Source organism: Aegilops tauschii, chromosome 2 (assembly GCF_002575655.3).
Source record: "Aegilops tauschii subsp. strangulata cultivar AL8/78 chromosome 2, Aet v6.0, whole genome shotgun sequence".
In the NCBI taxonomy this organism is placed as follows: Eukaryota; Viridiplantae; Streptophyta; class Magnoliopsida; order Poales; family Poaceae; genus Aegilops; species Aegilops tauschii.
This window is the reverse complement of record NC_053036.3, coordinates 637345904-637417992: the sequence shown is the minus strand read 5'-3', so window position 1 is coordinate 637417992 and position 72089 is coordinate 637345904. Positions and strand designations below refer to the sequence as shown.

Here is a 72089-nt window from a genome sequence, read left to right as displayed (position 1 = left end):
CCGTGTAACAGATGAGTTCTCGTCCGAAACCCTGATACTCCGAAAGAGATTGTCCAGTTTGTACACGAGGTGCGTCCAGTTTTCGCCGTGACCCTCTCTACTCTTTTGCACATGCTATGCGGGCGAAATGATGATACCATGCCAAGTTCCAACATTTTCAGAGTTCATTTTGTAGTGATTTTCAATTTCACCGTCATTTAGCTCCCTAAACAAATCGGTAACTGACTGAAAAACAGCAAATGATGTCAGAACGTGTTGGAAATTGATGACGTCGCTTTGAATGATGCATACTGAACGCAAAAATAGGCTAGAGTTCAAATAAGTTTAAAAAACATTGAAGCGGCCGTGTAACAGATGAGTTCTCGTCCGAAACCCTGATACTCCGAAAGAGGTTGTCCAGTTTGTACACGAGGTGCGTCCAGTTTTCGCCGTGACCCTCTCTACTCTTTTGCACATGCTATGCGGGAGAAATGATGATACCATGCCAAGTTCCAACATTTTCAGAGTTCATTTTATACTGGTTTTCAATTTCACCGTCATTTAGCTCCCTAAACAAATCGGTAAATGACTGAAAAACAGCAAATGATGTCAGAACGTGTTGGAAATTGATGACGTCGCTTTGAAAGATGCATACTAAACGCAAAAATAGGCTGGAGTTCAAATAAGTTTAAAAAACATTGAAGTGCCCGTGTAACAGATGAGTTCTCGTCCGAAACCCTGATACTCCGAAAGAGATTGTCCAGTTTGTACACGAGGTGTGTCCAGTTTTCGCCGTGACCCTCTCTACTCTTTTGCACATGCTATGCGGGCGAAATGATGATTCCCTGGCAAGTTCCAACATTTTCAGAGTTCATTTTGTAGTGGTTTTCAATTTCACCGTCATTTAGCTCCATAAACAAATCGGTAAATGACTGAAAAACAGGAAATGATGTCAGAACGTGTTGGAAATTGATGACGTCGCTTTGAAAGATGCATACTGAACGCAAAAATAGGCTGGAGTTCAAATAAGTTTAAAAAACATTGAAGTGCCCGTGTAACAGATGAGTTCTCGTCCGAAACCCTGATACTCCGAAAGTGATTGTCCAGTTTGTACACGAGGTGCGTCCAGTTTTCGCCGTGACCCTCTCTACTCTTTTGCACATGCTATGCAGGCGAAATGATGATTCCATGGCAAGTTCCAACATTTTCAGAGTTCATTTTGTAGTGATTTTCAATTTCACCGTCATTTAGCTCCCTAAACAAATCGGTAACTGACGGAAAAACAGCAAATGATGTCAGAACGTGTTGGAAATTGATGACGTCGCTTTGAATGATGCATACTGAACGCAAAAATAGGCTGGAGTTCAAATAAGTTTAAAAAACATTGAAGCGTCCGTGTAACAGATGAGTTCTCGTCCGAAACCCTGATACTCCGAAAGAGATTGTCCAGTTTGTACACGAGGTGCGTCCAGTTTTCGCCGTGACCCTCTCTACTCTTTTGCACATGCTATGCGGGCGAAATGATGATACCATGTCAATTTCCAACATTTTCAGAGTTCATTTTGTAGTGATTTTCAATTTCACCGTCATTTAGCTCCCTAAACAAATCGGTAACTGACTGAAAAACAGCAAATGATGTCAGAACGTGTTGGAAATTGATGACGTCGCTTTGAATGATGCATACTGAATGCAAAAATAGGCTAGAGTTCAAATAATTTTAAAAACATTGAAGCGGCCGTGTAACAGATGAGTTCTCGTCCGAAACCCTGATACTCCGAAAGAGGTTGTCCAGTTTGTACACGAGGTGCGTCCAGTTTTCGCCGTGACCGTCTCTACTCTTTTGCACATGCTATGCGGGCGAAATGATGATAACATGCCAAGTTCCAACATTTTCAGAGTTCATTTTGTAGTGATTTTCAATTTCACCGTCATTTAGCTCCCTAAACAAATCTGTAACTGACTGAAAAACAGCAAATGATGTCAGAACGTGTTGGAAATTGATGACGTCGCTTTGAAAGATGCATACTGAACGCAAAAATAGGCTGGAGTTCAAATAAGTTTAAAAAATATTGAAGTGCCCGTGTAACAGATGAGTTCTCGTCCGAAACCCTGATACTCCGAAAGAGATTGTCCAGTTTGTACACGAGGTGCGTCCAGTTTTCGCCGTGACCCTCTCTACTCTTTTGCACATGCTATGCGGGCGAAATGATGATACCATGGAAAGTTCCAACATTTTCAGAGTTTATTTTGTAGTGATTTTCAATTTCACCGTCATTTAGCTCCCTAAACAAATCGGTAACTGACTGAAAAAACAGCAAATGATGTCAGAACGTGTTGGAAATTGATGACGTCGCTTTGAATGATGCATACTGAACGCAAAAATAGGCTGGAGTTCAAATAAGTTTAAAAAACATTGAAGCGTCCGTGTAACAGATGAGTTCTCGTCCGAAACCCTCATACTCCGAAAGAGATTGTCCAGTTTGTACACGAGGTGCGTCCAGTTTTCGCCGTGACCCTCTCTACTGTTTTGCACATGCTATGCGGGCGAAATGATGATACCATGGCAAGTTCCAACATTTTCAGAGTTCATTTTGTAGTGATTTTCAATTTCACCGTCATTTAGCTCCCTAAACAAATCGGTAACTGACTCAAAAACAGCAAATGATGTCAGAACGTGTTGGAAATTGATGACGTCGCTTTGAATGATGCATACTGAACGCAAAAATAGGCTGGAGTTCAACTAAGTTTAAAAAACATTGAAGCGTCCGTGTAACAGATGAGTTCTCGTCCGAAACCCTGATACTTCGAAAGCGATTGTCCAGTTTGTACACGAGGTGCGTCCAGTTTTCGCCGTGACCCTCTCTACTGTTTTGCACATGCTATGCGGGCGAAATGATGATACCATGGCAAGTTCCAACATTTTCAGAGTTCATTTTGTAGTGATTTTCAATTTCACCGTCATTTAGCTCCCTAAACAAATCGGTAACTGACTCAAAAACAGCAAATGATGTCAGAACGTGTTGGAAATTGATGACGTCGCTTTGAATGATGCATACTGAACGCAAAAATAGGCTGGAGTTCAACTAAGTTTAAAAAACATTGAAGCGTCCGTGTAACAGATGAGTTCTCGTCCGAAACCCTGATACTTCGAAAGCGATTGTCCAGTTTGTACACGAGGTGCGTCCAGTTTTCGCCGTGACCCTCTCTACTGTTTTGCACATGCTATGCGGGCGAAATGATGTTACCATGCCAAGTTCCAACATTTTCAGAGTTCATTTTGTAGTGATTTTCAATTTCACCGTCATTTAGCTCCCTAAACAAATCGGTAACTGACTGAAAAACAGCAAATGATGTCAGAACGTGTTGGAAATTGATGACGTCGCTTTGAATGATGCATACTGAACGCAAAAATAGGCTAGAGTTCAAATAAGTTTTAAAAACATTGAAGCGGCCGTGTAACAGATGAGTTCTCGTCCGAAACCCTGATACTCCGAAAGAGGTTGTCCAGTTTCTACACGAGGTGCGTCCAGTTTACGCCGTGACCCTCTCTACTCTTTTGCACATGCTATGCGGGAGAAATGATGATACCATGGCAAGTTCCAACATTTTCAGAGTTCATTTTGTAGTGATTTTCAATTTCACCGTCATTTAGCTCCCTAAACAAATCGGTAACTGACTAAAAAAACAGCAAATGATGTCAGAACGTGTTGGAAATTGATGACGTCGCTTTGAATGATGCATACTGAACGCAAAAATAGGCTGGAGTTCAAATAAGTTTAAAAAACATTGAAGCGTCCGTGTAACAGATGTGTTCTCGTCCGAAACCCTAATACTCCGAAAGAGATTGTCCAGTTTGTACACGAGGTGCGTCCAGTTTTCGCCGTGACCCTCTCTACTCTTTTGCACATGCTATGCGGGCGAAATGATGATAACATGCCAAGTTCCAACATTTTCAGAGTTCATTTTGTAGTGGTTTTCAATTTCACCGTCATTTAGCTTCCTAAACAAATCGGTAACTGACTGAAAAAGAGCAAATGATGTCAGAACGTGTTGGAAATTGATGACGTCGCTTTGAATGATGCATACTGAACGCAAAAATAGGCTGGAGTTCAAATAAGTTTAAAAAACATTGAAGCGCCCGTGTAACAGATGAGTTCTCGTCCGAAACCCTGATACTCCGAAAGAGATTGTCCAGTTTATACACGAGGTGCGTCCAGTTTTCGCCGTGACCCTCTCTACTCTTTTGCACATGCTATGCGGGCGAAATGATGATAACATGCCAAGTTCCAACATTTTCAGAGTTCATTTTGTAGTGATTTTCAATTTCACCGTCATTTAGCTCCCTAAACAAATCGGTAAATGACTGAAAACAGCAAATGATGTCAGAACGTGTTGGAAATTGCTGACGTCGCTTTGAAAAATGCATACTGAACGCAAAAATAGGCTGGAGTTCAAATAAGTTTAAAAAACATTGAAGTGCCCGTGTAACAGATGATTTCTCGTCCGAAACCCTGATACTCCGAAAGAGATTGTCCAGTTTGTACACGAGGTGCGTCCAGTTTTCGCCGTGACCCTCTCTACTCTTTTGCACATGCTATGCGGGCGAAATGATGATACCATGGCAAGTTCCAACATTTTCAGAGTTCATTTTGTAGTGATTTTCAATTTCACCGTCATTTAGCTCCCTAAACAAATCGGTAACTGACTGAAAAACAGCAAATGATGTTAGAACGTGTTGGAAATTGATGACGTCGCTTTGAATGATGCATACTGAACGCAAAAATAGGCTGGAGTTCAGATAAGTTTAAAAAACATTGAAGCGTCCGTGTAACAAATGAGTTCTCGTCCGAAACCCTGATACTCCGAAAGAGGTTGTCCAGTTTGTACACGAGGTGCGTCCAGTTTTCGCCGTGACCCTCTCTACTCTTTTGCACATGTTATGCGGGCGAAATGATGATACCATGCTTAGTTCCAACATTTTCAGAGTTCATTTTGTAGTGATTTTCAATTTCACCGTCATTTAGCTCCCTAAACAAATCGGTAACTGACTGAAAAACAGCAAATGATGTCAGAACGTGTTGGAAATTGATGACGTCGCTTTGAATGATGCATACTGAACGCAAAAATAGGCTGGAGTTCAAATAAGTTTAAAAAACATTGAAGCGCCCGTGTAACAGATGAGTTCTCGTCCGAAACCCTGATACTCCGAAAGAGATTGTCCAGTTTGTACACGAGGTGCGTCCAGTTTTCGCCGTGACCGTCTCTACTCTTTTGCACATGCTATGCGGGCGAAATGATGATAACATGCCAAGTTCCAACATTTTCAGAGTTCATTTTGTAGTGATTTTCAATTTCACCGTCATTTAGCTCCCTAAACAAATCTGTAACTGACTGAAAAACAGCAAATGATGTCAGAACGTGTTGGAAATTGATGACGTCGCTTTGAAAGATGCATACTGAACGCAAAAATAGGCTGGAGTTCAAATAAGTTTAAAAAATATTGAAGTGCCCGTGTAACAGATGACTTCTCGTCCGAAACCCTGATACTCCGAAAGAGATTGTCCAGTTTGTACACGAGGTGCGTCCAGTTTTCGCCGTGACCCTCTCTGCTCTTTTGCACATGCTATGCGGGCGAAATGATGATACCATGGAAAGTTCCAACATTTTCAGAGTTTATTTTGTAGTGATTTTCAATTTCACCGTCATTTAGCTCCCTAAACAAATCGGTAACTGACTGAAAAAAACAGCAAATGATGTCAGAACGTGTTGGAAATTGATGACGTCGCTTTGAATGATGCATACTGAACGCAAAAATAGGCTGGAGTTCAAATAAGTTTAAAAAACATTGAAGCGTCCGTGTAACAGATGAGTTCTCGTCCGAAACCCTCATACTCCGAAAGAGATTGTCCAGTTTGTACACGAGGTGCGTCCAGTTTTCGCCGTGACCCTCTCTACTGTTTTGCACATGCTATGCGGGCGAAATGATGATACCATGGCAAGTTCCAACATTTTCAGAGTTCATTTTGTAGTGATTTTCAATTTCACCGTCATTTAGCTCCCTAAACAAATCGGTAACTGACTCAAAAACAGCAAATGATGTCAGAACGTGTTGGAAATTGATGACGTCGCTTTGAATGATGCATACTGAACGCAAAAATAGGCTGGAGTTCAACTAAGTTTAAAAAACATTGAAGCGTCCGTGTAACAGATGAGTTCTCGTCCGAAACCCTGATACTTCGAAAGCGATTGTCCAGTTTGTACACAAGGTGCGTCCAGTTTTCGCCGTGACCCTCTCTACTGTTTTGCACATGCTATGCGGGCGAAATGATGATACCATGCCAAGTTCCAACATTTTCAGAGTTCATTTTGTAGTGATTTTCAATTTCACCGTCATTTAGCTCCCTAAACAAATCGGTAACTGACTGAAAAACAGCAAATGATGTCAGAACGTGTTGGAAATTGATGACGTCGCTTTGAATGATGCATACTGAACGCAAAAATAGGCTAGAGTTCAAATAAGTTTAAAAAAAATTGAAGCGGCCGTGTAACAGATGAGTTCTCGTCCGAAACCCTGATACTCCGAAAGAGGTTGTCCAGTTTGTACACGAGGTGCGTCCAGTTTTCGCCGTGACCGTCTCTACTCTTTTGCACATGCTATGCGGGCGAAATGATGATAACATGCCAAGTTCCAACATTTTCAGAGTTCATTTTGTAGTGATTTTCAATTTCACCGTCATTTAGCTCCCTAAACAAATCTGTAACTGACTGAAAAACAGCAAATGATGTCAGAACGTGTTGGAAATTGATGACGTCGCTTTGAAAGATGCATACTGAACGCAAAAATAGGCTGGAGTTCAAATAAGTTTAAAAAATATTGAAGTGCCCGTGTAACAGATGAGTTCTCGTCCGAAACCCTGATACTCCGAAAGAGATTGTCCAGTTTGTACACGAGGTGCGTCCAGTTTTCGCCGTGACCCTCTCTACTCTTTTGCACATGCTATGCGGGCGAAATGATGATACCATGGAAAGTTCCAACATTTTCAGAGTTTATTTTGTAGTGATTTTCAATTTCACCGTCATTTAGCTCCCTAAACAAATCGGTAACTGACTGAAAAAACAGCAAATGATGTCAGAACGTGTTGGAAATTGATGACGTCGCTTTGAATGATGCATACTGAACGCAAAAATAGGCTGGAGTTCAAATAAGTTTAAAAAACATTGAAGCGTCCGTGTAACAGATGAGTTCTCGTCCGAAACCCTCATACTCCGAAAGAGATTGTCCAGTTTGTACACGAGGTGCGTCCAGTTTTCGCCGTGACCCTCTCTACTGTTTTGCACATGCTATGCGGGCGAAATGATGATACCATGGCAAGTTCCAACATTTTCAGAGTTCATTTTGTAGTGATTTTCAATTTCACCGTCATTTAGCTCCCTAAACAAATCGGTAACTGACTCAAAAACAGCAAATGATGTCAGAACGTGTTGGAAATTGATGACGTCGCTTTGAATGATGCATACTGAACGCAAAAATAGGCTGGAGTTCAACTAAGTTTAAAAAACATTGAAGCGTCCGTGTAACAGATGAGTTCTCGTCCGAAACCCTGATACTTCGAAAGCGATTGTCCAGTTTGTACACGAGGTGCGTCCAGTTTTCGCCGTGACCCTCTCTACTGTTTTGCACATGCTATGCGGGCGAAATGATGATACCATGGCAAGTTCCAACATTTTCAGAGTTCATTTTGTAGTGATTTTCAATTTCACCGTCATTTAGCTCCCTAAACAAATCGGTAACTGACTCAAAAACAGCAAATGATGTCAGAACGTGTTGGAAATTGATGACGTCGCTTTGAATGATGCATACTGAACGCAAAAATAGGCTGGAGTTCAACTAAGTTTAAAAAACATTGAAGCGTCCGTGTAACAGATGAGTTCTCGTCCGAAACCCTGATACTTCGAAAGCGATTGTCCAGTTTGTACACGAGGTGCGTCCAGTTTTCGCCGTGACCCTCTCTACTGTTTTGCACATGCTATGCGGGCGAAATGATGTTACCATGCCAAGTTCCAACATTTTCAGAGTTCATTTTGTAGTGATTTTCAATTTCACCGTCATTTAGCTCCCTAAACAAATCGGTAACTGACTGAAAAACAGCAAATGATGTCAGAACGTGTTGGAAATTGATGACGTCGCTTTGAATGATGCATACTGAACGCAAAAATAGGCTAGAGTTCAAATAAGTTTTAAAAACATTGAAGCGGCCGTGTAACAGATGAGTTCTCGTCCGAAACCCTGATACTCCGAAAGAGGTTGTCCAGTTTCTACACGAGGTGCGTCCAGTTTACGCCGTGACCCTCTCTACTCTTTTGCACATGCTATGCGGGAGAAATGATGATACCATGGCAAGTTCCAACATTTTCAGAGTTCATTTTGTAGTGATTTTCAATTTCACCGTCATTTAGCTCCCTAAACAAATCGGTAACTGACTAAAAAAACAGCAAATGATGTCAGAACGTGTTGGAAATTGATGACGTCACTTTGAATGATGCATACTGAACGCAAAAATAGGCTGGAGTTCAAATAAGTTTAAAAAACATTGAAGCGTCCGTGTAACAGATGTGTTCTCGTCCGAAACCCTAATACTCCGAAAGAGATTGTCCAGTTTGTACACGAGGTGCGTCCAGTTTTCGCCGTGACCCTCTCTACTCTTTTGCACATGCTATGCGGGCGAAATGATGATAACATGCCAAGTTCCAACATTTTCAGAGTTCATTTTGTAGTGGTTTTCAATTTCACCGTCATTTAGCTTCCTAAACAAATCGGTAACTGACTGAAAAAGAGCAAATGATGTCAGAACGTGTTGGAAATTGATGACGTCGCTTTGAATGATGCATACTGAACGCAAAAATAGGCTGGAGTTCAAATAAGTTTAAAAAACATTGAAGCGCCCGTGTAACAGATGAGTTCTCGTCCGAAACCCTGATACTCCGAAAGAGATTGTCCAGTTTATACACGAGGTGCGTCCAGTTTTCGCCGTGACCCTCTCTACTCTTTTGCACATGCTATGCGGGCGAAATGATGATAACATGCCAAGTTCCAACATTTTCAGAGTTCATTTTGTAGTGATTTTCAATTTCACCGTCATTTAGCTCCCTAAACAAATCGGTAAATGACTGAAAACAGCAAATGATGTCAGAACGTGTTGGAAATTGCTGACGTCGCTTTGAAAAATGCATACTGAACGCAAAAATAGGCTGGAGTTCAAATAAGTTTAAAAAACATTGAAGTGCCCGTGTAACAGATGATTTCTCGTCCGAAACCCTGATACTCCGAAAGAGATTGTCCAGTTTGTACACGAGGTGCGTCCAGTTTTCGCCGTGACCCTCTCTACTCTTTTGCACATGCTATGCGGGCGAAATGATGATACCATGGCAAGTTCCAACATTTTCAGAGTTCATTTTGTAGTGATTTTCAATTTCACCGTCATTTAGCTCCCTAAACAAATCGGTAACTGACTGAAAAACAGCAAATGATGTTAGAACGTGTTGGAAATTGATGACGTCGCTTTGAATGATGCATACTGAACGCAAAAATAGGCTGGAGTTCAGATAAGTTTAAAAAACATTGAAGCGTCCGTGTAACAAATGAGTTCTCGTCCGAAACCCTGATACTCCGAAAGAGGTTGTCCAGTTTGTACACGAGGTGCGTCCAGTTTTCGCCGTGACCCTCTCTACTCTTTTGCACATGTTATGCGGGCGAAATGATGATACCATGCTTAGTTCCAACATTTTCAGAGTTCATTTTGTAGTGATTTTCAATTTCACCGTCATTTAGCTCCCTAAACAAATCGGTAACTGACTGAAAAACAGCAAATGATGTCAGAACGTGTTGGAAATTGATGACGTCGCTTTGAATGATGCATACTGAACGCAAAAATAGGCTGGAGTTCAAATAAGTTTAAAAAACATTGAAGCGCCCGTGTAACAGATGAGTTCTCGTCCGAAACCCTGATACTCCGAAAGAGATTGTCCAGTTTGTACACGAGGTGCGTCCAGTTTTCGCCGTGACCGTCTCTACTCTTTTGCACATGCTATGCGGGCGAAATGATGATAACATGCCAAGTTCCAACATTTTCAGAGTTCATTTTGTAGTGATTTTCAATTTCACCGTCATTTAGCTCCCTAAACAAATCTGTAACTGACTGAAAAACAGCAAATGATGTCAGAACGTGTTGGAAATTGATGACGTCGCTTTGAAAGATGCATACTGAACGCAAAAATAGGCTGGAGTTCAAATAAGTTTAAAAAATATTGAAGTGCCCGTGTAACAGATGACTTCTCGTCCGAAACCCTGATACTCCGAAAGAGATTGTCCAGTTTGTACACGAGGTGCGTCCAGTTTTCGCCGTGACCCTCTCTGCTCTTTTGCACATGCTATGCGGGCGAAATGATGATACCATGGAAAGTTCCAACATTTTCAGAGTTTATTTTGTAGTGATTTTCAATTTCACCGTCATTTAGCTCCCTAAACAAATCGGTAACTGACTGAAAAAAACAGCAAATGATGTCAGAACGTGTTGGAAATTGATGACGTCGCTTTGAATGATGCATACTGAACGCAAAAATAGGCTGGAGTTCAAATAAGTTTAAAAAACATTGAAGCGTCCGTGTAACAGATGAGTTCTCGTCCGAAACCCTCATACTCCGAAAGAGATTGTCCAGTTTGTACACGAGGTGCGTCCAGTTTTCGCCGTGACCCTCTCTACTGTTTTGCACATGCTATGCGGGCGAAATGATGATACCATGGCAAGTTCCAACATTTTCAGAGTTCATTTTGTAGTGATTTTCAATTTCACCGTCATTTAGCTCCCTAAACAAATCGGTAACTGACTCAAAAACAGCAAATGATGTCAGAACGTGTTGGAAATTGATGACGTCGCTTTGAATGATGCATACTGAACGCAAAAATAGGCTGGAGTTCAACTAAGTTTAAAAAACATTGAAGCGTCCGTGTAACAGATGAGTTCTCGTCCGAAACCCTGATACTTCGAAAGCGATTGTCCAGTTTGTACACAAGGTGCGTCCAGTTTTCGCCGTGACCCTCTCTACTGTTTTGCACATGCTATGCGGGCGAAATGATGATACCATGCCAAGTTCCAACATTTTCAGAGTTCATTTTGTAGTGATTTTCAATTTCACCGTCATTTAGCTCCCTAAACAAATCGGTAACTGACTGAAAAACAGCAAATGATGTCAGAACGTGTTGGAAATTGATGACGTCGCTTTGAATGATGCATACTGAACGCAAAAATAGGCTAGAGTTCAAATAAGTTTAAAAAAAATTGAAGCGGCCGTGTAACAGATGAGTTCTCGTCCGAAACCCTGATACTCCGAAAGAGGTTGTCCAGTTTGTACACGAGGTGCGTCCAGTTTTCGCCGTGACCGTCTCTACTCTTTTGCACATGCTATGCGGGCGAAATGATGATAACATGCCAAGTTCCAACATTTTCAGAGTTCATTTTGTAGTGATTTTCAATTTCACCGTCATTTAGCTCCCTAAACAAATCTGTAACTGACTGAAAAACAGCAAATGATGTCAGAACGTGTTGGAAATTGATGACGTCGCTTTGAAAGATGCATACTGAACGCAAAAATAGGCTGGAGTTCAAATAAGTTTAAAAAATATTGAAGTGCCCGTGTAACAGATGAGTTCTCGTCCGAAACCCTGATACTCCGAAAGAGATTGTCCAGTTTGTACACGAGGTGCGTCCAGTTTTCGCCGTGACCCTCTCTACTCTTTTGCACATGCTATGCGGGCGAAATGATGATACCATGGAAAGTTCCAACATTTTCAGAGTTTATTTTGTAGTGATTTTCAATTTCACCGTCATTTAGCTCCCTAAACAAATCGGTAACTGACTGAAAAAACAGCAAATGATGTCAGAACGTGTTGGAAATTGATGACGTCGCTTTGAATGATGCATACTGAACGCAAAAATAGGCTGGAGTTCAAATAAGTTTAAAAAACATTGAAGCGTCCGTGTAACAGATGAGTTCTCGTCCGAAACCCTCATACTCCGAAAGAGATTGTCCAGTTTGTACACGAGGTGCGTCCAGTTTTCGCCGTGACCCTCTCTACTGTTTTGCACATGCTATGCGGGCGAAATGATGATACCATGGCAAGTTCCAACATTTTCAGAGTTCATTTTGTAGTGATTTTCAATTTCACCGTCATTTAGCTCCCTAAACAAATCGGTAACTGACTCAAAAACAGCAAATGATGTCAGAACGTGTTGGAAATTGATGACGTCGCTTTGAATGATGCATACTGAACGCAAAAATAGGCTGGAGTTCAACTAAGTTTAAAAAACATTGAAGCGTCCGTGTAACAGATGAGTTCTCGTCCGAAACCCTGATACTTCGAAAGCGATTGTCCAGTTTGTACACGAGGTGCGTCCAGTTTTCGCCGTGACCCTCTCTACTGTTTTGCACATGCTATGCGGGCGAAATGATGATACCATGGCAAGTTCCAACATTTTCAGAGTTCATTTTGTAGTGATTTTCAATTTCACCGTCATTTAGCTCCCTAAACAAATCGGTAACTGACTCAAAAACAGCAAATGATGTCAGAACGTGTTGGAAATTGATGACGTCGCTTTGAATGATGCATACTGAACGCAAAAATAGGCTGGAGTTCAACTAAGTTTAAAAAACATTGAAGCGTCCGTGTAACAGATGAGTTCTCGTCCGAAACCCTGATACTTCGAAAGCGATTGTCCAGTTTGTACACGAGGTGCGTCCAGTTTTCGCCGTGACCCTCTCTACTGTTTTGCACATGCTATGCGGGCGAAATGATGTTACCATGCCAAGTTCCAACATTTTCAGAGTTCATTTTGTAGTGATTTTCAATTTCACCGTCATTTAGCTCCCTAAACAAATCGGTAACTGACTGAAAAACAGCAAATGATGTCAGAACGTGTTGGAAATTGATGACGTCGCTTTGAATGATGCATACTGAACGCAAAAATAGGCTAGAGTTCAAATAAGTTTTAAAAACATTGAAGCGGCCGTGTAACAGATGAGTTCTCGTCCGAAACCCTGATACTCCGAAAGAGGTTGTCCAGTTTCTACACGAGGTGCGTCCAGTTTACGCCGTGACCCTCTCTACTCTTTTGCACATGCTATGCGGGAGAAATGATGATACCATGGCAAGTTCCAACATTTTCAGAGTTCATTTTGTAGTGATTTTCAATTTCACCGTCATTTAGCTCCCTAAACAAATCGGTAACTGACTAAAAAAACAGCAAATGATGTCAGAACGTGTTGGAAATTGATGACGTCGCTTTGAATGATGCATACTGAACGCAAAAATAGGCTGGAGTTCAAATAAGTTTAAAAAACATTGAAGCGTCCGTGTAACAGATGTGTTCTCGTCCGAAACCCTAATACTCCGAAAGAGATTGTCCAGTTTGTACACGAGGTGCGTCCAGTTTTCGCCGTGACCCTCTCTACTCTTTTGCACATGCTATGCGGGCGAAATGATGATAACATGCCAAGTTCCAACATTTTCAGAGTTCATTTTGTAGTGGTTTTCAATTTCACCGTCATTTAGCTTCCTAAACAAATCGGTAACTGACTGAAAAAGAGCAAATGATGTCAGAACGTGTTGGAAATTGATGACGTCGCTTTGAATGATGCATACTGAACGCAAAAATAGGCTGGAGTTCAAATAAGTTTAAAAAACATTGAAGCGCCCGTGTAACAGATGAGTTCTCGTCCGAAACCCTGATACTCCGAAAGAGATTGTCCAGTTTATACACGAGGTGCGTCCAGTTTTCGCCGTGACCCTCTCTACTCTTTTGCACATGCTATGCGGGCGAAATGATGATAACATGCCAAGTTCCAACATTTTCAGAGTTCATTTTGTAGTGATTTTCAATTTCACCGTCATTTAGCTCCCTAAACAAATCGGTAAATGACTGAAAACAGCAAATGATGTCAGAACGTGTTGGAAATTGCTGACGTCGCTTTGAAAAATGCATACTGAACGCAAAAATAGGCTGGAGTTCAAATAAGTTTAAAAAACATTGAAGTGCCCGTGTAACAGATGATTTCTCGTCCGAAACCCTGATACTCCGAAAGAGATTGTCCAGTTTGTACACGAGGTGCGTCCAGTTTTCGCCGTGACCCTCTCTACTCTTTTGCACATGCTATGCGGGCGAAATGATGATACCATGGCAAGTTCCAACATTTTCAGAGTTCATTTTGTAGTGATTTTCAATTTCACCGTCATTTAGCTCCCTAAACAAATCGGTAACTGACTGAAAAACAGCAAATGATGTTAGAACGTGTTGGAAATTGATGACGTCGCTTTGAATGATGCATACTGAACGCAAAAATAGGCTGGAGTTCAGATAAGTTTAAAAAACATTGAAGCGTCCGTGTAACAGATGAGTTCTCGTCCGAAACCCTGATACTCCGAAAGAGGTTGTCCAGTTTGTACACGAGGTGCGTCCAGTTTTCGCCGTGACCCTCTCTACTCTTTTGCACATGCTATGCGGGCGAAATGATGATACCATGCTTAGTTCCAACATTTTCAGAGTTCATTTTGTAGTGATTTTCAATTTCACCGTCATTTAGCTCCCTAAACAAATCGGTAACTGACTGAAAAACAGCAAATGATGTCAGAACGTGTTGGAAATTGATGACGTCGCTTTGAATGATGCATACTGAACGCAAAAATAGGCTGGAGTTCAAATAAGTTTAAAAAACATTGAAGCGCCCGTGTAACAGATGAGTTCTCGTCCGAAACCCTGATACTCCGAAAGAGATTGTCCAGTTTGTACACGAGGTGCGTCCAGTTTTCGCCGTGACCCTCTCTACTCTTTTGCACATGCTATGCGGGTGAAATGATGATAACATGCCAAGTTCCAACATTTTCAGAGTTCATTTTGTAGTGATTTTCAATTTCACCGTCATTTAGCTCCCTAAACAAATCTGTAACTGACTGAAAAACAGCAAATGATGTCAGAACGTGTTGGAAATTGATGACGTCGCTTTGAAAGATGCATACTGAACGCAAAAATAGGCTGGAGTTCAAATAAGTTTAAAAAACATTGAAGTGCCCGTGTAACAGATGACTTCTTGTCCGAAACCTGATACTCCGAAAGAGATTGTCCAGTTTGTACACGAGGTGCGTCCAGTTTTCTCCGTGACCCTCTATACTCTTTTGCATATGCTATGCGGGCGAAATGATGATACCATGGCAAGTTCCAACATTTTCAGAGTTCATTTTGTAGTGATTTTCAATTTCATTGTCATTTAGCTCCCTAAACAAATCGGTAACTGACTGAAAAACAGCAAATGATGTCAGAACGTGTTGGAAATTGCTGACGTCGCTTTGAATTATGCATACTGAACGCAAAAATAGGCTGGAGTTCAAATAAGTTTAAAAAACATTGAAGTGCCCGTGTAACAGATGAGTTCTCGTCTGAAACACTGATACTCCGAAAGAGATTGTCCAGTTTGTACACGAGGTGCGTCCAGTTTTCATCGTGACCCTCTCTACTCTTTTGCACATGCTATGCGGGCGAAATGATGATACCATGCCAAGTTCCAACATTTTCAGAGTTCATTTTGTAGTGATTTTCAATTTCACCGTCATTTGGCTCCCTAAACAAATCGGTAACTGACTGAAAAACAGCAAATGATGTCAGAACGTGTTGGAAATTGATGACGTCGCTTTGAATGATGCATACTGAACGCAAAAATAGGCTGGAGTTCAACTTAGTTTAAAAAACATTGAAGCGTCCGTGTAACAGATGAGTTCTCGTCCAAAACCCTGATACTTCGAAAGCGATTGTCCAGTTTGTACACGAGGTGCGTCCAGTTTTCGCCGTGACCCTCTCTACTGTTTTGCACATGCTATGCGGGCGAAATGATGATACCATGCCAAGTTCCAACATTTTCAGAGTTCATTTTGTAGTGATTTTCAATTTCACCGTCATTTAGCTCCCTAAACAAATCGGTAAATGACTGAAAAACAGCAAATGATGTCAGAACGTGTTGGAAATTGATGACGTCGCTTTGAATGATGCATACTGAACGCAAAAATAGGCTGGAGTTCAAATAAGTTTAAAAAACATTGAAGTGCCCGTGTAACAGATGAGTTCTCGTCCGAAACCCTGATACTCCGAAAGAGATTGTCCAGTTTGTACACGAGGTGCGTCCAGTTTTCGCCGTGACCCTCTCTACTCTTTTGCACATGCTATGCGGGCGAAATGATGATACCCTGGCAAGTTCCAACATTTTCAGAGTTCATTTTGTAGTGGTTTTCAATTTCACCGTCATTTAGCTCCCTAAACAAATCGGTAAATGACTCAAAAACAGCAAATGATGTCAGAACGTGTTGGAAATTGATGACGTCGCTTTGAAAGATGCATACTGAACGCAAAAATAGGTTGGAGTTCAAATAAGTTTAAAAAACATTGAAGTGGCCGTGTAACAGATGAGTTCTCGTCCGAAACCCTCATACTCCGAAAGAGATTGTCCAGTTTGTACACGAGGTGTGTCCAGTTTTCGCCGTGACCCTCTCTACTCTTTTGCACATGCTATGCGGGCAAAATGATGATACCCTGGCAAGTTCCAACATTTTCAGAGTTCATTTTGTAGTGGTTTTCAATTTCACCGTCATTTAGCTCCATAAACAAATCGGTAAATGACTGAAAAACAGCAAATGATGTCAGAACGTGTTGGAAATTGATGACGTCGCTTTGAAAGATGCATACTGAACGCAAAAATAGGCTGGAGTTCAAATAAGTTTAAAAAACATTGAAGTGCCCGTGTAACAGATGAGTTCTCGTCCGAAACCCTGATACTCCGAAAGAGATTGTCCAGTTTGTACACGAGGTGCGTCCAGTTTTCGCCGTGACCCTCTCTACTCTTTTGCACATGCTATGCGGGCGAAATGATGATACCATGGCAAGTTCCAACATTTTCAGAGTTCATTTTGTAGTGATTTTCAATTTCACCGTCATTTAGCTCCCTAAACAAATCGGTAACTGACTGAAAAACAGCAAATGATGTCAGAACGTGTTGAAAATTGATGACGTCGCTTTGAAAGATGCATACTGAACGCAAAAATAGGCTGGAGTTCAAATAAGTTTAAAAAACATTGAAGCGCCCGTGTAACAGATGAGTTCTCGTCCGAAACCCTGATACTCCGAAAGAGATTGTCCAGTTTATACACGAGGTGCGTCCAGTTTTCGCCGTGACCCTCTCTACTCTTTTGCACATGCTATGCGGGCGAAATGATGATAACATGCCAAGTTCCAACATTTTCAGAGCTCATTTTGTAGTGATTTTCAATTTCACCGTCATTTAGCTCCCTAAACAAATCGGTAAATGACTGAAAACAGCAAATGATGTCAGAACGTGATGGAAATTGATGACGTCGCTTTGAAAGATGCATACTGAACGCAAAAATAGGCTGGAGTTCAAATAAGTTTAAAAAACATTGAAGTGCCCGTGTAACAGATGATTTCTCATCCGAAACCCTGATACTCCGAAAGAGATTGTCCAGTTTGTACACGAGGTGCGTCCAGTTTTCGCCGTGACCCTCTCTACTCTTTTGCACATGCTATGCGGGCGAAATGATGATACCATGGCAAGTTCCAACATTTTCAGAGTTCATTTTGTAGTGATTTTCAATTTCACCGTCATTTAGCTCCCTAAACAAATCGGTAACTGACTGAAAAACAGCAAATGATGTTAGAACGTGTTGGAAATTGATGACGTCGCTTTGAATGATGCATACTGAACGCAAAAATAGGCTGGAGTTCAGATAAGTTTAAAAAACATTGAAGCGTCCGTGTAACAGATGAGTTCTCGTCCGAAACCCTGATAGTCCGAAAGAGGTTGTCCAGTTTGTACACGAGGTGCATCCAGTTTTCGCCGTGACCCTCTCTACTCTATTGCACATGCTATGCGGGCGAAATGATGATACCATGCTTAGTTCCAATATTTTCAGAGTTCATTTTGTAGTGATTTTCAATTTCACCGTCATTTAGCTCCCTAAACAAATCGGTAACTGACTGAAAAACAGCAAATGATGTCAGAACGTGTTGGAAATTGATGACGTCGCTTTGAATGATGCATACTGAACGCAAAAATAGGCTGGAGTTCAAATAAGTTTAAAAAACATTGAAGTGCTCGTGTAACAGATGAGTTCTCGTCCGAAACCCTGATACTCCGAAAGAGATTGTCCAGTTTGTACACGAGGTGCGTCCAGTTTTCGCCGTGACCCTCTCTACTCTTTTGCACATGATATGCGGGCGAAATGATGATACCATGCCAAGTTCCAACATTTTCAGAGTTCATTTTGTAGTGATTTTCAATTTCACCGTCATTTAGCTCCCTAAACAAATCGGTAAATGACTGAAAAACAACAAATGATGTCAGAACGTGTTGGAAATTGATGACGTCGCTTTGAAAGATGCATACTGAACGCAAAAATAGGCTGGAGTTCAAATAAGTTTAAAAAACATTGAAGTGCCCGTGTAACAGATGAGTTCTCGTCCGAAACCTGATACTCCGAAAGAGATTGTCCAGTTTGTACACGAGGTGCGTCCAGTTTTCTCCGTGACCCTCTCTACTCTTTTGCACATGCTATGCGGGCGAAATGATGATACCATGGCAAGTTCCAACATTTTCAGAGTTCATTTTGTAGTGATTTTCAATTTCATCGTCATTTAGCTCCCTAAACAAATCGGTAACTGACTGAAAAACAGCAAATGATGTCAGAACGTGTTGGAAATTGATGACGTCGCTTTGAATTATGCATACTGAACGCAAAAATAGGCTGGAGTTCAAATAAGTTTAAAAAACATTGAAGTGCCCGTGTAACAGATGAGTTCTCGTCTGAAACCCTGATACTCCGAAAGAGATTGTCCAGTTTGTACACGAGGTGCGTCCAGTTTTCGTCGTGACCCTCTCTACTCTTTTGCACATGCTATGCAGGCGAAATGATGATACCATGCCTAGTTCCAACATTTTCAGAGTTCATTTTGTAGTGATTTTCAATTTCACCGTCATTTGGCTCCCTAAACAAATCGGTAACTGAATGAAAAACAGCAAACGATGTCAGAACGTGTTGGAAATTGATGACGTCGCTTTGAATGATGCATACTGAATGCAAAAATAGGCTGGAGTTCAAATAAGTTTAAAAAACATTGAAGTGCCCGTGTAACAGATGAGTTCTCGTCCGAAACCATGATACTCCGAAAGAGATTGTCCTGTTTGTACACGAGGTGCGTTCAGTTTTCGCCGTGACCCTCTCTACTCTTTTGCACATGCTATGCGGGCGAAATGATGATAACATGCCAAGTTCCAACATTTTCAGAGTTCATTTTGTAGTGATTTTCAATTTCACCGTCATTTAGCTCCCTAAACAAATCCGTAACTGACTGAAAAACAGCAAATGATGTCAGAACATGTTGGAAATTGATGACGTCGCTTTGAATGATGCATACTGAACGCAAAAATAGGCTGGAGTTCAAATAAGTTTAAAAAACATTAAAGAGCCCGTGTAACAGATGAGTTCTCGTCCGAAACCCTGATACTCCGAAAGAGATTGTCCAGTTTGTACACGAGGTGCGTCCAGTTTTCGCCGTGACCCTCTCTACTCTTTTGCACATGCTATGCGGGCGAAATGATGATACCATGGCAAGTTCCAACATTTTCAGAGTTCATTTTGTAGTGATTTTCAATTTCACCGTCATTTAGCTCCCTAAACAAATCGGTAAATGACTGAAAAACAACAAATGATGTCAGAACGTGTTGGAAATTGATGACGTCGCTTTGAATGATGCATACTGAACGCAAAAATAGGCTGGAGTTCAAATAAGTTTAAAAAACATTGAAGCGTCCGTGTAACAGATGAGTTCTCGTCCGAAACCCTGATACTCCGAAAGAGATTGTCCAGTTTGTACACGAGGTGCGTCCAGTTTTCGCCGTGACCCTCTCTACTCTTTTGCACATGCTATGCGGGCGAAATGATGATACCATGCCAAGTTCCAACATTTTCAGAGTTCATTTTGTAGTGATTTTCAATTTCACTGTCATTTGGCTCCCTAAACAAATCGGTAACTGACTGAAAAACAGCAAATGATGTCAGAACGTGTTGGAAATTGATGACGTCGCTTTGAATGATGCATACTGAACGCACAAATAGGCTGGAGTTCAAATAAGTTTAAAAAACATTGAAGCGTCCATATAACAGATGAGTTCTCGTCTGAAACCCAGATACTCCGAAAGAGATTGTCCAGTTTGTACACGAGGTGCGTCCAGTTTTCGCCGTGACCCTCTCTACTCTTTTGCACATGCTATGCGGGCGAAATGATGATACCATGCCAAGTTCCAACATTTTCAGAGTTCATTTTGTAGTGATTTTCAATTTCACCGTCATTTAGCTCCCTAAACAAATCGGTAAATGACTGAAAAACAGCAAATGATGTCAGAACGTGTTGGAAATTGATGACGTCGCTTTGAAAGATGCATACTGAACGCAAAAATAGGCTGGAGTTCAAATAAGTTTAAAAAACATTGAAGTGCCCGTGTAACAGATGAGTTCTCGTCCGAAACCCTGATACTCCGAAAGAGATTGTCCAGTTTGTACACGAGGTGCGTCCAGTTTTCGCCGTGACCCTCTCTACTCTTTTGCACATGCTATGCGGGCGAAATGATGATAACATGCCAAGTTCCAACATTTTCAATTTTCATTTTGTAGTGATTTTAATTTCACCGTCATTTAGTTCTCTAAACAAATCGGTAAATGACTGAAAAATAGCAAATGATGTCAGAACGTGTTGGAAATTGATGACGTCGCTTTGAAAGATACATACTGAACGCAAAAATAGGCTGGAGTTCGAATAAGTTTAAAAAACATTGAAGTGCCTGTGTAACAGATGAGTTCTCGTCCGAAACCCTGATACTCCGAAAGAGATTGTCCAGTTTGTACACGAGGTGCGTCCAGTTTTCGTCGTGACCCTCTCTACTCTTTTGCAGATGCTATGCAGGCGAAATGATGATACCATGCCAAGTTCCAACATTTTCAGAGTTCATTTTGTAGTGATTTTCAATTTCACCGTCATTTGGCTCCCTAAACAAATCGGTAACTGACTGAAAAACAGCAAATGATGTCAGAACGTGTTGGAAATTGATGACGTCGCTTTGAATGATGCATACTGAACGCAAAAATAGGCTGGAGGTCAAATAAGTTTAAAAAACATTGAAGCGTCCGTGTAACAGATGAATTCTCGTCCGAAACCCTGATACTCCGAAAGAGATTGTCCAGTTTGTACACGAGGTGCGTCCAGTTTTCGCCGTGACCCTCTCTACTCTTTTGCACATGCTATGCGGGCGAAATGATGATACCATGCCAAGTTCCAACATTTTCAGAGTTCATTTTGTAGTGATTTTCAATTTCACCGTCATTTAGCTCCCTAAACAAATCGGTAACTGACTGAAAAACAGCAAATGATGTCAGAACGTGTTGGAAATTGATGACGTCGCTTTGAAAGATGCATACTGAACGCAAAAATAGGCTGGAGTTCAAATAAGTTTAAAAAACATTGAAGTGCCCGTGTAACAGATGAGTTCTCGTCCGAAACCCTGATACTCCGAAAGAGATTGTCCAGTTTGTACACGAGGTGTGTCCAGTTTTCGCCGTGACCCTCTCTACTCTTTCGCACATGCTATGCGGCCGAAATGATGATACCCTGGCAAGTTCCAACATTTTCAAAGTTCATTTTGTAGTGATTTTAATTTCACCGTCATTTAGTTCTCTAAACAAATCGGTAAATGACTGAAAAACAGCAAATGATGTCAGAACGTGTTGGAAATTGATGACGTCGCTTTGAATGATGCATATTGAACGCAAAAATAGGCTGGAGTTCAAATAAGTTTAAAAAACATTGAAGCGCCCGTGTAACAGATGAGTTCTCGTCCGAAACCCTGATACTCCGAAAGAGATTGTCCAGTTTGTACACGAGGTGCGTCCAGTTTTCGCCGTGACCCTCTCTACTCTTTTGCACATGCTATGCGGGCGAAATGATGATAACATGCCAAGTTCCAACATTCTCAGAGTTCATTTTGTAGTGATTTTCAATTTCACCGTCATTTAGCTCCCTAAACAAATCGGTAACTGACTGAAAAACAGCAAATGATGTCAGAACGTGTTGGAAATTGATGACGTCGCTTCGAATTATGCATACTGAACGCAAAAATAGGCTGGAGTTCAAATAAGTTTAAAAAACATTGAAGCGCCCGTGTAACAGATGAGTTCTCGTCCGAAACCCTGATACTCCGAAAGAGATTGTCCAGTTTGTACACGAGGTGCGTCCAGTTTTCGCCGTGACCCTCTCTACTCTTTTGCACATGCTATGCGGGCGAAATGATGATACCATGCCAAGTTCCAACATTTTCAGAGTTCATTTTGTAGTGATTTTCAATTTCACCGTCATTTAGCTCCCTAAACAAATTGGTAAATGACTGAAAAACAGCAAATGATGTCAGAACGTGTTGGAAATTGATGACGTCGCTTTGAAAGATGCATACTGAACGCAAAAATAGGCTGGAGTTCAAATAAGTTTAAAAAACATTGAAGTGCCCGTGTCACAGATGAGTTCTCGTCCGAAACCCTGATACTCCGAAAGAGATTGTCCAGTTTGTACACGAGGTGTGTCCAGTTTTCGCCGTGACCCTCTCTACTCTTTCGCACATGCTATGCGGCCGAAATGATGATACCCTGGCAAGTTCCAACATTTTCAAAGTTCATTTTGTAGTGATTTTAATTTCACCGTCATTTAGTTCTCTAAATAAATCGGTAAATGACTGAAAAACAGCAAATGATGTCAGAACGTGTTGGAAATTGATGACGTCGCTTTGAATTATGCATACTGAACGCAAAAATAGGCTGGAGTTCAAATAAGTTTAAAAAACATTGAAGCGTCCGTGTAACAGATGAGTTCTCGTCCGAAACCCTGATAGTCCGAAAGAGATTGTCCAGTTTGTACACGAGGTGCGTCCAGTTTTCGACGTGACCCTCTCTACTCTTTTGCACATGCTATGCGGGCGAAATGATGATAACATGGCAAGTTCCAACATTTTCAGAGTTCATTTTGTAGTGATTTTCAATTTCACCGTCATTTAGCTCCCTAAACAAATCGGTAAATGACTGAAAAACAGCAAATGATGTCAGAACGTGCTGGAAATTGATGACGTCGCCTTGAATGATGCATACTGAACGCAAAAATAGGCTGGAGTTCAAATAAGTTTAAAAAACATTGAAGCGTCCGTGTAACAGATGAGTTCTCGTCCGAAACCCAGATACTCCGAAAGAGATTGTCCAGTTTGTACACGAGGTGCGTCCAGTTTTCGCCGTGACCGTCTCTACTCTTTTGCACATGCTATGCGGGCGAAATGATGATACCGTACCAAGTTCCAACATTTTCAGAGTTCATTTTGTAGTGATTTTCAATTTCACCGTCATTTAGCTCCCTAAACAAATCGGTAAATGACTGAAAAACAGCAAATGATGTCAGAACATGTTGGAAATTGATGACGTCGCTTTGAAAGATGCATACTGAACGCAAAAATAGGCTGGAGTTCAAATAAGTTTAAAAAACATTGAAGTGCCCGTGTAACAGATGAGTTCTCGTCCGAAACTGATACTCCGAAAGAGATTGTCCAGTTTGTACACGAGGTGTGTCCAGTTTTCGCCGTGACCCTCTCTACTCTTTTGCACATGCTATGCGGGCGAAATGATGATACCCTGGCAAATTCCAACATTTTCAAAGTTCATTTTGTAGTGATTTTAATTTCACCGTCATTTAGTTCTCTAAACAAATCGGTAAATGACTGAAAAACAGCAAATGATGTCAGAACGTGTTGGAAATTGATGACGTCGCTTTGAAAGATGCATACTGAACGCAAAAATAGGCTGGAGTTCAAATAAGTTTAAAAAACATTGAAGTGCCCGTGTAACAGATGAGTTCTCGTCCGAAACCCTGATACTCCGAAAGAGATTGTCCAGTTTGTACACGAGGTGCGTCCAGTTTTCGCCGTGACCCTCTCTACTATTTTCCACATGCTATGCGGGCGAAATGATGATACCATGCCAAGTTCCAACATTTTCAGAGTTCATTTTGTAGTGATTTTCAATTTCATCGGCATTTAGCTCCCTAAACAAATCGGTAACTGACTGAAAAACAGCAAATGATGTCAGAACGTGTTGGAAATTGATGACGTCGCTTTGAATGATGCATACTGAACGCAAAAATAGGCTGGAGGTCAAATAAGTTTAAAAAACATTGAAGTGCCCGTGTAAGAGATGAGTTCTCGTCCGAAACCCTGATACTCCGAAAGAGATTGTCCAGTTTGTACACGAGGTGCGTCCAGTTTTCGCCGTGACCCTCTCTACTCTTTTGCACATGCTATGCGGGCGAAATGATGATACCATGGCAAGTTCCAACATTTTCAGAGTTCATTTTGTAGTGATTTTCAATTTCACCGTCATTTAGCTTCCTAAACAAATCGGTAACTGACTGAAAAACAGCAAATGATGACAGAACGTGTTGGAAATTGATGACGTCACTTTGAATGATGCATACTGAACGCAAAAATAGGCTGGAGGTCAAATAAGTTTAAAAAACACTGAAGCGTCCGTGTAACAGATGAGTTCTCGTCCGAAACCCTGATACTCCGAAAGAGATTGTCCAGTTTGTACACGAGGTGCGTCCAGTTTTCACCGTGACCCTCTCTACTCTTTTGCACATGCTATGCGGGCGAAATGATGATACCATGCCAAGTTCCAACATTTTCAGAGTTCATTTTGTAGTGATTTTCAATTTCACCGTCATTTAGCTCCCTAAACAAATCGGTAAATGACTGAAAAACAGCAAATGATGTCAGAACGTGTTGGAAATTGATGACGTCGCTTTGAAAGATGCATACTGAACGCAAAAATAGGCTGGAGTTAAAATAAGTTTAAAAAACATTGAAGTGCCCGTGTAACAGATGAGTTCTCGTCCGAAACCCTGATACTCCGAAAGAGATTGTCCAGTTTGTACACGAGGTGCGTCCAGTTTTCGCCGTGACCCTCTCTACTGTTTTGCACATGCTATGCGGGCGAAATGATGATACCATGCCAAGTTCCAACATTTTCAGAGTTCATTTTGTAGTGATTTTCAATTTCACCGTCATTTAGCTCCCTAAACAAATCGGTAACTGACTGAAAAACAGCAAATGATGTCAGAACGTGATGGAAATTGATGATGTCGCTTTGAATGATGCATACTGAACGCAAAAATAGGCTGGAGTTGAAATAAGTTTAAAAAACATTGCAGCGCCCGTGTAACAGATGAGTTCGCGTCCGAAACCCTGATACTCCGAAAGAGATTGTCCAGTTTGTACACGAGGTGCGGCCAGTTTTCGCCGTGACCCCCTCTACTCTTTTGCACATGCTATGCGGGCGAAATGATGATAACATGCCAAGTTCCAACATTTTCAGAGTTCATTTTGTAGTGATTTTCAATTTCACCGTCATTTAGCTCCCTAAACAAATCGGTAACTGACTGAAAAACAGCAAATGATGTCAGAACGTGTTGGAAATTGATGACGTCGCTTTGAATGATGCATACTGAATGCTAAAATAGGCTGGAGTTCAAATAAGTTTAAAAAACATTGAAGCGCCCGTGTAACAGATGAGTTCTCGTCCGAAACCCTGATACTCCGAAAGAGATTGTCCAGTTTGTACACGAGGTGCGTCCAGTTTTCGCCGTGACCCTCTCTACTCTTTTGCACATGCTATGCGGGCGAAATGATGATACCATGCCAATTTCCAACATTTTCAGAGTTCATTTTGTAGTGATTTTCAATTTCACCGTCATTTAGCTCCTTAAACAAATCGGTAAATGACTGAAAACAGCAAATGATGTCAGAACGTGTTGAAAATTGATGACGTCGCTTTGAAAGATGCATACTGAACGCAAAAATAGGCTGGAGTTCAAATAAGTTTAAAAAACATTGAAGTGGCCGTGTAACAGATGAGTTCTCGTCCGAAACCCTCATACTCCGAAAGAGATTGTCCAGTTTGTACACGAGGTGTGTCCAGTTTTCGCCGTGACCCTCTCTACTCTTCTGCACATGCTATGCGGGCAAAATGGTGATACCATGCCATGTTCCAACATTTTCAGAGTTCATTTTGTGGTGATTTTCAACTTCACCGTCATTTAGCTCCGTAAACAAATCGGTAACTGACTGAAAAACAGCAAATGATGTCAGAACGTGTTGGAAATTGACTACGTCGCTTTGAATGATGCATACTGAACGCAAAAATAGGCTGGAGTTGAAATAAGTTTAAAAAACATTGAAGCGCCCGTGCAACAGATGAGTTCTCGTCCGAAACCCTGATACTCCGAAGGAGGTTGTACAGTTTGTACACGAGGTGCGTCCAGTTTTCGCCGTGACCCTCTCTACTCTTTTGCACATGCTATGCGGGCAAAATGATGATACCATGCCAAGTTCCAACATTTTCAGAGTTCATTTTGTAGTGATTTTCAATTTCACCGTCATTTTGCTCTCTAAACAAATCGGTAAATGACTGAAAAACAACAAATTATGTCAGAACGTGTTGGAAATTGATGACGTCGCTTTGAAAGATGCATACTGAACGCAAAAATAGGCTGGAGTTCAAATAAGTTTAAAAAACATTGAAGTGCCCGTGTAACAGATGAGTTCTCGTCCGAAACCCTGATACTCCGAAAGAGATTGTCCAGTTTGTACACGAGGTGCGTCCAGTTTTCGCCGTGACCCTCTCTACTCTTTTGCACATGCTATGCGGGTGAAATGATGATACCATGGCAAGTTCCAACATTTTCAGAGTTCATTTTGTAGTGATTTTCAATTTCACCGTCATTTAGCTTCCTAAACAAATCGGTAACTGACTGAAAAACAGCAAATGATGACAGAACGTGTTGGAAATTGATGACGTCACTTTGAATGATGCATACTGAACGCAAAAATAGGCTGGAGGTCAAATAAGTTTAAAAAACACTGAAGCGTCCGTGTAACAGATGAGTTCTCGTCCGAAACCCTGATACTCCGAAAGAGATTGTCCAGTTTGTACACGAGGTGCGTCCAGTTTTCACCGTGACCCTCTCTACTCTTTTGCACATGCTATGCGGGCGAAATGATGATACCATGCCAAGTTCCAACATTTTCAGAGTTCATTTTGTAGTGATTTTCAATTTCACCGTCATTTAGCTCCCTAAACAAATCGGTAAATGACTGAAAAACAGCAAATGATGTCAGAACGTGTTGGAAATTGATGACGTCGCTTTGAAAGATGCATACTGAACGCAAAAATAGGCTGGAGTTAAAATAAGTTTAAAAAACATTGAAGTGCCCGTGTAACAGATGAGTTCTCGTCCGAAACCCTGATACTCCGAAAGAGATTGTCCAGTTTGTACACGAGGTGCATCCAGTTTTCGCCGTGACCCTCTCTACTGTTTTGCACATGCTATGCGGGCGAAATGATGATACCATGCCAAGTTCCAACATTTTCAGAGTTCATTTTGTAGTGATTTTCAATTTCACCGTCATTTAGCTCCCTAAACAAATCGGTAACTGACTGAAAAACAGCAAATGATGTCAGAACGTGATGGAAATTGATGATGTCGCTTCGAATGATGCATACTGAACGCAAAAATAGGCTGGAGTTGAAATAAGTTTAAAAAACATTGCAGCGCCCGTGTAACAGATGAGTTCGCGTCCGAAACCCTGATACTCCGAAAGAGATTGTCCAGTTTGTACACGAGGTGCGGCCAATTTTCGCCGTGACCCCCTCTACTCTTTTGCACATGCTATGCGGGCGAAATGATGATAACATGCCAAGTTCCAACATTTTCAGAGTTCATTTTGTAGTGATTTTCAATTTCACCGTCATTTAGCTCCCTAAACAAATCGGTAACTGACTGAAAAACAGCAAATGATGTCAGAACGTGTTGGAAATTGATGACGTCGCTTTGAATGATGCATACTGAACGCTAAAATAGGCTGGAGTTCAAATAAGTTTAGAAAACATTGAAGCGCCCGTGTAACAGATGAGTTCTCGTCCGAAACCCTGATACTCCGAAAGAGATTGTCCAGTTTGTACACGAGGTGCGTCCAGTTTTCGCCGTGACCCTCTCTACTCTTTTGCACATGCTATGCGGGCGAAATGATGATACCATGCCAAGTTCCAACATTTTCAGAGTTCATTTTGTAGTGATTTTCAATTTCACCGTCATTTAGCTCCCTAAACAAATCGGTAAGTGACTGAAAAACAGCAAATGATGTCAGAACGTGATGGAAATTGATGACGTCGCTTTGAATGATGCATACTGAACGCAAAAATAGGCTGGAGTTGAAATAAGTTTAAAAAAGATTGCAGCGCCCGTGTAACAGATGAGTTCGCGTCCGAAACCCTGATACTCCGAAAGAGATTGTCCAGTTTGTACACGAGGTGCGGCCAGTTTTCGCCGTGACCCCCTCTACTCTTTTGCACATGCTATGCGGGCGAAATGATGATAACATGCCAAGTTCCAACATTTTCAGAGTTCATTTTGTAGTGATTTTCAATTTCACCGTCATTTAGCTCCCTAAACAAATCGGTAACTGACTGAAAAACGGCAAATGATGTCAGAACGTGTTGGAAATTGATGACGTCGCTTTGAATGATGCATACTGAATGCTAAAATAGGCTGGAGTTCAAATAAGTTTAAAAAACATTGAAGCGCCCGTGTAACAGATGAGTTCTCGTCCGAAACCCTGATACTCCGAAAGAGATTGTCCAGTTTGTACACGAGGTGCGTCCAGTTTTCGCCGTGACCCTCTCTACTCTTTTGCACATGCTATGCGGGCGAAATGATGATACCATGCCAATTTCCAACATTTTCAGAGTTCATTTTGTAGTGATTTTCAATTTCACCGTCATTTAGCTCCTTAAACAAATCGGTAAATGACTGAAAACAGCAAATGATGTCAGAACGTGTTGAAAATTGATGACGTCGCTTTGAAAGATGCATACTGAACGCAAAAATAGGCTGGAGTTCAAATAAGTTTAAAAAACATTGAAGTGGCCGTGTAACAGATGAGTTCTCGTCCGAAACCCTCATACTCCGAAAGAGATTGTCCAGTTTGTACACGAGGTGTGTCCAGTTTTCGCCGTGACCCTCTCTACTCTTCTGCACATGCTATGCGGGCAAAATGGTGATACCATGCCATGTTCCAACATTTTCAGAGTTCATTTTGTGGTGATTTTCAATTTCACCGTCATTTAGCTCCGTAAACAAATCGGTAACTGACTGAAAAACAGCAAATGATGTCAGAACGTGTTGGAAATTGACTACGTCGCTTTGAATGATGCATACTGAACGCAAAAATAGGCTGGAGTTGAAATAAGTTTAAAAAACATTGAAGCGCCCGTGCAACAGATGAGTTCTCGTCCGAAACCCTGATACTCCGAAGGAGGTTGTCCAGTTTGTACACGAGGTGCGTCCAGTTTTCGCCGTGACCCTCTCTACTCTTTTGCACATGCTATGCGGGCAAAATGATGATACCATGCCAAGTTCCAACATTTTCAGAGTTCATTTTGTAGTGATTTTCAATTTCACCGTCATTTAGCTCCGTAAACAAATCGGTAACTGACTGAAAAACAGCAAATGATGTCAGAACGTGTTGGAAATTGACTACGTCGCTTTGAATGATGCATACTGAACGCAAAAATAGGCTGGAGTTGAAATAAGTTTAAAAAACATTGAAGCGCCCGTGTAACAGATGAGTTCTCGTCCGAAACCCTGATACTCCGAAAGAGATTGTCCAGTTTGTACACGAGGTGCGTCCAGTTTTTGCCGTGACCTCTCTACTCTTTTGCACATGCTATGTGGGCGAAATGATGATACCATGCCAAGTTCCAACATTTTCAGAGTTCATTTTGTAGTGATTTTCAATTTCACCGTCATTTTGCTCTCTAAACAAATCGGTAAATGACTGAAAAACAACAAATTATGTCAGAACGTGTTGGAAATTGATGACGTCGCTTTGAAAGATGCATACTGAACGCAAAAATAGGCTGGAGTTCAAATAAGTTTAAAAAACATTGAAGTGCCCGTGTAACAGATGAGTTCTCGTCCGAAACCCTGATACTCCGAAAGAGATTGTCCAGTTTGTACACGAGGTGCGTCCAGTTTTCGTCGTGACCCTCTCTACTCTTTTGCACATGCTATGCGGGCGAAATGATGATACCATGCCAAGTTCCAACATTTTCAGAGTTCATTTTGTAGTGATTTTCAATTTCACCGTCATTTGGCTCCCTAAACAAATCGGTAACTGACTGAAAAACAGCAAATGATGTCAGAACGTGTTGGAAACTGATGACGTCGCTTTGAATGATGCATACTGAATGCAAAAATAGGCTGGAGTTCAAATAAGTTTAAAAAATATTGAAGTGCCCGTGTAACAGAGGAGTTCTTGTCCGAAACCATGATACTCCGAAAGAGATTGTCCTGTTTGTACACGAGGTGCGTCCAGTTTTCGCCATGACCCTTTCTACTCTTTTGCACATGCTATGCGGGCGAAATGATGATACCATTCCAAGTTCCAACATTTTCAAAGTTCATTTTGTAGTGGTTTTCAATTTCACCGTCATTTAGCTCCCTAAACAAATCGGTAAATGACTGAAAAACAGCAAATGATGTCAGAACGTGTTGGAAATTGTTGACGTCGCTTTGAATGATGCATACTGAACGCAAAAATAGGCTGGAAGTCAAATAAGTTTAAAAAACATTGAAGTGCCCGTGTAACAGATGAGTTCTCGTCCGAAACCCTGATACTCCGAAAGAGATTGTCCAGTTTGTACACGAGGTGCGTCCAGTTTTCGCGGTGACCCTCTCTACTGTTTTGCACATGCTATGCGGGCGAAATGATGATACCATGCCAAGTTCCAACATTTTCAGAGTTCATTTTGTAGTGATTTTCAATTTCACCGTCATTTAGCTCCCTAAACAAATCGGTAAATGACTGAAAAACAGCAAATGATGTCAGAACGTGTTGGAAATTGATGACGTCGCTTTGAAAGATGCATACTGAACGCAAAAATAGGCTGGAGTTCAAATAAGTTTAAAAAACATTGAAGTGCCCGTGTAACAGATGAGTTCTCGTCCGAAACCCTGATATTCCGAAAGAGATTGTCCAGTTTGTACACGAGGTGCGTCCAGTTTTCGCCGTGACCCTCTCTACTCTTTTGCACATGCTATGCGGGCGAAATGATGATACCATGCCAAGTTCCAACATTTTCAGAGTTCATTTTGTGGTGATTTTCAATTTCACCGTCATTTAGCTCCCTAAACAAATCGGTAACTGACTGAAAAACAGCAAATGATGTCAGAACGTGATGGAAATTGATGATGTCGCTTTGAATGATGCATACTGAACGCAAAAATAGACTGGAGTTGAAATAAGTTTTAAAAACATTGCAGCGCCCGTGTAACAGATGAGTTCGCGTCCGAAACCCTGATACTCCGAAAGAGATTGTCCAGTTTGTACACGAGGTGCGGCCAGTTTTCGCCGTGACCCCCTCTACTCTTTTGCACATGCTATGCGGGCGAAATGATGATAACATGCCAAGTTCCAACATTTTCAGAGTTCATTTTGTAGTGATTTTCAATTTCACCGTCATTTAGCTCCCTAAACAAATCGGTAACTGACTGAAAAACAGCAAATGATGTCAGAACGTGTTGGAAATTGATGACGTTGCTTTGAATGATGCATACTGAACGCTAAAATAGGCTGGAGTTCAAATAAGTTTAAAAAACATTGAAGCGCCCGTGTAACAGATGAGTTCTCGTCCGAAACCCTGATACTCCGAAAGAGATTGTCCAGTTTGTACACGAGGTGCGTCCAGTTTTCGCCGTGACCCTCTCTACTCTTTTGCACATGCTATGCGGGCGAAATGATGATACCATGCCAAGTTCCAACATTTTCAGAGTTCATTTTGTAGTGATTTTCAATTTCACCGTCATTTAGCTCCCTAAACAACTCGGTAAATGACTGAAAAACAACAAATGATGTCAGAACGTGTTGCAAATTGATGACATCGCTTTGAAAGATGCATACTGAACGCAAAAATAGGCTGGAGTTCAAATAAGTTTAAAAAACATTGAAGTGCCCGTGTAACAGATGAGTTCTCGTCCGAAACCCTCATACTCCGAAAGAGATTGTCCAGTTTGTACACGAGGTGCGTCCAGTTTTCGCCGTGACCCTCTCTACTCTTTTGCACATGCTATGCGGGCGAAATGATGATACCATGGCATGTTGCAACATTTTCAGAGTTCATTTTGTAGTGATTTTCAATTTCACCGTCATTTAGCTCCCTAAACAAATCGGTAAATGACTGAAAAACAGCAAATGATGTCAGAACGTGTTGGAAATTGATGACGTCGCTTTGAATGATGCATACTGAACGCAAAAATAGGCTGGAGTTCAAATAAGTTTAAAAAACATTGAAGTGCCCGTGTAACAGATGAGTTCTCGTCCGAAACCCTGATACTCCGAAAGAGATTGTCCAGTTTGTACACGAGGTGCGTCCAGTTTTCGCCGTGACCCTCTCTACTCTTTTGCACATGCTATGCGGGCAAAATGATGATACCATGCCAAGTTCCAACATTTTCAGAGTTCATTTTGTGGTGATTTTCAATTTCACCGTCATTTAGCTCCGTAAACAAATCGGTAACTGACTGAAAAACAGCAAATGATGTCAGAACGTGTTGGAAATTGACTACGTCGCTTTGAATGATGCATACTGAACGCAAAAATAGGCTGGAGTTGAAATAAGTTTAAAAAACATTGAAGCGCCCGTGCAACAGATGAGTTCTCGTCCGAAACCCTGATACTCCGAAGGAGGTTGTCCAGTTTGTACACGAGGTGCGTCCAGTTTTCGCCGTGACCCTCTCTACTCTTTTGCACATGCTATGCGGGCAAAATGATGATACCATGCCAAGTTCCAACATTTTCAGAGTTCATTTTGTAGTGATTTTCAATTTCACCGTCATTTAGCTCCGTAAACAAATCGGTAACTGACTGAAAAACAGCAAATGATGTCAGAACGTGTTGGAAATTGACTACGTCGCTTTGAATGATGCATACTGAACGCAAAAATAGGCTGGAGTTGAAATAAGTTTAAAAAACATTGAAGCGCCCGTGTAACAGATGAGTTCTCGTCCGAAACCCTGATACTCCGAAAGAGATTGTCCAGTTTGTACACGAGGTGCGTCCAGTTTTTGCCGTGACCTCTCTACTCTTTTGCACATGCTATGTGGGCGAAATGATGATACCATGCCAAGTTCCAACATTTTCAGAGTTCATTTTGTAGTGATTTTCAATTTCACCGTCATTTTGCTCTCTAAACAAATCGGTAAATGACTGAAAAACAACAAATTATGTCAGAACGTGTTGGAAATTGATGACGTCGCTTTGAAAGATGCATACTGAACGCAAAAATAGGCTGGAGTTCAAATAAGTTTAAAAAACATTGAAGTGCCCGTGTAACAGATGAGTTCTCGTCCGAAACCCTGATACTCCGAAAGAGATTGTCCAGTTTGTACACGAGGTGCGTCCAGTTTTCGTCGTGACCCTCTCTACTCTTTTGCACATGCTATGCGGGCGAAATGATGATACCATGCCAAGTTCCAACATTTTCAGAGTTCATTTTGTAGTGATTTTCAATTTCACCGTCATTTGGCTCCCTAAACAAATCGGTAACTGACTGAAAAACAGCAAATGATGTCAGAACGTGTTGGAAACTGATGACGTCGCTTTGAATGATGCATACTGAATGCAAAAATAGGCTGGAGTTCAAATAAGTTTAAAAAATATTGAAGTGCCCGTGTAACAGAGGAGTTCTTGTCCGAAACCATGATACTCCGAAAGAGATTGTCCTGTTTGTACACGAGGTGCGTCCAGTTTTCGCCATGACCCTTTCTACTCTTTTGCACATGCTATGCGGGCGAAATGATGATACCATTCCAAGTTCCAACATTTTCAAAGTTCATTTTGTAGTGGTTTTCAATTTCACCGTCATTTAGCTCCCTAAACAAATCGGTAAATGACTGAAAAACAGCAAATGATGTCAGAACGTGTTGGAAATTGTTGACGTCGCTTTGAATGATGCATACTGAACGCAAAAATAGGCTGGAAGTCAAATAAGTTTAAAAAACATTGAAGTGCCCGTGTAACAGATGAGTTCTCGTCCGAAACCCTGATACTCCGAAAGAGATTGTCCAGTTTGTACACGAGGTGCGTCCAGTTTTCGCGGTGACCCTCTCTACTGTTTTGCACATGCTATGCGGGCGAAATGATGATACCATGCCAAGTTCCAACATTTTCAGAGTTCATTTTGTAGTGATTTTCAATTTCACCGTCATTTAGCTCCCTAAACAAATCGGTAAATGACTGAAAAACAGCAAATGATGTCAGAACGTGTTGGAAATTGATGACGTCGCTTTGAAAGATGCATACTGAACGCAAAAATAGGCTGGAGTTCAAATAAGTTTAAAAAACATTGAAGTGCCCGTGTAACAGATGAGTTCTCGTCCGAAACCCTGATATTCCGAAAGAGATTGTCCAGTTTGTACACGAGGTGCGTCCAGTTTTCGCCGTGACCCTCTCTACTCTTTTGCACATGCTATGCGGGCGAAATGATGATACCATGCCAAGTTCCAACATTTTCAGAGTTCATTTTGTGGTGATTTTCAATTTCACCGTCATTTAGCTCCCTAAACAAATCGGTAACTGACTGAAAAACAGCAAATGATGTCAGAACGTGATGGAAATTGATGATGTCGCTTTGAATGATGCATACTGAACGCAAAAATAGACTGGAGTTGAAATAAGTTTTAAAAACATTGCAGCGCCCGTGTAACAGATGAGTTCGCGTCCGAAACCCTGATACTCCGAAAGAGATTGTCCAGTTTGTACACGAGGTGCGGCCAGTTTTCGCCGTGACCCCCTCTACTCTTTTGCACATGCTATGCGGGCGAAATGATGATAACATGCCAAGTTCCAACATTTTCAGAGTTCATTTTGTAGTGATTTTCAATTTCACCGTCATTTAGCTCCCTAAACAAATCGGTAACTGACTGAAAAACAGCAAATGATGTCAGAACGTGTTGGAAATTGATGACGTTGCTTTGAATGATGCATACTGAACGCTAAAATAGGCTGGAGTTCAAATAAGTTTAAAAAACATTGAAGCGCCCGTGTAACAGATGAGTTCTCGTCCGAAACCCTGATACTCCGAAAGAGATTGTCCAGTTTGTACACGAGGTGCGTCCAGTTTTCGCCGTGACCCTCTCTACTCTTTTGCACATGCTATGCGGGCGAAATGATGATACCATGCCAAGTTCCAACATTTTCAGAGTTCATTTTGTAGTGATTTTCAATTTCACCGTCATTTAGCTCCCTAAACAACTCGGTAAATGACTGAAAAACAACAAATGATGTCAGAACGTGTTGCAAATTGATGACATCGCTTTGAAAGATGCATACTGAACGCAAAAATAGGCTGGAGTTCAAATAAGTTTAAAAAACATTGAAGTGCCCGTGTAACAGATGAGTTCTCGTCCGAAACCCTCATACTCCGAAAGAGATTGTCCAGTTTGTACACGAGGTGCGTCCAGTTTTCGCCGTGACCCTCTCTACTCTTTTGCACATGCTATGCGGGCGAAATGATGATACCATGGCATGTTGCAACATTTTCAGAGTTCATTTTGTAGTGATTTTCAATTTCACCGTCATTTAGCTCCCTAAACAAATCGGTAAATGACTGAAAAACAGCAAATGATGTCAGAACGTGTTGGAAATTGATGACGTCGCTTTGAATGATGCATACTGAACGCAAAAATAGGCTGGAGTTCAAATAAGTTTAAAAAACATTGAAGTGCCCGTGTAACAGATGAGTTCTCGTCCGAAACCCTGATACTCCGAAAGAGATTGTCCAGTTTGTACACGAGGTACGTCCAGTTTTTGCCGTGACCCTCTCTACTCTTTTGCACATGCTATGCGGGCGAAATGTTGATACCATGCCAAGTTCCAACATTTTCAGAGTTCATTTTGTAGTGATTTTCAATTTCACCGTCATTTAGCTCCCTTAACAAATCGGTAAATGACTGAAAACAGCAAATGATGTTAGCACGTGTTGGAAATTGATGACGTTGCTGTGAATGATGCATACTGAACGCAAAAATAGGCTGGAGTTCAAATAAGTTTAAAAAAACATTGAAGCGTCCGTGTAACAGATGAGTTCTCGTCCGAAACCCTGATACTCCGAAAGTGATTGTCCAGTTTGTACACGAGGTGCGTCCAGTTTTCGCCGTGACCCTCTCTACTCTTTTGCACATGCTATGCGGGCGAAATGATGATAGCATGCCAAGTTCCAACATTTTCAGAGTTCATTTTGTAGTGATTTTCAATTTCTCCGTCATTTAGCTCCCTAAACAAATCGGTAAATGACTGAAAAACAGCAAATGATGTCAGAACGTGTTGGAAATTGATGACGTCGCTTTGAAAGATGCATACTGAACGCAAAAATAGGCTGGAGTTCAAATAAGTTTAAAAAACATTGAAGTGCCCGTGTAACAGATGAGTTCTCGTCCGAAACCCTGATACTCCGAAAGACATTGTCCAGTTTGTACACGAGGTGCGTCCAGTTTTCGCCGTGACCCTCTCTACTATTTTGCACATGCTATGCGGGCGAAATGATGATACCATGCCAAGTTCCAACATTTTCAGAGTTCATTTTGTAGTGATTTTCAATTTCACCATCATTTAGCTCCCTAAACAAATCGGTAAATGACTGAAAAACAGCAAATGATGTCAGAACGTGATGGAAATTGATGACGTCGCTTTGAATGATGCATACTGAACGCAAAAATAGGCTGGAGTTGAAATAAGTTTAAAAAAGATTGCAGCGCCCGTGTAACAGATGAGTTCGCGTCCGAAACCCTGATACTCCGAAAGAGATTGTCCAGTTTGTACACGAGGTGCGGCCAGTTTTCGCCGTGACCCCCTCTACTCTTTTGCACATGCTATGCGGGCGAGATCATGATAACATGCCAAGTTCCAACATTTTCAGAGTTCATTTTGTAGTGATTTTCAATTTCACCGTCATTTAGCTCCCTAAACAAATCGGTAACTGACTGAAAAACAGCAAATGATGTTAGAACGTGTTGGAAATTGATGACGTCGCTTTGAATGATGCATACTGAACGCTAAAATAGGCTGGAGTTCAAATAAGTTTAAAAAACATTGAAGCGCCCGTGTAACAGATGAGTTCTCGTCCGAAACCCTGATACTCCGAAAGAGATTGTCCAGTTTGTACACGAGGTGCGTCCAGTTTTCGCCGTGACCCTCTCTACTCTTTTGCACATGCTATGCGGGCGAAATGATGATACCATGCCAATTTCCAACATTTTCAGAGTTCATTTTGTAGTGATTTTCAATTTCACCGTCATTTAGCTCCCTAAACAAATCGGTAAATGACTGAAAACAGCAAATGATGTCAGAACGTGTTGAAAATTGATGACGTCGCTTTGGAAGATGCATACTGAATGCAAAAATAGGCTGGAGTTCAAATAAGTTTAAAAAACATTGAAGTGGCCGTGTAACAGATGAGTTCTCGTCCGAAACCCTCATACTCCGAAAGAGATTGTCCAGTTTGTACACGAGGTGCGTCCAGTTTTCGCCGTGACCCTCTCTACTCTTTTGCACATGCTATGCGGGCAAAATGATGATACCATGCCAAGTTCCAACATTTTCAGAGTTCATTTTGTGGTGATTTTCAATTTCACCGTCATTTAGCTCCGTAAACAAATCGGTAACTGACTGAAAAACAGCAAATGATGTCAGAACGTGTTGGAAATTGACTACGTCGCTTTGAATGATGCATACTGAACGCAAAAATAGGCTGGAGTTGAAATAAGTTTAAAAAACATTGAAGCGCCCGCGCAACAGATGAGTTCTCGTCCGAAACCCTGATACTCCGAAGGAGATTGTCCAGTTTGTACACGAGGTGCGTCCAGTTTTCGCCGTGACCCTCTCTACTCTTTTGCACATGCCATGCGGGCGAAATGATGATACCATGCCAAGTTCCAACATTTTCAGAGTTCATTTTGTAGTGATTTTCAATTTCACCGTCATTTAGCTCCCTAAACAAATCGGTAAATGACTGAAAAACAGCAAATGATGTCAGAACGTGTTGGAAATTGATGACGTCGCTTTGAATGATGCATACTGAACGCAAAAATAGGCTGGAGTTGAAATAAGTTTAAAAAACATTGAAGTGCCCGTGTAACAGATGAGTTCTCGTCCGAAACCCTGATACTCCGAAAGAGATTGTCCAGTTTGTACACGAGGTGCGTCCAGTTTTCGCCGTGACCCTCTCTACTCTTTTGCACATGCTATGCGGGCGAAATGATGATACCATGCCAAGTTCCAACATTTTCAGAGTTCATTTTGTAGTGATTTTCAATTTCACCGTCATTTAGCTCCTTAAACAAATCGGTAACTGACTGAAAAACAGCAAATGATGTCAGAACGTGTTGGAAATTGATGACGTCGCTTTGAATGATGCATACTGAACGCAAAAATAGGCTGGAGTTGAAATAAGTTTAAAAAACATTGAAGCGCCCGTGTAACAGATGAGTTCTCGTCCGAAACCCTGATACTCCGAAAGAGATTGTCCAGTTTGTACACGAGGTGCGTCCAGTTTTCGCCGTGACACTCTCTACTCTTTTGCACATGCTATGTGGGCGAAATGATGATACCATGCTAAGTTCCAACATTTTCAGAGTTCATTTTGTAGTGATTTTCAATTTCACCGTCATTTAGCTCCCTAAACAAATCGGTAACTGACTGAAAAACAGCAAATGATGTCAGAACGTGTTGGAAATTGATGACGTCGCTTTGAATGATGCATACTGAACGCAAAAATAGGCTGGAGTTCAAATAAGTTTAAAAAACGTTGAAGTGCCCGTGTAACAGATGAGTTCTCGTCCGAAACCCTGATACTCCGAAAGACATTGTCCAGTTTGTACACGAGGTGCGTCCAGTATTCGCCGTGACCCTCTCTACTCTTTTGCACATGCCATGCGGGCGAAATGATGATACCATGCCAAGTTCCAACATTTTCAGAGTTCATTTTGTAGTGATTTTCAATTTCACCGTCATTTAGCTCCCTAAACAAATCGGTAAATGACTGAAAAACAGCAAATGATGTCAGAACGTGTTGGAAATTGATGACGTCGCTTTGAATGATGCATACTGAACGCAAAAATAGGCTGGAGTTCAAATAAGTGTAAAAAAGATTGCAGCGCCCGTGTAACAGATGAGTTCGCGTCCGAAACCCTGATACTCCGAAAGAGATTGTCCAGTTTGTACACGAGGTGCGTCCAGTTTTCGCCGTGACCCTCTCTACTCTTTTGCACATGCTATGCGGGCGAAATGTTGATACCATGCCAAGTTCCAACATTTTCAGAGTTCATTTTGTAGTGATTTTCAATTTCACCGTCATTTAGCTCCCTTAACAAATCGGTAATGACTGAAAACAGCAAATGATGTCAGAACGTGTTGGAAATTGATGACGTCGCTTTGAATGATGCATACTGAACGCAAAAATAGGCTAGAGTTCAAATAAGTTTAAAAAACGTTGAAGTGCCCGTGTAACAGATGAGTTCTCGTCCGAAACCCTGATACTCCGAAAGACATTGTCCAGTTTGTACACGAGGTGCGTCCAGTATTCGCCGTGACCCTCTCTACTCTTTTGCACATGCCATGCGGGCGAAATGATGATACCATGCCAAGTTCCAACATTTTCAGAGTTCATTTTGTAGTGATTTTCAATTTCACCGTCATTTAGCTCCCTAAACAAATCGGTAAATGACTGAAAAACAGCAAATGATGTCAGAACGTGTTGGAAATTGATGACGTTGCTTTGAAAGATGCATACTGAATGCAAAAATAGGCTGGAGTTCAAATAAGTTTAAAAAACATTGAAGTGCCCGTGTAACAGATGAGTTCTCGTCCGAAACCCTGATACTCCGAAAGAGATTGTCCAGTTTGTACACGAGGTGCGTCCAGTTTTCGCCGTGACCCTCTCTACTCTTTTGCACATGCTATGCGGGCGAAATGATGATACCATGCCAAGTTCCAACATTTTCAGAGTTCATTTTGTAGTGATTTTCAATTTCACCGTCATTTAGCTCCCTAAACAAATCGGTAAATGACTGAAAAACAGCAAATGATGTCAGAACGTGTTGGAAATTGATGACGTCGCTTTGAAAGATGCATACTGAACGCTAAAATAGGCTGGAGTTCAAATAAGTTTAAAAAACATTGAAGTGCCCGTGTAACAGATGAGTTCTCGTCCGAAACCCTGATACTCCGAAAGAGATTGTCTAGTTTGTACACGAGGTGCATCCAATTTTCGCCGTGACCCTCTCTACTCTTTTGCACATGCTATGCGGGCGAAATGATGATACCATGCCAAGTTCCAACATTTTCAGAGTTCATTTTGTAGTGATTTTCAATTTCACCGTCATTTAGCTCCCTAAACAAATCGGTAAATGACTGAAAAACAGCAAATGATGTCAGAACGTGTTGGAAATTGATGACGTCGCTTTGAATGATGCATACTGAACGCAAAAATAGGCTAGAGTTCAAATAAGTTTAAAAAACATTGAAGTGCCCGTGTAACAGACGAGTTCTCGTCCAAAACCCTGATACTCCGAAAGAGATTGTCCAGTTTGTACACGAGGTGCGGCCAGTTTTCGCCGTGACCCTCTCTACTGTTTTGCACATGCTATGCGGGCGAAATGATGATACCATGCCAAGTTCCAACATTTTCAGAGTTCATTTTGTAGTGATTTTCAATTTCACCGTCATTTAGCTCCCTAAACAAATCGGTAAATGACTGAAAAACAGCAAATGATGTCAGAACGTGTTGGAAATTGATGACGTCGCTTTGAATGATGCATACTGAACGCAAAAATAGGCTGGAGTTCAAATAAGTTTAAAAAACATTGAAGTGCCCGTGTAACAGATGAGTTCTCGTCCGAAACCCTGATACTCCGAAAGAGATTGTCCAGTTTGTACACGAGGTGCGTCCAGTTTTCGCCGTGACCCTCTCTACTCTTTTGCACATGCTATGCGGGCGAAATGATGATACCATGCCAAGTTCCAACATTTTCAGAGTTCATTTTGTAGTGATTTTCAATTTCACCGTCATTTAGCTCTCTAAACAAATCGGTAAATGGCTGAAAAACAACAAATTATGTCAGAACGTGTTGGAAATTGATGACGTCGCTTTGAAAGATGCATACTGAACGCAAAAATAGGCTGGAGTTCAAATAAGTTTAAAAAACATTGAAGTGCCCGTGTAACAGATGAGTTCTAGTCCGAAACCCTGATACTCCGAAAAAGATTGTCCAGTTTGTACACGAGGTGCGTCCAGTTTTCGCCGTGACCCTCTCTACTCTTTTGCACATGCTATGAGGGCAAAATGATGATACCATGCCAGGTTCCAACATTTTCAGAGTTCATTTTGTAGTGATTTTCAATTTCACCGTCATTTTGCTCCCTAAACAAATCGGTAACTGAATGAAAAACAGCAAATGATGTCAGAACGTGTTGGAAATTGATGACGTCGATTTGAATGATGCATACTGAACGCAAAAATAGGCTGGAGTTGAAATAAGTTTAAAAAACATTGAAGCGCCTGTGTAACAGATGAGTTCTCGTCCGAAACCCTGATACTCCGAAAGAGATTGTCCAGTTTGTACACGAGGTGCGTCCAGTTTTCGCCGTGACCCTCTCTACTGTTTTGCACATGCTATGCGGGCGAAATGATGATACCATGCCAAGTTCCAACATTTTCAGAGTTTATTTTGTAGTGATTTTCAATTTCACCGTCTTTTAGTTCTCTAAACAAATCGGTAAATGACTGAAAAACAGCAAATGATGTCAGAACGTGTTGGAAATTGATGACGTCGCTTTGAATGATGCATACTGAATGCAGAAATATAGGCTGGAGTACAAATGACTGAAAAACAGCAAATGATGTCAGAACGTGTTGGAAATTGATGACGTCGCTTGGAATGGTGTGTACAGAACGCAAAAAAGTCTGGAGTTGTAATAAGTTTAAAAAAATGAAGTGCCCATGTAATAGATGAGTTCTCGTCAGAAACCCTGATACTTCGAAAGAGATTGTCCAGTTTGTACACGAAGTGCGTCCAGTTTTTGCCGTAACACAAGAAGTCCGGAGTTGTAATAAGTTATTAAAGATAAAAAAGAGGCACAATGCTCGTTAATTAGCTTCAAGCCTTTGGAATAGTGCAAACTGCACTGTACATAGCTCCGTGCAGTCTACACTATTTCTCAAGGCTTAAAGCTAAGCAACGTGCAGATGAGCATTGCGCCTCTCCTTCATCGTCTCTGCACCCAGGGCTTGTAAACCGCTCCTAGTGCCTCTCTCTTCGCGAGGTGGGACTAAAAAACAGCTTACTAAGAAACTATAGTACCGGTTCATGGCACGAACCGGTACTAAAGGTGCCCGTGGGGCCCCAGCCTGACCACAGCCTGACGCAGCATCATTAGTACCGGTTCGTGACACGAACCAGTACAAAAGGTTGCTCACGAACCGGTACTAATGATCTCCGCCCGCCTAGCCATTGGAACCGGCACTAATGGACACACATTAGTGCCAGCTCAAAATCAAACCGGCACTAATGTGCTTCACATTTGACCCTTTTTCTACTAGTGCCGCCCCATAAGTACAAGCATGAGTCTTTCAGACCCAGAAGTACTATTATGACTCGTTTGAATCCACATGTATCATTTCAAGCTGTTTGGGCCATATGTACCACTCTGAGTCATCTGAGCCCGTAAATACCATAAGTACCATTATATGAGTTGTTTATCCCGACATGTACTGTTCTGAGTCATCTGGACCCAGAAGTACCAACACATGTATTTGGGGCCTATAAGTACCAATATGAGTTGTTTTGCCCCACATGCACCACTCCAAGTCATCTGGAGCCAAAAGTACCAATAAGTGTAATTTGAGCCTAGAAGTACAGCTCCGAGTTAGCCGAATCCAACAGTTGGAGTCGTTTGGCCCCACGGGTACCACTTCTAAGTCATGTGGACCCAAAAGTACTAGTATGAGTCATTTGGTTTCAGAAGTACCACCTTGAGTCATCATAACCCAAAAGTACCAATATGAGTCTTCTGTCCCCACAAGTACTACTCCAAGTTATTCGGACCCATAAGTACTAGCATGAGTCTTCCAGACCTACTTGTACCACTCGAGTTATCCGGGCCTATAGGTACCTCTTTGAATTGTCTGGATGAGATATATACACCAAAAATGATGTTTCTTCAAACTTGTAAATACCTTTTACAAAAAATTTAAAAAAATTTAGGGCTGCCTTGTGGGTTCAGAAAGATAAAATGGCGTACGTGTCATTAGCCCTTTCTTTAGAAAACAGCCTTTTCTAGGTGCGTCCCTTGCGGCTTCATCTAAAAGTAAAAAAAAACTGGTTTGAGAATTTCACTTTTACACTGCACGTTCTTAGACTCATGCAACATTAGATTTATTTAGCGCGCAGAAAAAAAATAGTTTTATTTTCTCTCCCAAATAAATCCCGGCTATAAACGAACGAGACCCACCAACATGGCCCACACCACGCTGCAGAAAAATCGGATCTATACGAAACAGATCGCCCGATTTTCTTTTTTTGGGACAGTATCCCCTAATTCTGTACCGAAAAAGTCCAAGACGTCCATATCTCATCCATAGTCCTACCGAAAAAATCGGATCTGCTAAACAAATCGAGCAATGGACTGCGTGTGCGTTCAAAAAGTCAAAATTACTCCTCGACGCCCTTCGGGAAATGACTTCGTTGCCCTTACGTGCGGACGGTCAGATTTGTATGGTACTCCGGGGTGTGGTTTTGGAGTACCAGGGTACCGTAAAAGAGCTCTTATTAAATTGTCTCGGTTTATGTTCAATTGCTCACATCCTCTCCATTTGTGATCTATTAATGGGTTTAAAACTGATCTTATTAGGTGGAAGCTGATTCACTTATGTCAGTAATGTTTGCAAATTTTAGTCTTGGGGGGAATTAGAGGATCGAGTAGGCTTGCCCTTGAATCCAACTATTTTTTCGATTTTAGTGCCCACGAAAGTATCACAAGAATGTAGCTGCAAGCTGAAGAAGGTATGTCAACTATACTTTAGATGAGCACGAACACAAATCTGTTCCTATAATGTTGCCATCTTGCTTTATGCAAAATGAACTAGTGTACTTTGTAAAATTGAAATTTGTCCAATGGTTGTTGAATACAAAATTTTGATTAAAGGCTTTCTGTTGTCTTTCTCTCCTTTGAGCAATAATGAAGATGCTTCTATGCAATTATTTGAGTTGATTCATCATGGCTTATTTTTTTATTGTCATATGCAGTACAGAATATCAAACAAATACATTTACTGCCTCCAATACATAAATATATTTTGGAAGTGCATTAATATATTATATGTGAGTGTGTATCCTACATTCTATAGAAAAAACAGTTGCACAAATGCAATGAGTAAAAGCCTAGAAAATTTCCATTCTGCCCTGCTAACTTTTTAGCACTTATGTGGAATTCAGAATGTAGACATTGTTTTCTTGTAGTGTAACCAAAGTCTATGGACATGTCAAAGGGTCTTGCTGCATATGGTCATGGTTGCATTCCGTGGAAGGAGCAAATGGTGAGCTGAAAGCAGAATCATAGGAGATGCTGCACAATATGAGGAATGACAGTAAAGGCTTGAACTGCGATGAAGGTGATGCCTGATCTGACCATTAGTATATTCTCATCAAGGCAACTTGTAATTCTGCTATGACATGGTTTTTCTATTGTGAGGGGTGTCTCTCATGAAGAATGTGATTTCTGCATGATACAATGTTGTTAGAACGCGAAGATTCAATGCAAGGACTGACTTTAAGAAGGATGTAGTAACAGGTAAACCATGATGAATATTTTAACTTTTCGTTCAGCACATACATATGTTGAGTTCTTCTTGTGTTTAGATTTTAGAAGTAAGAGGTGCAGCATGCTGGACGTCCTTGCGGGAGTAGTCGAGGAGTGGATCTACCTAGCGATTTGGATGTACAGAGTTTATGGCACAGAGACCTTTTTTGTACTGACTATTGAGTTTTCTCCTTTATATTTTGAACTCTTTTGTTTTGTTCTATACTCTCGATTCCAAATTTTCAAGGTTTCTTGTTCTTCCAGGATTTCAGAGAATATGGACCACCGTATGGCCGAAGAAGATGCCACTCTTGACTATCGTTGTCCTTGGTGTGTCCTGCTATTTTCCTGGCCTGTAATCTGTGCACTGCCGAGACCTCGGTCTGACCACTGTAGGGCATGCCTTTTGATCAATTGTTCGCAGTCGTTGGAATATTTTTCTCCATGCCCGTTTTGTCGATCAAATATCTAATTTTTATCTAGCTAGGAGTTCTGATGAATTTACTCTTCCACATTGTGCATTCTAAGGGCAGAAATTCATGGTAGTTCTCCGAAGCTGCTTGGCAAGAAAAAGGTTATCTGGTGATTGCACTTCTCAACTGACCAGTTATGAGATTTTTGTGCAGCATGTTTTGTTGAATCACATAATGCAGGCAATAGTCATTTATTAGAGAACATGTTTCCTGAAGGACGAGAAAGTAAATTGAATGTGTGTATTATTTTTATTCCTTGTTCAAAAGGTTTAGCCGTAAAATACAATTTGTTCAAGGTGGGGCACAATAAATTGGATGGTATTGCATTGAATTTAATTCAGTTTAGAGAACAATGTTTAGTGGCATACTTTTATTATTTTTTCATTTGCTTTGCACAAGATTACTAATTAAAGAACTCCTTTCGTTCAGAATTATAAGATGTTCTAACGTTTTTCTGATTCGGATGTATATACACGCATTTTAATTTGCTTGCTCACTCATTCGGTATGTATGTAGTCCATATTGAAATATCTTATAATGGTGACGGAGGGTTTACTATAATGGCATGTGCGCCAGATAGAGTCGCCTCCGCCGGTCCGATGTGTCTGCCGAGAAGATGGGTTCCAGCATGGCTGATGTGTTGTGAGCAAAATCCTGGGCATGCCCGACTATCCTCCTTTAGGGTGCCTTGATTTTTGGCCAGTTTGGTCTGTTAGGTCAGTCTACTTCTTTAATCTTTTGCTTGGACTTCCTTTTTTGATCAGTTTGGTCGACTCATCTAATCTTTGTACTGTTTTTTAATGTTAGTTCTTACCGACATAATTTTTGACGTCTTGCGAACAAAGGATCAACCGAATGGAGCAACGGTCAGAAGAAAGAGATCAATTTCTCAATTGCAAGGCTTGCCCATGGTAAGAAATATCAAATTGGAATCAAGTAACAATACTCTATTGTCCATATCAAAGACCAATGAATTGCATTTTGTTTTTTTATCGTTGTACAAGAGTATTTGCTTCTCTTAAAAATAATGTAAGTTGCTAGCTTCATGTTTGGCTCATCGATTCTTTTAATTGTGTAGTATGTTGTTAATTTTTTGTTGTTTAATATATGTTTTTGTCATAACATCAGCCTTCCATTAGTCTAATTGATGTTTGGACTAAAATACAAAATTGAGGGCATGCACTTAGATTTATTTGGTATCAAAATATTCAGAAGACATGGATCCATCACCTGCTGCTTGTTCATTCACTTGCTCATGAACTCGCTGCTTCGCCAGAAGGAACTAGAAGATAAGGATCCATCAGGGAAGAGTAGAGGAAGACCATCGAAAGGAGGATGCATAAGGTAGTGGCAGCATCACGTAGCCTTCTAATCCAACATTGTTCATAAGAAGATTATTGTTGCAAGAGCATAAAAAGCTGGTGTTCGAAGTTCCAGCGAGTGACTTTTCCAGCAAGAATCTAACAAGAGTGAACTAGCTTGTGTCAACACATACATGCCATGATAAATCATGTGCATTGTTCCTCCATTGGTTATTTTAAAAGTTTATTTTGCAGTTGTAAACTCGGCATGGTCTTTTCTCACCTCTTCTACATAAGAATTGCTACAAGTAAATTGATTTCACTGGTAATATTTATGTCTCCATTGCATATTGGCTCTGCCTTCTTGGCTCGGGGGATCTGTGGTTCAAGAGACATTAGATTTGCCTTCTTGGCTCGGGGGGCGTCATAGTCGGCGTACGCCACCTCCCCCTTATGGCAGTGGTGGATCAGCACAAACACGGGGGAGGGGATTAGGGCGGAGAGCGGGGTGGTTGGCGGGGCGAAGAACATAGGGCGCCATGACCGGTGAGGTGGGCGCCATCTGGTATTAAAGGGTAAAGAACATAGGGCACCATGTCGAAGGTCAGGTGGCCATCATCCGGTTTTAAAGGGTGAAGAACATAGGGTGCCATGGAGAAGGTGAGGTGGGCGTCATCCAGTTTTGAAGGGTGAAGAACATAGGGTGCCATGGAGAAGGTGAGGTGGGCGTCATCTGGTTTTATAGAACAGGGCTCCAGCTAGAAATGTTCGGCTATGACAAAAATCAAGTGGGAAGGAGAGGTTGTGGCAGGAAAAGGGAAGGGTGTATCATCGGGTGGGGTTTTTGTGTTAGGCCCACGTGTTTGAGATAACATGGTGAATAGTTTGGACAACAACCTTTTTCCTCCACATATGGGCTGGATTTAGGGAGATTGAACCGTTAGATGGTTGAATTTTGGGTAGCCTGTTGTTGAGCGTCCGTTTGATGCCCGAAAACACGCCCAGACGTATGAGGACAACTCTAATCATTTGTTTAATTCATTTATATGTATCGTAGCCCGTAGCAACGCACGAACGTTCTACTAGCAGAGATTGTTTCTCGTCACACATGTGGTAAGCAATTCAAACAAATCCAAAAGAGATTTGTTTCTCGTTTTAATCTGAAGAGATCTAAGGGTGCATCAGTGCATGTACGAGGAATTGTGGGGCAGGCAACACGACCGATTGGGGGCTGCAATCGATCGACCGAGGCCTTTTATTTCTTCCGTCCCTTCCCTTGCCTCATTTTTCTCTTCCCTCTTCCTCTTCCCCTGCTCTGGCTCTGGTATTCCCCCCGACGCGACGCCGCGGATCTAATTACAGCCGCCGCCGTGGCCGTGCCATACCTTAGCCTCAATCCAACCTCTCGGGGGCGCGGGCCGCCGCCGCCGCCCCAGTCCGGCCTCCGTCATCACTGCCGCCATCGCCGTTCCCCTTCTTCCTCAGCCGCCGGGACATCCAGCTGCCCCGTCCAGTGTTTGGCCGTTGGGTCTCCTTCCATACTTCCTTCCTCTGAGGTACGAGCACCTAGATTGTTTCTTCTCATGCACAGCTGCTTCAGTACTCTTTGTTGTTGGACTTAAATCAAATCTATCCCACTAGGTCGGACATACATCTAGATCTGCCGCCCCTGTATTTGTATGTATTACCATGGAGACTGTACATAGTACATGAATCATGGCGGTGGCACGACGGCTACTGCTTGCACGGTTCCATCTCGGAGTAACCAGACCCCCTCCGGATTCCTCTTCGTGTTCTATTCGGACCTCCCCTGCCCTTCCTTTTTTCAATAAAGAAAAGACGACAGCTTTGCCTCATGGCGTACTCTGTTCCGACCTTATTATTATCGTCCATGGAGCAGAATAATGTGCGCCACCGCTGCGTAAGCTCTTTCTAGCTTCTCTTCTTTTTGGGGTTCAATTCAAATTAACTAATCATGGATGATCTCGTCTTGTCGCAGAAGCCACAAGAGGAAGATAGGCTGGGCGCCCTGACTGATGACATCCTGCTCTCCATCTTGGGGAGTGTGGACCTTGCGACGGCCGCAAGGACCAGCGCCCTGTCGACGCGCTGGAGGAGCCTGCCATGGCTGCTCCCTGAGCTTAACCTCCATGTCAGGGATTTCCTGCCCGTGCCATGCCCAGATTACCCTCTTGCTGCTGCTCTACGGATTTTTTTTTATTCTAAAATACCAGCGCAACACATAAATCAAGCAATGGCGTCTCTGACCAGAGCTGCTAGGAGTTTCTTGCGCACCAAACACAGCAGAACCGTCACAAAAATGTCCCTTGAGATCTACCTCGTTGGCAACTATTCGCATGATATTGGCCCGCTGGTCCGTGACGCCATCGACAATGGCACGGTAAGAGAGCTGGACCTCACCATTGCCGACGACAAGGATTTCAGGTGCAAACGTGCAGATATGCTGCAGAAAGCACGGGTCGTGGACGGGTTCTTCAGCACGTATCCTAATGTGCTCCCTTGCCTCACGAGGCTCCACCTCTACAACCTGCGATTCGCCAAGGGGGACATGCTGCACCGCACGCTGTTCGACTGCTGCAAGCAGCTGCAGCACCTCAGCCTGGACCACTGCGACGCCGGCGACGGCTCGGTGTGGCAGATAGACGCGCCGAGTTCGGGGCTCAGGGTTCTTGAGCTCCGCTATTCCTACTTGAAGAGGCTCGAGGTGCTCTGCCTTCCCAAACTAGAGCTGCTCCGTTGGGAGGTCTGGCTGCACAATGAGACCCCCTTGCATTTTGGTTCTGTGCCATGTCTCAAGGAGTTATTCCTCCTATGTGGTGCTGACATCGACCACCCGGGGTTTAGTTTAAGCCAGCTTCTAGATGGTGCCACAGACATCCATACCCTGACCTTAAACTTCCAAGGAGAAAAGGTAATTTCATACTATTTCAGTATATATTGTCTGATGTGCTTCTAATTTCATCAGTACGAATTGTAAAGTTACCACAGATGGATTGTCGTTAATTAGGACCGTAAGTTTGCGCTGTTTTTTTTTGCTGTTTCATGTTTTGATCAAGATATTTGTTTTTTTTAATTTATCTTTGCTAGGAAGCATTTCGTTGATTAGCAAATGAATAGCCTGGTGCGCACGTGATTTCTTTTCTCTATGTGTACAATATCGATCATTACATTTTTTTTTGCTTTTCTTTATTTATCTTTTCACCCAGCTTTGGATCCAGCCTGAAAGCAGGCAACTCCGCGCTGCATTCAGCAAGCTAAAGAAGCTGTCTATTCAAGGCATATATGTTGAGTTTGACCTGTTATGGACAATAAATCTCCTTGAAGCTGCTCCAACCGTTGAGATATTTGGTGTCGAGGTACTAATTTTACCCGTTCCTTTTCTCGATTGTTAGTTGACCATATATAAGCATTTCCTTTCTGGTTCGTGATGTCATTTCATGATAGAACGTAGAAATAGGATTTCCTACGATACTTTATCTAATTATTAGGCCGTGGTTATTGGATACAGGCGTTTGAACATCCATGTTCTGTGCCATTTTGGGTACGCGTTGGCGTTCAAAGAGTGCAGCCTTCATGGAAGACGCCTGGATTCACAAGCTGTAGCAAGTGGCAACTGAGAGAGCTCCACGTTGCTAGCTTTAGTCCATTGGTGGGGCATCATATGTTATTTGTGCGTGAGGTGATGGGTCGAGCGCCAAAGCTGGAGACTGTTCTTTTGAAGGAAAATGAAGAGCCATGCAGGAAGTGCGAGGCAATGGGTGCACTACCTACTCCGATAGGAGGCATGTTTCCAAGGGGCAAAGATGAGCAAGACGCCATAGCCAGGCAACTTAGGGACAAGAGGATCGTCTCGTCGTCCTCGGCGGCGAAGATAGTTTTCAAAAGTATTGCTTCAACAGTGGTATTCTGAATACAAGAACCTGTGTGCATGCCGAATGCAGGTGCAAGTAGTAAAACGAAAATGTAATAGACGCCAAGGCAAGGCTTTTTAGTTGTTTGCTTAAAGGAACAGAACTGGTATGTAATCTTTTTGCTGTTGTGGCAGTGTGTGGGGCGGTCATGACCATCCTATCTTGTATCCTTGATTCTCTATTTCGGATTTTTTGGTGTCAAATGACCTAATCTAGGCTGCCACGTGCTATTTGTGGGGGATTTGTCTGGGTACATTCCTTGGGTGTGCGTAGCTATTGTTTCGTGTGGCTGTTCTATGCCGGTTGGTCGTTCAATGTATCAACTGATAAAGATAGGTCAATGATTTTGAGGCACTCTATAAGAGAGGATTTCTGCTTTTGCTATGGGCAGCAACTAGCAGTCAAAACCCCTACTGTGGTTATTCATATTAATGGGAAGAGAGCAGTGGCCTTACTAGACTCTGGCAGTAGTATATCTTTTCTGAATCAAGACTTTGTAGTTAAAGCTAATTGTAAAAATGTTGCCAGTTAAAACAAGGAAGGTATCAGTGGCTGGAGGGGGCATATTGTTGTCTGCTGCTGTAGTGCCAAATTTGTGAATTTCGGATCTCTAAACTCACCTTATCTCACAACTTCAGAGTGCTTTCCTTGCCTAGTCATGATGTTGTCTTAGGATATGATTGGTTTACTACAGTGAGTCCAGTTTCATTTGATATCCCTGCACAAACATTCAGCTTCACACAATTGGGCAAACATACAGTGTCCACAGCAATGTTCACTAATGCTGCTAGTGTGAAGGAAGTGCCTCCCAAGAAAATGCACAAATTGATGGATAAGGGAGCTGAAGTTTTTTTGTGCCAAGTTCATAATATAATAGTGGATGCTGGTGAAGGTTTCAAAACTCCTCCACAAATTCAGAAACTACTCTTGGAGTATGCAGATTTGTTTGAGGAGCCCAAGGAATTACCTCCTCATAGAGCCCTGAACCACAAGATACCTTTGGTTGCTGGAGCTACACCACCCCATGTCAGACCTTATAGAGTGCCTCAAAATCCTCACGATATGCATTTGTGTCCATGAACCCATTTGTCCCCACATCTCCAACACTCTCCTAATTTTCTTATCTTCTGAGTATTGTTAAGAGGAGCTTCCACCTGTCTAACTAGAATTTGTTGCTGATAAGAAGGTGTGATGCTCTTCTTAGGTTGAAAACCCCCAGTTTTTTTCTGATAAAAGTTGGTACAAGGGACACTAGATTTCTTAGGCACTGCAGTTATTGGAGGATGACAAGGTTCCACATCCTTGGCTAACCAATAAGCATATGTAAGTGTCTGAGGTCGCAATGGCCTGATCTGGAATTTGATACCATCTCTCAAACCATTTACATAGCATCACACAAACCAAGATTCCCCCAACTCTGGATTTTCCTCTTGAACATCAGCCATTAGATCTTCAAAGTTTTTTGTATATTCAGACACAGTGCTATTGAGCTGCTTAATGGAGTTAAATTTTTCTGTTAAATCATAAGAGTCATGTGCAGAGAATCTTTTTGTTATCTCCACACAGAATTCTTTCCATGAAGGTTTCTTCTTCAGCAACCTAGACCTCAACCACACACATCAACTTCATCAACTATGTATAATTGAGCAAGAGAAACTTTATATTCCTCAGGAGCAGCTGACATTTGGAAATATTTGTTGCACTGCCTTATCCATCCCACTGGATCTTCCCCATGAAATCTAGGAAAATCCAACTTAGGGCCCTTGGTCATGGTCTTCATGAATTGGACTTGCATTTCTTGCTCATATGTTTTGGAATAGCCTTGCTAGAGTTGCCTATCTCTGTTTTGCTGATAAAATTGCTGAAATGCAGGAGTATGAGGATTACCCCTTGCAGTTACAGGAGTACCCAAAGCATTAGGTCTGCTAGTTCTAATTGGTGGCAAATTATTTTGCATCTGTAATTCTTCCAACTGTCTAGTTTTCTCTCTTTCAGCCTCTAGTTGTCTTCTAAGTTGTTCTGTTCTATTTGCTGGGTCTGCATTTGCTCTTGTTGCAATGTAGGTGACCTCGGAACCTGTTGAGAGTTGGATGGAACTTCAGTCTCACTTCTCTTGCCAGTTTATTTCACCAAGGATTGAAGCACTGTATTGATTGCAAACAGTTGATTACTTAAATCCAGTACTACCCGTTCCACTCCTCCAACTTGCTGTGATATTTCACCTTGAGTTGAACTGATTGACTGAACTTCATCATGCAATTTCGCCACATCCGACTGAATCTGAACACTGTCTCTCTATAAAACTCAAAAATCGTCACGCATAGAGAGTACCTCCTGGAGATCCGCGTCATCAATTGTCTTCGCGTGCCCCATCACCACGATCAGAAGCAGAGGTCAGGAATTTTACCACTGGTGAACCAGCAACCCTTCCTCAACTTTAGATCCTGTCGCCGCCACGATCCACGCCGCCGTGGTACACCGATCAGCGCATAGACGCGGAATTTTACCATTCGAACGATGTGTTTGAACAACCGCTCTAGCTCGACCGATCTGTACCCGAACAGTCACCGCCGCCGCGCCACCACACCGTCGCCCGCCGCCAACGCCGCCGCCGATCTAGAAGAAGGGTGGGAATAAGGGTGGGAAATGATCGATTAGAGTAAAAAAAATTACCCACCAGAACGCGCCTCCGCTGAGAACCGATGGCCTCTGATACCAATTTGTCAGGAACTAGCGAGATCACAAGAGGAAATCAAAGGAGTTGGAGGCTAAGAATTGGGGAATTTCACCCAGATCTATATTTAATTGTTTAGACTATATAGTCCGTCCGTTCCTAAATATTTGTCTTTTTAGAGATTTCAAATAGACTACCACATACGGATGTATATAGACATATTTTAAAGTGTAGAACTGTAGATTCACTTATTTTGCTTCGTATATAGTCATTTGTTGAAATCTCTAGAAAAACAAATATTTAGGAACGAAGGGAGTATTTTATTGGCCATCCTGGCAATCCAGAGAATTCGAGAGTGCGAATGCCAGCCACAACCCGGCTGTTAAGTAGGTGGAGAACTCCCGGGAAGGGTGTGGAAGTAAACAGTTACGTTAACTCACCACGTTACCTTACAATTGGTATCCTACAGCTAGCGACGCACGGTAAAGTAAGGAGCGATCCCAGTCGTAGATTTCCCTTGTGCTTATCGTCCAGAAACTTTAACAGTTGCATCTTCAGTCCGCTGGGTCTAGCAAACGCCTCCCCCTGCAAGTCCGGCGGGCCGCTCGTCAGGCACCACCAAACCTGGAACGGCATCCAGAAGGAGAAGGCCAAGTGTGGCAGCTGGCCGGCGCAGGGGTCTTCTGTCGATTCGGTGGGGAAGAAGACCAAAAACTGACATGTGGGCCTTTAGTGGTACCAATTTCACAGGATCTCTTGTTCTACCAGAGCTCCCGCAATACCGTAAAATCGTTTTGCAGCATACCTTAATCTGTTTTTGCAGTACCACTTTAAAGGGATCCGCTAGAGATGCTCTTAAGATGTATGCATATTGACAGTATGAGGCCACAAGACCTGAATCCTGATACTGATATGTTTCCTGCCAAACAGTTGGCCTGCAGCACAAACACACTAAAAACCGTATGAAACAGGCAAAATACTACTACAAGATGTCTACCCTGCGCTGAGTTATCTTTTGACATTGTATTCGATGAGGTTGGTAAAACGGCTCATCTGATTCAGCTAATCGAGCACGGTGTGTATAGTTTCTTGGCACTAGTAGTAGTAGTAGCAGGCGTCAACTCTGTATCATCGGGTTCATTGTGCCATCAGTTTGCCGGCTTCATGAACGGCCAGGCCGAGGAGCACAAGTCCTGGGCGGTGTTCCCGTCGCCATCCTTGATCTGGAGATCGGCGTGGTGCTTGACGAGCAGTTCGGCGATGTCCTCCCTCTCGCAGAGGACGGCGTAGTGGAGCGCCGTCTGCCCTTCGTTGTCCTGGATATGGAGAGACAAGGTTTCAGTATCTGAAGGTCTCAAAAGGTTTGCTTCTGCACACTGCAGCTGTACGACACTGATACTAAATTGGATCTAACGTAGATGAACCGGCTGTTTAACCAGTTAGCTGGTTGAATGTTGCAGGCTGACAGCTTGCCGACATGTAACAAACATCAAACATTTTGTCCGTTTGGTACAGCTTGTGATGCAAGCCCACTAAAAATACTTGGTCAGAGTTACCACAAGTTTCTTTCGTTCAAATACACTCACCAAACTGCCCAGAAATTTCCAAATGCAATGGATAAAGGGTACACAACAAATTCAGATACCTGAGCATTCACGTCTGCATTTGAGTTGACAAGAACCTCGACAGCATCTAGATGACCACGGTCCACAGCCCAGTGCAACGGAGTTCTCTCTTCGCTGTCTGACACCAAAATATGACTAAATGAGTCATGCTACATATAAAGAACAGAAAGATGGATGTTCTACAAACACAAACCTCTTATGTTGATTTGTACACCAGCAGCCAGATGCTTTTTAACGTCATCAATTGCTCCTTCCCTTGCAGAAACATGGATGTCACCAAGTTCTCTGCAGGTACAAACAAGTTCATTGTAATCCTAGAAACAATAGTTCATGCAAAGTACTAAAAGGATTATATGAATAAATACAACTTTTTAGCAGCGTGATGGAGACAAACTAGCTGCATACCAAATAATGAATCATCTCACTTTTATATGATATGTTCTATCAGTTAGCAAAAGAAATAAAAAGAAATATACTATACAGCATTAGGTGAACTTGGCTACACACCATCAAGGCGGCATTAATGCACAGGGAGGAGGTGTAAGGTGTGTCCTTGTTGTAGAAAGACTTACGATTCATTTCCTTGATCTTCCTCGTACATTAAACTGCTAAATACAGGTCCCATTGGTCCCTTCGAACCTGATGCAGACATTGTGGTTTCCCCATCTTTCTTTTTCTGGAATCATGTCAAACAGATTATATCAAACAGAGCAAACACTGTGATGTACATTCCTATAAAAATGGTAAAGAATATGTGGCCATAGGTGGAATTATAGAACTTACTGAGCCATCAGACCAGTTAGGGAATATCTCATCAACAATTGTTATGTACTCCTCCATAGCTTCTTCTGTTGGCATAGCACCCAATTTATTCCAAGCATTCCTAGCAAACAAGTGCTCAATCGATAAGGATACTTGGTAAACTGTATTGACTCTCCAAACTGAGAAAAGCACATACACAGGTCTACTGCTAATATATGTTCAATGCAAACAGTAAACGTCTGAGTTCTGGTACCCATATTGGAATATCCAGAGTAACAAAGGGCATCTTCAAAGTGAAAATTCTAAGGCCTACACAACTATTCAGCATTATCACAAGTGACATTCCTGGACATAGGTCATGGATGCTCAGGCAAAATTAGCACCCATAAACTGAACCTAGAGAACCCATAAACTAGCACGAGGAGGCTTGCTTCCTGTGCACCAAACCTACAGAACCAGTGGACCAACTCTCTGACTGTAACAAGAACTACAGCTAGGAAGCTAGCACCAGATGCACTTGGGGATATGCTAGTTATGCACTTCACATCCGGATGGCAATTACCTAGTAATATAAGCTAAGTTACCTAGTAAGTGCTCAACCAATAAGGTACTAGGTAAACTGAATTAACTTTCCAAATTGAGAAGCACAGACAGAGCATAAGCAAAGGGGTCAACTGCTCATATGTATTCAGTGCAAATAGTAGACGTCTGAGTTCTGGTGCTCATATTGGAACACCCAGAGCACCAAAGGCATCTTCAAAGTGAAAATTCTTACCCCTACACAACTATTCGGCATAACCAGAATTCACAAGTAACATTCTTCGATATAGATCATGGATGCTCAGGGGAAAGTAGCACAAACAGACAATGCAAACAACCAATCAATCGGTGAAGCCAATCAAGAACCTAGATACAGTTACCAAATTGAGAAGCACAAGCAGAGCAAAACCGAAAAGGTCTATTGCCAATACATGTTCACTGTGAAATAATAGATGCCTGAGTTCCGATGCTCATATATGAAAATCCAAAGCAGCAAAGGGCATCATCATCAAAGTGAAACTCTTAAAACCTCATAATTATGCAGCCTTGATCACAAATGATATTACTGGATTTAGATCAGTTGCAGTAAATGTAAGTACTTGGATGCTCATGTTAAAGTAAAGTAGCAGGAGCAGGCAATGCTAACACACAATCAATTGGCGAAACCCATCGACAACCTAGAGACAAATCCTGTACACCAAACCTAGAGAACCAGTGGACTGACTCTATGTCTGTACCAAGAAATCAAGCCAGGAAGCTAGCACCAGTTGCATTTGGGGGTGTACTAACTACGAACAATCTCTCCTGGTCGGTCCAACTCAGAAATCACACCACATCCCGTGGGCAGTCCCGTAGCAGCACAAGCTAAATTTAGACATAGATCATATCCAACCCACCTCATAACCCCTATCCCCTAGAAAATATAAGGCTAAACCCAACTGTGGCAGAAGGTGGATCCAGATTCCAAGGAATCGAGCGAGGCAAGGGGGGCGGAATCTACCACTTGGCGCGGGCCTTGAGCTTGAGGGCGGAGGGCTGCGGCGCGGTGCAGGGCCCCTCGGTGGCGATCTTGTAGAGGCCGTAGAGGCGGAGCTGCGCCTCCTCGGGGACGCCGGCGGCGGAGGCGGCGACGAAGGCGGAGGCGGCGCTGAAGTCCTCGTCGAGCTCCGTGCTCTCCACGCCCTCCCAGTCGCCGTCGCTGTCGCTGTCGCCGTCGCCGTCGCCGCCGCCGCCGTCGAGCGCGGGGTCGGCGGCGTCGGGCGAGGGGGCGGGGTCGGGGGCGGAGCGGGTGATGCGGAGGTTGTCCTCCTTGAAGGCGAGGACGACGGAGATGAGCTTGGCGACGAGGAAGGCGAAGATGAGGCCGATGACCGCCGACTGGGCCAGCTCCTGCCAGTCGCCGCCCATGGCCGCCGGCGAGGCGCGAATCTCAGATGCCGCTGGCCGGGGTGAGAGAGCACGAGAGAGACGAGCGCGACGAGGGTTTGGTGCTGGCTCTGTTCAACTTGGTTTTTCCTTGAGTCAATTTGGCTTACGACTTCACGGCAAAGGCAAAAGTAGCACTTAACCCCACACAACCGTATTCGCATGGAATTAAGGTAATCAGGTACGCCGAGCTTGATTAGAAAAACAGTTTTGCTAAATCTAAGTCGACTCGGACTTCATTATCCCTCTGTACAATAACAGCATTTTTAACACTATACTATGTCAAAAAACGCTTTTATATTATGTGATGGGAGTATGTCACTTGACTCTCAGTTGACTGAGACTTAATCACACCCTTAGAGAAAAATCACCATTCCACCAACCCTACTCCCTACTAAAAAACAGTTAGAAAAATCTGTAAAACATAACCTATTATCTTCTCAAAAGAATCTTAACCACTATCAGTATCATGGTATCCTAGCAGTTTTAACCAGCGAATCGTAGTTCCCAACCTATATGCCCCAAATGGCACCGTGAGGTTGGGGGTGCTAATTTCATTTTCATTGTGTTTTATCGTGTGTCGTTGTTTCTTCAGTTGCGAAATAAATTATTTTATAGTGTGTTATATCACCGTCCTTTTATAGTGGCAAACTGGGTTGCGGAATAATTGTTCTCCTCCTTTTGATATGGCAGACTTGCCTCCGGCATTGATCGAGTTGTGGGGTTTGTGTCATGTCGATTTGTGTTGCAGATCGCGTGGTGTGGCCAACCATGGCAGGACTTTCTCTTCAACCTTTTCGGTGCTCATGTCGATTTGGAACCCAGGTCGCCTGTTCTCGTCAACCTTGACATAACTTTTGCACTCAATGTATTTGTGACACGGATCTTAGTGACAATTGATCCTCTCTTTGCCTAGCTTCGGATGATGCCCTGACGCATGTGCAGAGACATGTTTTCTTGTTCCGGCTAATATGGCAGATTCTTTCCGTGGTGAGTTTCATGGACCTTGGGACCTATCTTCAGTCAGTCAGAGTGAAAAATCAAGACTTTTGGTATGCTGCAAATGAAGATGTTTCATGTGTTGCTTGTTTGTTGCGAGACTCTGTGTGGAAATTACTCTACACATGTTTTAGATACTCTTGTAATTCGTTAGATAACCCGTGTTTTGCATGGTTTATCAATCTAATAATGTTGTTATAGTGAAAATAAGGAGTGGTTACGGTGAGCTCATTGTACGTGGTTGAAACAAAGAGTGATGCGAGTGTGTACAACCTTATAACGAATGTTGGCGTATATTGACAAGATGACATAATATTTTTCTAATAAGTTCAACATCTAAAACAAAGAAACACTCGAAGTTAGAAAAAGGGAGAACGGGTAAAAACAAATCCATCAATATAAAGAAAACCGATGGACTTATTTCATTGGGATTTTGTTTTAAGGTAAATACACCAGTAATTATAGAACTTGCATGCGACGATCAGTTTGATGCACAAACTTGCAAAATGCATGTTTCTGGTCATCAAATTTGTATTAGGGTTCATATACGGTCACATTTCATGTACGCGGACATATTTGTTGCCTACATGGCATGCCAACATGGCTAGGGCCAGCAGATTTGCAGAAAAGCCCTTGGCTTTTTTTACGTATTAAGCCACTAAAATAAAAATGATTAAAAAAAAGAACGGATGGTGGGGATTTGAACCGATAAGGCCTTGTACAATGGGAGGTGCTTAGGAGAGGTGCTTAAAGAAATAAACCAGAATTTCCTTAAGCACCGGTGCTTATTTGTACAGGGTAGACGCTTAACTAAGCGTCTCTTCTATAGAAATAGGCACCGGTGCTTCAGAAAAATCCGGTTTATTTTTCTAAGCACCTCCCTAAGCATCTCCCATTGTATAAGGCCTAACCCGCTCCTAGTAGGCTTGTGTGGACAATCAGCACACCAATGATCTTTCTATTTGAATAGCACCAGTACTAATATGTACTATATCATATAAGCATGGACCGAAAAAAAAATCAGAAGAGAATGTAACCCGAAAGAAGGGAGCACACCGTGGCTCGACCATCTGACCTCATGGTCACTTTGACTAAGATTACCACCAGGCTACGACGACACAACATCTCCAGAAGGGATAAACATGTTTCATGTTGTTATTCCTTCTTGTTCTATGGGAGGAAACAAGTTATATTCTTGAGTTTGTGACATTTAAAAAAATACGTGTTAAAAAAAGATACGTGGCATTCAATAAAATGTTTAAACATTGTAAAATATATTTGTGTAATCAAAAAAATGTACGTTGCATTTTACAATGTTCACATATTAAAAAAAACTGTTCACATCATTTTTGTAAATGTTTATACAATGTACATAAATATTTGCATAGTTTAAAAAATGTTTTGTACCATCCAAAATTGTTTAACACGTATTTTAAAAAAGTTTTATTTGATAAAATGTATCATATGTTTAAAAAATATTGAACGTGTATAAAAATGTTTTTAGATGTATATTGGAAAAAACTACATGTCAGAACATATATTTAAAAAAATATGTTGAACATTTTACAAATACATGATTAAATTTTTTTAATATATGTTTTATGCCTATTTTTTCCAGTATACATCTTAAAAGAATTTTAAACACATTTAGATTTTTTAAACATATGATTAACATTTTATCAAATGCAAGTTTTTGAAACTTTTTCTAATTACATTTTAACATTTTTGGATGGTATCAAACATTTTTTAAACTATGCAAACATTTTTGTACATTGCATAAACATTTTTAGAAACATTTTTGGAAATGCGTGAACATTTTAAAAATGCAACATATGTTTTCTTAATTACACAATATGTTTTACAATTTTTATTTTTTTAAATGTAATGTACCTTTTTTGTAACACGTAAACATTTTTTAAATGTCATAAACACAAGAATTAATTTTTTTCTTACATAGAACAACATGAAAAATGTTTATCCCTTCTAACATGTTGTGTTGTACTAGCCTGGTGGTAATCCTAGTTAATGTTGACCACGAGATCACATGGTAGAGCCATGGTTCTATACTTTTTCAGGTTACATTTCTTTTCAAATTTATTTTCGGTCCGTACTTTTATGATGTAGATGTTAGCAGTGATATTCAAAGATGAGTGATCATTGGTCTTGTGGTTGTCCATACCAACCTTCAAGGGGCTGCTCGCTGGTTCGAAACCCCAACATCCATTTATTTTTTATCATTTTTATTTTTGGGGCTTACTACATAACCAAAAAAAGCCAAGGCCTTTTCTGGAAATCTACCGTGTGATAGCGGGCCCTGCCATCACTGATCCATCTTCTTTTACCCTACATTCAGTCAGAAAACCTATCAATCTCACCCTCTTCTATCCTTTTCACCCCTCTCTCGACCAGCCGCCGCCGCCACCTCCGGGCCTCGCCACTCCTCGTCGTTGGGGACCTAGACGGTCATCGCCACACCGCCAATGATAGCAAGTTCTATCCCTCCCTTCTCTCCTCTCCTACCCTCACCTCACGCCTCCTTCATCAGTGGACGCCATGGAATCCATGGATTGGGTTTCTTTGTGTTGAATTTTAGTAGGGTTTCTCCCATGGATTGCTTTGTGTAGTAGTGTAGAATCCATTGGTTGCTTTGTTTAGAAATTTTAGTAGTCTAGAATCCACACTTAGTAGAAATTTAGTAGTGTAGAATCCATACTTAATTAGTATAATCCGATTTAGTAGTGTCGAATCCATGGATTGCTTTGTGTAGAATACAATGTTAGTTCCATGGATTGCTTTTGTGTAGAAATTTTAGTAGTGTAGAATCCAATCGGTATTGTGTAGAATCCGATTTTAATAGTCTATTTAGTGTAGAATTTTTTCAGTGCCTAGAATATTTTTTAGTGTTGAATCATCGATTAATATGCTTTTGTGTACAATCCGATGAATGCTTTTGTGCGTGTACAATCCGATGAATGCTTATGCATGCGTAGAATCGAATTTTTGTAGTCTATTTAGCCATTAACTATCTCCACTAATATGAAAATGGCGCCACCATCACAATGTCGACTGTGCAAGTTAAGGTGCGTCAGCAGCCTTGCAACAGGCATGTTGTTCGACATCTTCTTTTAGTCTAGTTTTGTTCATGTAGCGGTAACAAATTATATGAACCTTCTAATAGTTATATTTTTGTTTTTGTTACTATTACCATCATTGCATTGTGTGTGTGTTTTTTTCTTACACATATCGTCCCATGCAATGTGAGGTTGGAATTCGATGAGCAGACCGAAGACACTATGACCTTCGAGGCTCCTGGGGGCCCCTATACTCTGGAGGTCGAGAAAGGATGTAAGATGTCTCAGATGGGAGGAGATGGATAGGATCATTTCATCCGCCACATGCGTTTCACTGGGGTGAATTGATCAGCTTCCGGTGGTTGAAGACCCAGACTGCTGTTATTTATGCCAACACGGATGAAGATGTTGAGGGCCCACTTGATGAAGCCCTCTATGCCCAAAAATGAGGCTGGGCGAGAGGAGACGGTCAACCTCAGGTACATACTTCCGCCACATGATGGCTACGTCGGGGTGCCATTTGTGACCTGTCTGACAAGAACCAATGTTACCCGCCATGTTACTTAATGTATAATCTGGTTGATATGCTTAGTGTATAATCTGGTTGATATGCTTAGTGTAGAATCCGATGATATGCTTGGTGTAGAATCCGTTGATATATGCGAATTGAAATGTATGCTTTTTTTTGATAATTGCGCATGACATGCTCATTTATCATAGTGCAGGGAAATCTGTATGACATGCTTGTGAGAGTATGTGCGAGGCTACTTAATTGATTTGTTTTTTGTCCAGAAATTGCCCAAGAGGCTATCTTCGAGCTGTGACATCGAGGTTGATGAAGCAGGCTATGCTGGAGTTCGCCTTATTGCAAGGGGCTCCATCATCACTTGTGCGTATCCAGTGGACACGAACGGGCATACTTTCTTAAGCTCGGTGGGATGGAACAACTTCCTCATTGGCAAGAATTTTCAGGTTGGACATGCCATCTTAGTCACTATCAGAAACACCCAACGCCATGACTTGAGGATGATGATCTTCATCAACATCATTTAAAGTATGTGTGTGGCCGGGCCTTCGATGCTACTAGGTCTCTTAAGTAAACTGCTTATTAATTATTAGTTCGTCATGTATGCATGCATGTTGACTATGATTATCAAAGTGTTTGTGAGATTATTGTTTATTAACTGGTATATTGCTCTATATAGTTACCTATGTTTTCCTTCGGTTAACTTATTATTGCTCTATTGTCTATTATTTTATGTGTTGCGCTTCAATGTGAGATGCAAAGTGTTATATGGTCATGCAAACAATAAATTTTTTGGCTGCACAAAATGTTGGTGGCGTGCATTGTACATTAGACGTCGCTAGGTGAGAAATTATAGTGGTGGCGTTGGCCATATGGCACGCCATCAACATCTAAAATACTATTGACGTGGGCTCCAACGCCACCACTATTTTTAACAATGTCGCCATATTGGTGGCGTTGGGCTCCCATGCCAGTAAGGCACATTTTGCCACCCCATAGCTAGGCTTCTTTGCACTAGTGAACTGCTTGTGATTCTACATAAGCTATTAGTGTTCTTAAAGTCAAATAAATCAGACTAGTAAATATGATGTGATGGTTACAATGAGAATAATAATGACTTGGAAGTAAAGAACATAAATTAAAGACGAAAAGTAAAAAGTGGTTTTCCTACAATAGAGAGAGGTTAGGCGTGGAGAAACTATGGACCATGGTATACCTCAAGTGTGCAAGTGCAACGGTAATTCCAGTTACCTTGTATCATGAGTTTAGTATTTGCTTTGATTATTCAGTAGACAGATCACCCTTAGGTCATGGAACTCCTCCTCACGGGATTACATTCCACACTATGGTCCAACTTTAACGTTGGCACAACGTGGTTGTCTCCACAATTAAGGTTGTTAAACCGGAACCATGCATTAACTTCAGTGGATTACTGTTATCTCATGTCTCCGGTCCTTATAGATGTCTCCACCTGTCACATCAGAGGTCGCAGATTTCCTAAACAATATGTGTTACATGTGTAGGTCTTCAGATCATCTTGCCTAGACCCTTAAATTGGACAACACACATAGGTTCACCACAGTATACCAACTTACTAGACAAACATGATTGACGACATATAGAATAGGCATGAATGAGTCTTGTCATTCACCTATATCACCCACGCCTAGGGGAAATTACTCACACATCGCAAGAGAATGACCAATCATCATAGAGAATAAATCCGTGAAAACCATATCAATAGTATCGTGAAGATCGACAATAAGACAAATGATTCAACAAGTCTCGATCTCCAAATGAGTACGAATGGAGTTATACACCTCGATATTACAATTTGGAATTCCTCTTACAATGGTGATGGTGAAATGAAAGGTTGAAGAACAATTCCTCTTACAATGGCCTGGTATGACCGCTCATATGAGTGGAGTTGGCCGTCTTGCGCTCCGGTGCACCTGGTGATGAATCTCTCAACATGGAGGTTGCTCCATTTGGCTTGATTTGGAGTAATCCTCCTTTGTTTACTTCCATAAATGATTTTTCCTGCCAAACAATGGAAAAACGAGTTTCTTCTCCCTCGAAGGATTAGCGTTAGAAATAACGGGAACCCTGTGAAAACCAAATCAAAACCCCTTATAGAAAGTCACAAATTATTGAGCCATGATTATCCTCCATGGGACCTTTCATGAGATGCACCATAAGAAATTGAGTGGGGTAGTATTCAAGATTTACTTTGAAAAGGCTTAACGTAAATTCAAATGATTGTTTCTCCAACAAACCCTGAGAATGAAAGGTTTGTTAGAGAAATGGCGTGAGTGGATCCAAAAAATCATGACTCGAGACCATTGCTCAAAGAAACCTTTCATTCTTAGGGTCCCACCTATCCAGGTTCAAGGCATGGTGCCCCATGTGTGGTTTTAGTAATTGATGACATTCTCTATGGACTAATGGTTGCCTTGAGTTATATTCGTAGGATTTGTCCATATGCATTTCTTGAAGTCCATTTGTTGGTTTCAAGGAGTTTATGTGTTGACCAACGTGCTATTCAAGGAATTATCCAAAGATTGGTCATAGAGAAGACATGATACAAGGTTGATCAATACTAAGTCAAAGTGTGAATCAACTTGATCAACACACAAAGTGCACAGGATGTACCGAGAGGGATCAAATGATCCCATGGTATGGTAAGCATTGTCCATTACAGTTTGTGTACTAACCCCTGGTCTACGTGAGAGTTTTATATGGGGTTAGGTATGTTTCCATGGGCTTGCATCAAGAGGAATATCTCATACAACCCATGGAGGATGACATCTAGTGGTGATCGTCATCAAGTTTACGGTGTGCAAGCTCAAGTGGAGCATCACGAAGAGATCATGCTTGAAGCTTGCCGTCCATTGTGGTGAAAATGTACTTGTGAAGATGTGCCAAAGAGTGCCTCACCCATAGTGGAGTATGCGGGAGCAATTAACTAGTCTTCATCGAGCCAACGCAATCAAGAAAGATGGTCCAACTTGAGGAAGTTAAGATCGTCATCATCTAGCTCAAGTGGAATATGTGCAAGGCAAAGGTTTGCCCTTGATACGTTTTCTATTTTACCGGTCTCATGGTGGTTGTTGGGAGACCGGGTTATAGGATCGATTGCAGTACTATGGAGGGGGGGGGCTCTCAAGTAAGTAGCTTGATCATATCGTTCGTATAGAGATCAAACCATTGCATCCTTGCATCATGTTTTTTGGTTCTTGTTTGGTGTTTCTCTTTGTTAGTTTTAGAGCTTATGACCATCTTCATAACAAGCTCGAGTTCATCGAAAACAGAGTTCACATGCATCTTCTATGATGTTTTCGATGTTGGGGTTTTTGCCGGTTCTCCATTCATAGAGGTTTCACTCCTCTATATCATAGGCATAAGCCCCCTGCCACTTCTTACTATAGTATTTGTTGTCATCTATCCAACAAGCTTGAGTTTGCTCAATTCGGAGCTCATATGCAGAAGTTATGACAGTTCTAGTTTTCTTGCATCCTTCTATTTGCTTGGGTTATTTTGAAGCTCACTAGCGGTAGTACCACCCTGGTAGCGGTAGTACTGCTTGTGCAGTACTGCCACAGTCCAGTTCTGCGGGCATCACCGTTTGTTTTTGGGCTTCTGGACTCATTTTTGCTTCGGCGGCAGTAGGGAGGAAGTTGGGCACGGTAGTACCATTCCAGACGGTAGTACCGCACTTGCCCACTACCTCTTATCTTCTTACTTTTGTAGTCCATCGCAGCCTCCATGGTAGTAGAGCGGTAGTAGGGCGCGGTAGTACCGCTGTATGCAGTACCACCGTCCTACCCTCCCTTTACTGCTGCTAGTTTTCTGTGTCTGGAGACACTAAGAGGTAGTACCGCTTGTGAGGACGGTAGTACCGCTCCGGCGGCACTACTACGCCTGAACTTGCATTCTCTCAGTGCTACACCTAGAACTACTGCCCAAGCGGTAGTACCGCTCACCTGAGCGGTAGTACCGCTTGTGTGCGGGCTGAAGGCATAACAGTTGGATTTTTCCCTTCCTATAAAAGGGGGTCTTCTTCCCCAATGGTTCTTATCCTTAGAGCTCGTGTTCTTCCCCAATTGTTGACCTTCTTCGAGCTTGCTATCTCTCAATCCCTCAGATGATTCTTGGTAGTTCTTGAGGGAAAAGAGAGAGAGGAGATCTACATCCACATTGCTACCAATTAATTTCTCCTCTATGTGATGGGAACCCCCCTGATACGTCTCCGTCGTATCTACTTTTCCAAACACTTTTGCCCTTGTTTTGGACTCTAACTTGCATGATTTGAATGGAACCAACCCGGACTGACGCTGGTTTCAGCAGAATTGCCATGGTGTTATTTTTGTGCAAAAATAAAAGTTCTTGGAATGACCTGAAAATCAACGGAGATTATTTTTGGAATTAATAAAAAATACTGGCGAAAGAATCAAGGCCAGGGGCCCACACCCTGTCCATGAGGGTGGGGGTGCGCCTACCCCCCTAGGCGCGCCCCCTGCCTCGTGGGCCCCCTGGAGCTCCACCGACCTCAACTCCAACTCTATATATTCACGATCGGGGAGAAAAAATGAGAGAGAAGGATTCATCACGTTTTACGATACGGAGCCGCCGCCAAGCCCTAATCTCTCTCGGGAGGGCTGATCGGGAGTCCGTTTGGGGCTCCGGAGAGGGGAATCCGTCGCCATCGTCATCATCAACCATCCTCCATCACCCATTTCATGATGCTCACCGCCGTGCGTGAGTAATTCCATCGCAGGCTTGCTGGACGGTGATGGGTTGGATGAGATTTATCATGTAATACCGAGTTAGTTTTGTTAGGGTTTAATCCCTAGTATCCACTATGTTCTAAGATTGATGTTGATATGACTTTGCTATGCTTAATGCTTGTCACTAGGGCCCGAGTGCCATGATTTCAGATCTGAACCTATTATGTTTTCATGAATATATGTGAGTTCTTGATCCTATCTTGCAAGTCTATAGTCACCTACTATGTGTTATGATCCGGCAACCCTGAAGTGACAATAATCGGGACCACTCCCGGTGATGACCGTAGTTTGAGGAGTTCATGTATTCACTATGTGTTAATGCTTTGGTCCGGTACTCTATTAAAAGGAGGCCTTAATATCCCTTAGTTTCCATTAGGACCCCGCTGCCACGGGAGGGTAGGACAAAAGATGTCATGCAAGTTCTTTTCCATAAGCACGTATGACTATATTCGGAATACATGCCTACATTACATTGATGAATTGGAGCTAGTTCTGTGTCACCCTATGTTATAACTGTTGCATGAATAATCGCATCTGTCATAATTCTCCATCACTGATCCAATGCCTACGAGCTTTTCACATATTGTTCTTCGCTTATTTATTTTACCGTTGCCACTGTTACAATCACTACAAAACTGCTACTATTACTTTTGCACCGTTACCGTTACTTCCATACTACTTTGCTACTAAACACTTTGCTGCAGTTACTAAGTTATCCAGGTGTGGTTGAATTGACAACTCAACTGCTAATACTTGAGAATATTCTTTGGCTCCCCTTGTGTCGAATCAATAAATTTGGGTTGAATACTCTACCCTCGAAAACTATTGCGATCCCCTATACTTGTGGGTTATCAAGACTATTTTCTGGTGCCGTTGCCGGGGAGCATAGCTCTATTCTTTGAGTCACTTGGGATTTATATCTGCTGGTCACTATGAGGAACTTGAAAGACGAAAGAACTAAGTTTTTTCCCTCAACTACGAGGGGAGGTAAGGAACTGCCATCTAGCTCTGCACTTGATTCACCTTCTGTTTTGAGTAAGCTTGCGACACCTAAACCTGCTTCTGATATTAATTCTGATATGTCGCATGTTATTGATGATGCCACTTCTGCTATGCATGATACTTATGATGAAACTACTTCTATGCTTGATACTACTGTGCCACTAGGTGAATTTCTTGATGAACAACTTGCTAGGGCTAGAGAGAATGAAATTATTGAAACTGATAATATTGATGAAAGTGATGATGAAGGTTCTCCCCCTAGATATGAATTGCCTGTTGTGCTTGAGGGTTATGTTATGGATGAAGAAACTGCTAGAGACTTTCTTGCCTGCAATGATAGAAGTGATCTTAAGAAATTATTAGCTAAGCTGAAAGAAAAATCTCTGAATGCTAGAATGAAATATGATCCTACTTATGCTACTTCACCTATCTTTATTACTGATAAGGATTATGATTTCTCTGTTGATCCTGAGGTAATTACTTTGGTTGAATCTGATCCTTTCTATGGCTATGAATCTGAAACTGTTGTGGCACATCTTACTAAATTAAATGATATAGCTACCCTATTCACCAATGATGAGAAAACTCGCTACTATTATATCCTTAAATTATTTCCGTTCTTATTAAAGGGTGATGCTAAGATATAGTTTAATTCTCTTGATCCTGGTTGTGTGCGTAGTCCACAGGATATGATTTATTACTTCTCTGCTAAATATTTCCCTGCTCATAAGAAACAAGCTGCTTTAAGGGAAATATATAATTTTGTGCAAATTGAAGAAGAGAGTCTCCCACAAGCTTACGGAGGCTTCTCCAATTACTTAATGCTTTGCCTGATCATCCTCTCAAGAAAAATGAAATACTTGATATCTTTTATAATGGACTAACTGATGCTTCCAGAGACCACCTGGATAGTTGTGCTGGTTGTGTTTTCAGGGAAAGAACAGTTGATCAAGCTGAAATCCTATTGAATAATATGTTGACCAATGAAAATAATTGGACACTTCCTAAACCAACTCCTAAGCCAACTCCGAAGAAAAGGGGTATTCTATTTCTCAGTCCTGAAGATATGCAAGAGGCAAAGAAATCTATGAAAGAAAAGGGTATTAAAGCTGAAGATGTTAAGAATTTACCTCCTATTGAAGAAATACATGGTCTTAATTTGCCGCCTGTTGAAGAAATACATGGTCTTGATAACCCGACACAGGTAGTAAAGGTAAATTCTCTTTATAGATTTGATGAAGGTGATATTCCTTGTTATAAGTCTTCTAGCCAATGCTTAGATGAGTTTGATAATTTTATTGTCAAACAGGATAACTTCAATGCTTATGTTGGTAGACAATTGAAACACAATGCTTATATGATTGAACACTTGGGTGATTATATGTCTACAGTTAAAGGTGAACTTAAACTCATTAGTAAACATGCTTCTATGGTTACCACTCAAGTAGAACAAGTACTTAAAGCTCAGAATGATTTGCTCAATGAATTGAATAGTAAGAATAATGACTTTGCTGTTAGAGTTGCAACTAGAGGAGGTAAAGTGACTCAGGAACCTTTGTATCCTGAGGGCCACCCTAAGAGAATTGAGCAGGATTCTCAGAGAAATAATGTTGATACACCTAGTCCTTCTAAGAGGAGGAAAAAGAAAAATGATAGGACTTTGCATGCTTCTAGTGAACCTGTTGTAGACACACCTGAGAATCCCAATGATATTTCTATCTCTGATGCTGAAACACAATCTGGTAACGAACATGAACCTAGTGATAATGTTAATGATGATGTTCATGTTGATGCTCAACCTAGTAATAACAATGATGTAGAAATTGAACCTGTTGTTGATCTTGATAACCCACAATCAAAGAATCAACGTTATGATAAGAGAGACTTTGTTGATAGGAAGCACGGTAAAGAAAGAGAACCATGGGTTCAGAAACCCATGCCTTTTCCTCCTAAACCATCCAAGAAAAAGGATGATGAGGATTTTGAGCGCTTTGATGAAATGATTAGACCTATCTTTTTGCGTATGCGTTTGACTGATATGCTTAAAATGAATCCTTATGCTAAGTATATGAAGGATATTGTTACAAATAAGAGAAAGATACCAGAAGCTGAAATTTCCACCATACTAGCTAATTATACTTTTAAGGATGGGATACCTAAGAAACTTGGAGATCCAGGAGTACCAACTATACCATGCTCCATTAAAAGAAACTATGTTAGAACTGCTTTATGTGATCTTGGAGCTGGTGTTAGTGTTATGCCTCTCTCTTTATATCGTAGACTTGATTTGAATAAGTTGACACCTACTGAAATATCTTTGCAAATGGCCGATAAATCAACTGCTATACCTGTCGACATTTGTGAGGATGTGCCTGTTGTAGTTGCAAACGTTACTATTTTAACGGACTTTGTTATTCTTGATATTCCCGAGGACGATAGTATGTCTATTATTCTTGGAAGACCCTTTTTGAATACCGCAGGGGCTATTATTCATTGCAACAAAGGCAATGTCACTTTTCATGTTAATGGTAATGAGCATACGGTATACTTTCCGAGGAAACAACCTCAAGTCAACAGTATCAATTCTATTGGAAAAGTTTCAACTATTACTATTGGAGGTTTTGAATTTCCTCTTCCTATTGTTAAGAAGAAATATGATATCCTTATTGTTGGGGATGTGCATATCCGCGTTGAGGTAACCTAGTGCTATTCGAAATTTCTCCGATTCCATGTTATTCAGAATGAGTTTGTTAACAAGACTTGATCAACCTTGTTAGTGGATTCCTTTTGATGAGCATGAGATGGATGAAGTTAGAAAGCACAACCTTCTGCACCCTTCTTTTACTTTCTGTTAATTAGAATGAATAAAAGCAAAAATAGCATTTTCTGTCAGTTTTCTGAATTATCCGTGCAATAAAAAATACCCCAAAAATAAAAGTTCTCCAAAAGCCCTGAAAATGAAATATGATTTTTTCTGGAATATTTGAGAATATCTGGCACTGAGAACACATCAGGGGGAGCAAGCACCTGGCCATGAGGGTCCAGGGCGCGCCCCCTGCCTCGTGGGCCCATGGTGGCTCCCCTCCACTTATTCCAGCCACCACACACTCCTTCCTCCCAAAAAATCACCAACCAGCTCAAGCACGAGTTCTTGCTCATTTTGCTGCGATTTTTGATCTCCTTGCTCAAAGCTCCACTCACAAAACTGCTTTGGGGGATTGTTCTTCGGTATGTGACTCCTCTAATGGTCCAACTAGTTTTTGTTCTAGTGCTTTATTAATTGCAAATTTTTGCTGCCTAGGTGACCCTGTTCTTGAGCTTGCATGTCAAATTTATTTGGTCCCAAGTAGTTCTAATGCATGATATAGTCTCTAGGCACTTGTGGGAGTAGTTGCTATCAATTTTGTTGAGTTTGGTTCACTTTTATTTTGAGTTACTAAAATTTTCAGATTCAGAGGAAGAAATATGTTTAGGAAAATGTATCAAGGTGGTTCTTCAAGGAAAGAGGACCCAGGCCCGCAATACGCGATGCGGATGATGAACCACCAAGAGAAGCTCAAGTGCGGCCTTGTGAATGGCCGTCAGACGATTTCATGGTCCGAGCAGGAATTAAGGAGGAATTTGACGCATACGTGCGTAATGCTGAACTCGAGGGCTTCATGCTAGATAAGTGCCCTGAATACTATCACCTAATTGATTCCTTTGTGAGAAGGTTCAAATTTTCATCTTCACGTAATTCTCACACTGTCCTATTTGATATATATGGCCAATCTTACACTATGGACTTAGAGGATTTTAGTACTGCTTGCAAACTTCCACAATGGGGTAGTGTTAGTG

The 72089-nt window shown here is 41.7% G+C and overlaps 2 protein-coding genes across 5 annotated transcripts; one reads left to right on the top strand and one right to left on the bottom strand.

Annotated features, from left to right (window-relative positions):
* The first annotated feature begins 48108 nt into the window (after positions 1-48108).
* On the top strand, positions 48109-51082 carry LOC109769523 (uncharacterized). Of its 4 annotated transcripts, none has more exons than XM_020328257.4 (5): positions 48109-48465; positions 48551-48830; positions 48909-49841; positions 50137-50286; positions 50439-51082. In XM_020328257.4, exons 2-5 carry the CDS (start codon positions 48765-48767, stop codon positions 50838-50840), a joined length of 1551 nt encoding a protein of 516 aa, XP_020183846.1. In that variant the 5' UTR covers positions 48109-48465; positions 48551-48764; the 3' UTR covers positions 50841-51082. The 4 variants fall into 4 exon arrangements, with proteins under 4 accessions (XP_020183846.1, XP_040256108.1, XP_040256107.1 ...); XM_040400174.3 differs by having other exon boundaries at positions 48113-48465; positions 48551-48815; XM_040400173.3 differs by having other exon boundaries at positions 48113-48465; positions 48912-49841.
* A 3283-nt stretch (positions 51083-54365) lies between these two features.
* Positions 54366-57970, bottom strand: LOC109769522 (acyl-CoA-binding domain-containing protein 4). Its single transcript, XM_020328256.4, has 6 exons — positions 57443-57970; positions 55924-56023; positions 55713-55816; positions 55334-55425; positions 55161-55258; positions 54366-54831 (listed from the first exon to the last, which is right to left on the bottom strand). Exons 1-6 carry the CDS (start codon positions 57847-57849, stop codon positions 54664-54666), a joined length of 969 nt encoding a protein of 322 aa, XP_020183845.1. The 5' UTR covers positions 57850-57970; the 3' UTR covers positions 54366-54663.
* Between the last annotated feature and the right edge of the window lie 14119 nt (positions 57971-72089).

Excerpts from the sequence above, each read along its gene's own strand:
- LOC109769523 (XM_020328257.4), top strand. The coding sequence starts at position 48,765 with ATGGCGTACTCTGTTCCGACCTTATTATTATCGTCCATGGAGCAGAAT. Across the intron at positions 48,831-48,908 it reads ATAATGTGCGCCACCGCTGC|AAGCCACAAGAGGAAGATAG; the intron begins GTAAGCTCTTTC and ends GTCTTGTCGCAG. Across the intron at positions 49,842-50,136 it reads TAAACTTCCAAGGAGAAAAG|CTTTGGATCCAGCCTGAAAG; the intron begins GTAATTTCATAC and ends CTTTTCACCCAG.
- LOC109769522 (XM_020328256.4), bottom strand. The coding sequence starts at position 57,849 with ATGGGCGGCGACTGGCAGGAGCTGGCCCAGTCGGCGGTCATCGGCCTC. Across the intron at positions 55,259-55,333 it reads TGTACAAATCAACATAAGAG|ACAGCGAAGAGAGAACTCCG; the intron begins GTTTGTGTTTGT and ends TTTTGGTGTCAG. Across the intron at positions 54,832-55,160 it reads ATGCAGACGTGAATGCTCAG|GACAACGAAGGGCAGACGGC; the intron begins GTATCTGAATTT and ends CTCCATATCCAG.